The following is a 72,089-nucleotide window of genomic DNA, read 5'->3' on the forward strand; positions in this document are numbered from 1 at the left end:
GTTTTTGATCTTAGCCATTCTGACTGTTGTGAGGTGGAATCTCACGGTTGTTTCAATTTGCATTTCTCTGATGACTGAGGACATTGAACATCTATTTAGGTGCTTCTCAGATATTCGATATTCCTCAGCTGAGAATTCTTTGTTTAACTCTGTACCCCATTTTTTAATAGGGTTATTTGATTCTCTGGAATCTAACTTCTTGAGTTCTTGGTGCACTGGATTTTAGCCCTCTATTGGATGTAGGTTTGATAAAGATCTTTTCTGAATCCCTTGGTTGCCATTTTGTCCTAATGACAGTGTCCTTTGCCATATAGAAACTTTGCAGTTTTATGAGGTCCCAGTTGGTTGATTCTTGATCTTAGAACATAAGCCATTGATATTCTGTTCAGGAAATTTTCCCAATGCCCATGTGTTCAAGGCTCTTCCCCACTATTTCTTCTATTAGTTCAAATGTATCTGGTTTTATGTAAAGTTCCTTGAATTACTTGGACTTGAGCTTTTTACAGAGAGATAAGAATGAATTAAGTTGAATTCTTCTACATGCTGACCTCCAGATGAACCAGCACCATTTTTGAAGATGCCATCTTTCTTCCACTGGATGGTTTTAGCTCCTTTGTCAAAGATCAAGTGATCAGAGGTGTGTGAGTTCATTTCTCAGTCTTCAATTCTATTCCACTGATCTTCCTGCCTGTCTCTGTACCAATACCATGCAGTTTTTGTCACTATTGCTCTGTAATACTTCTTGAGGTCAGGGGATGGCGATTCCTACAGTAGTTCTTTATTGTTGAGGATAGTTTTGTTACCTCTGCTTTTTTGTTATTCCAAATGAATTTGAAATTTCTCATTCAAATCATGTAGAATTGAGTTGAAGTTTGATGGAATTTTGCATGGAATCTGTAGATTGCTTTTGGCAAAATGGCCATTTTTACAATATTAATCCTGCCAGTGCGTTAGCATGGGAGAGCTTTCCATTTTCTAAGATCTTCAATTTCTTTCTTCAGAGACTTGAAGTTCTTGTCATACAGATCTTTCACTTGCTTGTTTACAGTCACACTATGATATTTATGTTATTTGTGACTATTGTGAAGGGTGTCATTTCCCTAATTTCTTTCTCAGCCTCTTTATTCTTTCAGTAGAGGAAGGCTACTGATTTGTTTGAGTTAATTTTATATCTACTGCCTTTTCTGAAGTTGTTTATCAGCTATAGGAATTCTCTGGTGGAATTTTGGGGTCACTTAAGTATACTATCAAATCATCTGCAAATAGTAATATGTTGAAATATGTTGACTTCTTCCTTTCCAATTTGTATCCCTTTGACCTCCTTTTGTTGTCTGATTGCTCTGGTTAGGACTCCAAGTACTCTATTGAGTAGGTAGGGAGAGAGTGAGCAGCCTTATCTAGTCCCTGATTTTAGTGGGATTGCTTCAAGTTTCTCTCCATTTAGTTTGATGTTGGCCACTGGTTTGCTGTATATTTCTTTTACTATGTTTAGGTATGGACCTTGAATTCCTCATCTTCCAAACCTTTTAACATGAAGGGGTATTGAATTTTGTTAAATGCTTTCTCAATATCTAATGAGATGAAAATGTGTTTTTTTTTCTTTGAGTTTGTTTCCATAGTGGATTACGTTGATGGATTTCCATATATTGAACCATCCCTGCATCCCTGAGATGAAGCCTACTTGATCATGATTGATGGTCATTTTGATTTGATTCAGTTTGAGAGAATTTTATTGAGTATTTTTGCATTGATTTTCATAAGGGAAATTGGCCTGAAGTTCTCTTTCTTTGTTTGGTCTTTGTGTTTTTTAGGTAAAAGTGTAATTGTGGCTTCATACAAGGAGTCGGGTAGTGTTCTTTCTGTTTCTAATTTGTGGAATAATTTGGATAGTATTGGTATTACGTCTTCTATGAAAGTCTGATAGAATTCAGAACTAAATACATCTTGTCCTGGGTTTTTTTGGTTGAGAGACTTTTAATAAATGTTTCTATTTCTTTTGGAATTATGGGACTGTTTAGGTGTTTTATCAGATCCTGATTTAATTTGGTACCTGGTATTTGTCCAGAAAATTGTCAGTTTCATCAAGATTTTACAGTTTGTTGAGTATAGACTTTTTTATTAGGATTTGATGATTATTTTTTTAATTTCCTCAGGTTCTGTTGTTATGTCTCCCTTTTCATTTCTGATTTTGTTAATCGGGATATGCTCTCTCTTCCCTATGGTTAGTTGGTTAGGTCTTTATCTATCTTGTTGACTTTCTCAAAGAATCAGCTCCTAGATTGGTTGATTCTTTGTATAGTTCTTTTTCTTTCTACTTGGTTGATTTCAGCACTGAGTTTGATTATTTTCTGCCTTCTACTCCTCTTGGGTATATTTGCTTCTTTTTGTTCTAGAATTTTCAGGTGTGCTGTCAAGCTGCTAGTGTGTGCTCTCTCTAGTTTCTTTTTGGAGACACCCAGAGGTATGAGTTTTTGTCTTAGGAGTGTTTTCATTGTTTCCCATAATTTTAGGTGTTGTGCCTTCATTTTCATTAAATTCTAAAAAGTCTTTAATTTCTTTATTTCTTCCTTAACAAAGTTATCATTGAGTAGAGCACTGTTCAGCTTCCAAATGTATGTGGACTTTCTGTCTTTTTTGTTGTTATTGAAAACCAGCCTTAGTCCATGGTGATCTGATAGGATGCATGGGATTATTTCAATCTTGTATCTGTTGAAGGCTGTTTTGCAATCAATTATATGGTCAGTTTTGGAGAAGGTACCATGAGGTACATTCTTTTGTTTTAGGATGAAATGTTCCTTAGATATCTGTTAAATCCATTTTGTTCATAACTTCTGTTAGTTTCTCTGTGTCTCTGTTTAGTTTCTGTTTCCATGATCTGTCCATTGCTGAGAGTTGGGTGTTAAAGTCTTTCACAGTTATTGTGTGAGGTACAATGTGTGCTTTGAGCTTTAGTAAGGTTTCTTTTATGAATGTAGGTGCCCTTGCATTTGGAGCATAGATATTCAGGATTGAGAGTTCATCTTGGTGGATTTTTCCTTTGAGGAATATAAAGTGTCCCTCCTTATCTTTTTTGATAACTTTTGGTTGAAAGTTGATTTTATTCAAAATTAGAATCAGTTTGGTTCTTGGGACCTTTTGTTTGGAGAATTATTTCTAGCCTTTTATTCCGTCTGTCTTTGTCACTGAGGTGTGTTTCCCATATGCAGCAAAATGCTGGTTTCTCTTTATGTATTCATTCTGTTAGTCTATGTCTTTTTATTAGGGAATTGAGTCCATTGATGTTAAGAGATATTAAGGAATAGCAATTGTTTTTTCCTTTTATTTTTTGTTGTTAGAGGTGCAATTATGTTTGTGGGGCTCTCTTCTTTTGATTCAGTTGCAAGGAGATTACTTTCTTCTTTTTTCTAGGGTGTAGCTTCCCTTCTTGTGTTGGAGTTTTCCATCTTTTACCCTTTGTAGGGCTGGATTTGTAGAAAGATATTGATCAAATTTGGTTTTGTCTTGGAATATCTTGGTTTCTCCATTCTTGTTAATTGAGGGTTTTGCTAGATATAGTAGCCTGGGCTGGCATTTGTATTCTCTTAGTGTCTAAATGACATCTGCCCAGTATCTTCTGGCTTCATTTGTTACTTGAACTTTTTCCCTTACTGCTTTTAATATTCTTTCTTTGTTTTCTGCATTTATGTTTTGATTATTATGTGATGGGAAGAATTTCTTTTCTCTTCCAATCTATTTGGAGTTCTGTAGACTTCTTGTATGTTTATGGGCATCTCTTGTTTTAGGTTAGGGAAATTTTCTTCTATAATTTTGTTGAAGATATTTACTGGTTCTTTAGTTGGGAATCTTCACTCTCTTCTATACCTATTATCCTTAGGTTTGATCTTCTCATTGTGTCCTTGATATCCTGGATGTTTTAGTTTAGGATGGTTTTGAGTTTTACATTTATTTAATGGTTTTTTCAATGTTTTCTATGGTATCATCTGCCCCTGAGAGTCTTCTCTTTTCTATCTCTTATATTCTGTTGATAACACTTGTGTTTACGACTCCTGATCTTTTCCCTAGGTTTTCTATCTCCAGTGTTCTCTCCCTTTGTGATTTCTTTATTTTTTCTATTTCCATTTTTAGATCCTGGATGATTTTGTTCAATTCCCTCACCTGTAATTCTTTAAGGGAGTTTTGTGTTGCCTCTTTAAAGGCTTCTACTTATTTACCTGTGTTCTCCAGTATTTCTTTTAGGGATTTATTTAAATCCTTCTAAATGTCCTCTACCATCATCATGAGATGAGATTTTAAATCCAAATCTTGCTTTTCTACTGTGTTGGGTTATCCAGTATTTGCTTTAGTTGGAGAACTGTGCTCTGATGATGTTTAGTAGTCTTAGTTTCTGTTGCTTGATTCCTGTGTTTACCTCTTGCCATCTGATTATTTCTAGTGTTAGCTGATCTTGCTGTCTCTGACAGTGGCTTGACCCTCCTGCAAGCCTGTGTGTCAGCACTCCTGAAGACTAGCTTCCACCCAGTGGGATCTGGGTGGGGAGAGGTGTGTTACAAGGTTAGCTCAGGGCACAGGCAGAAACTAGACAAATCCTGACCCTGACTGCTCCTAGGTTCCTGTGTCTAGAGGGTTCCACACGGGTTCCTCTTGAACCAGGAATGTGAGCAGAAGTGGTGGGCTCCCCTGTGCTCTCAGGATTGTCCTCACTTCTGAGAGTCAGCTCTGTCATCCTTGGGATCTGGGTACAGAGAGCTGTGATACAGGGTCTGCTCTGGGTGCAGGTGGCCCATATTAGCTTTCTAAACTTTCCAGCCATTATAGCCACAATGTTAAGCCTCAAAGAAAAGTAGCAAAATGAATATTATTTCGAAATGCACCTGCTGTATTTCTTCATCAGTCTTTGGCCCAAATTCCTGTAGTGTGGAGAGAATACAGTGAGAACTCCCTTCCCATTGAGTGCCACCCATTCTACTGTGAACTTAGCCTTGCCCCTTTATCCTCCTCAGAGTAAGCTGAAATTCATTAACCAAAGCAGAAACTTACACTTCCAGTTTGAAACACGTCTTTCCTGTTCTTATCTCTCACCATCTCTAATAACATGAAATGGACTCATGTTAGGGTAGGACCACTTGCCTTGTATGAAAGAGTTCCTGCCACTGAAGGAAGAAAGAAATCTGGCTTATAATTATTTCTTTCCCAAGAGTGACACATTTTAAATAGTACAACTTTAAGATATTGGAAAGCATAAAGAATGTCTATGGCGGGGTTTAGAGAAGGGGTAATATTAATATTTTTCTAAAGTTCTCTCCTCCCCACACGTCTTTTTACTTCCCGTAGTGTTTTTATCCTATGTACTTGGTACCTTATAAAACTCGTAAATACACTGTTGAATATATGGGCAAGTAGGACCTCAGGTTACCATTTCTTCAGTGAAGATACCTACTTCTTCTGCACATGGTGATATACAACAGAAAAGTGTCAAGATCTTCAGCATCCACAGGATGATTCCTAATAGACCTGAGACAATGAGATCATGGGAATTTCTTATTTCTACTCAAGCTTAGGAAAAGTCTTGGCATCCAACTCTGGCTTAGGAGACAAGAGTTGAAGAACAATAAACAAGGCATGTCTTCTGAAATACAAACATTGTTTCTGAAAAAGAAAGGAGAAAGAGATGCTCTCTTGATCATTGGGATTTTGTTTGGTGGAAATGGGGTGGCTGATAGTGCTGTAGACATTTGAGAATGATGAAGGTGACAAAAGAGAAAAGACATGAGGCTAAACTAGTTCAAATATACATTTGAATAATCTGCCTGGTCTTAGATCTTTTCATATGCTGGTAATTGTCATTTTTATAACTGAGTTCAACTGCATAATTTGCAACCCTGTTAGAGCTCTGTTAGAGGGCTCTATGGTAGTCGAGTGAAAGGTTAAAATTTGAACAACAACTTGCAGCTTTAAGCATAGCCTCCATTATATACACAAAATAAACACATTGATGGGTCTTGGGCTCTTTTAAATGAGAAGTGTTGAGAAAATAATGGATCAGAGGAAAATCAGTAGATCCCCAAGTGATACCATTTCTTTTAATAACATTAAAAAATGTTGCATAACTTCTTAAAACTCACAAAGCAAATACTTCCTGCATACTTCCTTGACTTCTCAGAAAAACAAACTGTGGGAGGGGTGAGTAAACTTCTAATTTATAGTGAAAAATGAATGTGAAAACCACTCTCCGTTTCAGTGTTATCTCCAGAAGTGTCAGCTGCTCCTCACATCTCCCCACCAGTTTTAAATGTAGTCTGTAGATTCTCACAGCCACAGACAAAGCCCTGCAAGTCCTTGTCTTTTATCCCCTTTCCTTCATATCTTGTTCCTTGCATTAGAACAAGGGCCTCACCATTTTTAAGGCAAATCCCTCATCCTGCTTTCCCCCCCAGCCTACATTTATTGGCTGGGACACGTGGGACAACATTCCAAGAGGAGAAACGGAAAGCTTGAGTTTCCAAGAGGAACCAGGTGTAGAAAACTGTGAATGCTCACGCTTCATATATTACTATTTTTTGTCTTCAAAACTTCACAGCTCCCAGCTGTGGAAATTCAACAGGACAGGTGACCTGGTTTCCACAGCTGATAACTTGAGAGGGAGCAAAGAAAACCAAGTGGAAGGGAAAATAGGTATTTATTTATGCTAATAGTGCCATGATGACATTTTGGAAGTTGTTAACTTTCATGGATTTGCTAAAATATTTGCAGATATAATTGTACTTAGGAATTTGCTCTAAGGCAACAGATTATTGGAACTTGGGAATGAGGAATTAAAGTTACATTGTATTTTCTTTTTTCATTCTCAGATGAATTTTTTAGGAAGAGAAGAGAAGTGGAGAGAAGAGAAGGAAAGAGAAGAGAAGAGAAGAGAAGAGAAGAGAAGAGAAGAGAAGAGAAGAGAAGAGAAGAGAAGAGAAGAGAGAGAAGAGAGGATGTAGAGGGTAAGAGGTCCTTCTGCTCACACAAACACTAGAGAAAACAGAAATGTTAAACTCTTCTGCTCTTCAACAGAAGAGATGTGTGTGATGGTTTGTATACGCTTGGGCCAGACAGTGGCACTATTAGGAGGTGTGGCCTTGTTGGAGTAGGTATAGCTTTGTTGGAGTAGGCGTGTCACTGTGGTAGGTGTGGGCTTTAATACCCCAGTCCTAGCTGCCTGGGAGTATTCTGCTAGCAGCCTTCAGATGAAGATGTAGAACTCTCAGCCCCTCCTGCATCATGCCTGCCTAGGTGCTGCCATGTTCCCATCTTGATGATAGTGGACTGGAACTCTGAATCTGTTAGCCAGCCCCAACTAAGCATTGTCCTTATAAGAGTTGCCTTGATCATGGTGTCTGTTCACAGCAGTAAAACATTAACTAAGACAGATGTAACCTGCTTTCTTTCCAGAAGGCTAAGATTGAATGTAATCAATATCCTACTGTTCAGGTCTATCTGTAGGACCAGGTCACACCTGACTCCCTCAGATGTTCATGTTTATCTCAGCTATTCTCTCTAGATTCTTATCTTGGGAATTGTTCCTCAGTCAATAGAATCCATCTTTATGGAAGAGGTCATAAGTACTTTAAAGAGTTTCAATATAATTATGTCTTAAGCTTTATTGAACACATAGGATTGACTTGATCTTCATCTGGAAACTTTTGCAAAATTGTGTGTGTCCTTAAATATGCCTAAAATAAACTTTCAGGTATCAGAAACTGGAAGTGTGAATGAACATTAGCTACTGCATTATGTCGAATTGGATTTCTTTCTGGCAGAGATCCCCACAAAGGGGAAGGAAAAGAAGGGAGGGAGGGAAAGGAAGGTAGAGGAGGGCAGAAGCAGGGAGGGAAGGGAAGAGGAGAGGAGAGAAAGAGAAAGAAAGAGAGAGAGGGGAGAGAGAAAGAGAAAGGAGAGAGAGAGAGAGAGAGAGAGAGAGAGAGAGAGAGAGAGAGAGAGAGAGGTGGGGGAGGGGATGTCTTATAGGAATAGGTATTAGGTAAACTACCAGGCACACAGGACAGTGATTCATTGAGACCATTTCTTTAGGCATCAGAGTGATAATCCCAGGTCATGGATACCAATGATTTACCTGAATAATTCTTTATAAATATCAAAACCTGCATTTCAGGCTTCCCACATGATGCATAGAAAGATTCTGGCAGTCACAGGGGCCTCTTCATTATCACTCAACTGTTCTTATATCATTCATTCATATGAGAAATTTACTTTTCTACATCTTTTGTTGACATAAGCTTACAACACAAAGGAGATCTAAGATAGCAACACACACACACACATACACACACACATACACACACACACACATACACACACATACACACACATACACACACACATACACACACACACACACACACACACACACACACACACGGTGATTTTCTTTTACCCATTGCTGACATGAACATTGTGCAAAATATTTTAAAACCCATCTTTTCTGCCAATCTTTATAAAACACATTTTCATGTCTTCATATTTAAATGACTTATGTGTGAAGAGGAGGCCGTAGACCAACTATATTTAAATAGTTCATTTGAAGCTGTCTCAGAAAATTTAAAATTATTTTTGATATAATGACTCACTGCTTTATGAAAGACCTAAGTTCAGATTCTAATATCTTCAAAATATTCATTCAGGTTTACTAATTTGAATTTTTAACTTCATTTCTTGTGGCTCTGATACAAGTATTTTCCATAGCTGATTTTCATTTACATAGTACATTGCCAATTTCCAAGTGTGTACAACTGATTTTGAACTTTCAGTAATGAAATTTGAATTGCTCTCAAACTGAAAACAAATGTGTTTTGGCTTTAACTTAGAGTTTCTTCGCCTTGTATAAATTTTTCTATATAAAAAATACAATTTCTTGATCTTTTGAGATTTTTAATCTTTAGAAAATGCTTAAAGTTCAGTTTGGAGGATAGCGTGTTCAAGAATACCAAGTATATGACCTCAAATTCTAAATATATTCCTGGAGATGTCTACATGTATATATATGGTACAATATGCTGAGATAACTATATCAAAGGTCTTAATTGTTTTTTCTTAATTTTGTTATTGTTTTAATATGTGTGTATGTATATATGTATAAGTGTATGATATGTACTTGTTCATATGTTTATGTATCTGTGGAAGTTCAATGTCATCTGTCTTGCTCAGTGAATCTTATTTTAAAATATATCTTTAATTTACTCATCTATTATTTTATACAAATATACAATGCATTTTAATCATATTTATCTCTCACTACTTCTTCCAGATTCTTTATCATGTCTCTCTAAGTTCATAGCCTCTATTTTTAATCCACTGTGTGTAGAGAATGCTGTTCATATGTGCATGGATGTAGGGCCATCTACTGGAATATATACGGCCTACCAGGAGCTACATCCTAAGGGAAATGAATGCTCTCCTTCTGGCATTGTCTATTGTCAATAGCTCCTCTACTCGTTGTAGAAATTCATGAGCTCCTTCTCTATTCAAGCTAGAATTTTGAATGGCTTGATCTGGTAAAAGTAAATAGAGCCACTGTGAGTTCATTGACACCATGAACACGTCATGTCCAGAAGACATAGTTTTGCATGTGTTCCTCAACTTTCAACTCTTTCAACTTTCTGTCTTCTCATGTTTCTTGAGTCTTGTATGGCAGATGTATCACACAATGTCCCATTTAAGGTTGATTACTACATAATTACTTATTATTTATACTTTATTGGAACAAGTCACTGTATGACTCTCTACTCAGTGTAAAAAGAAGCTTCAATGATGAGGACTGAAACCTGTACCAATCTGTGGGTATAACAAGAAGTAGTTAAATGATAATTTTATATTTTGTTCTTTTACCAAAATAATTGTAAGCTCTCTCTTAGAACTTATGACTTCCACGGCCAAGGTTTCTTGGCCTGGTTTATAGTACTAGGAATGAGATATGTTTTATGGAGTAGGCCTTAAATTCAAAAAGAAAGTGATAGGTAACCTCATAACATTTGTGCCACAATTGTCCCAATATGCATATTTTACCAGGTTGGACACTATTGTTCCTTACAGGTTTCACCACTAGGTAAGATGTTTGAACACTTTTCTTTCCCCACAGCCTATATATCTACCTTTATATACCTTCTAGTGCTATGGAAGAAAGGTAGTAGGAAGGAAGCTTCTAGATAGTAGCAAAACTTCATTGCCCTACATCCTGTGACCCAAGTATGTAGTCCATGTTATGTTTGTGTCAGCTCTCTCATGAACCTGATGTTCATTGATTCAGTGAGTCTGACTGACTAACGAGCTCCAAAGATTCACTTGGTTCAGACTTCATGTGTGCCCAACAAGCACTTTATGCACTTAGCTATCTTAACCAGTCCCTGAGGCAGAAATTTCAGAGCACAGAGAGATCCATGCATAAGGACATTTGTCTTTTTGTATAATTTAATAATCTGAATCTTTATCTTACCATTAAAGAATCCTCTCTGACTGTGAGTTAGAAACAGAGAACATTTTCTATTGAAAAGCCAAGTTGATTGATTTTCTGAGACCACCAATATGTAGACATGTGCTTCAAGTTCAGGCAGTCAAACTCATTTTCCATGGATTCTGAGCCTAAAAGTCATGAAATTAAGATGAGTTATTGGAAAATTACTTATGATCCCAAAGCAGTGTCAGCAACATTGACAGATTGGCCCTGCCAATATGATGGTGGCCATTTTGATTGCCCATGACAGTGAGGGTGGAAGCTATAGCATTTATGCCTGGGAGTGGCGTTACTGGTCTTATTGTTGGGCTGCAGCTCATAAATATGTTTCTTTTTAATTCTGGCTGCCCAGCAGCTCTTTAAACTTGTCCCTTTTCTGATCCAGTCCTCTGTGTCTGCCAAACTTGCCAGTACATCACTAAGAGCTTTATTTCATGATCTTCGTTGTTCTAGCAAAGATGTTAAATCATGAATCTAAGAAGGTGATGTCAAATACAGAGATTGTCCCTTTCAAATGCCTGTCTTATTCACCCTGATTAAGGCAGGCCCAGGACATGTACATCCTCTTTGCCCTTCTGTGTATTTGTCAGTGGTGCTGCAGCAACTTGAGAGTATAGTTCCTTCCCTGCTTTGTCAGATCCATCAAGGTCCTTGCTGAAATTATATAATAAGTTAATCGTAATCATTATTATTATGCCAATTCCTGACACTTAAAACCAGCCAGTACATTTATTTCTTTCTATCTGTGTGTCATCACTCTTCCTCACAGGGAAAAATCTTAATAATCATAGTGCGATGTGGTGTAGAGAACTGTCTATGTTGTACCTATCACTAGTGACGGGGCTTCATTGCCTGCCAAGCAACTGTGTAATTAGCTTTAAAACCCATCTCTATGGTGTTTTGATGGGCTATTATCACTCCATCTCACAGATGCACCTACTTACAAGTAAGTTTCAGATAGAAATAGCAGATAGGAGGTGTTTCAGAGAGTGGTCCTGAAATCAGCAAGACGGCCACTGTGAAATGGAAGAGGGAAGAAGGAAGTGGATTGGGTAGAAGAAATGGATCAACAATGTCATCTCATTTAAATCCTAGGCTAATTCTTTCTAAGTGTTCAAGAAAAAAAAATGATCCTCAGAACTGTTTCAAACTGGAGAAAGGAGCTGGGATCATTACCTAACTTTATCCGGCAGTACTCCTCACATATGCCAAGCCCAGCAGGATCTGACATCTGAATGTTGTCTCCTCATACTTCCAGAAGCTCAGTCTAATTGTCATTTCATGTCCTACCTGAGACATCAAGTCATCCACTGAAGAATATGTATCAGAGAAGGGACAGTGAAGACAAATATGGAGCCAGGTGAATCTTGGGTTCCTCTAGTAGCATTGTGACTATTGGGAGGTAGAGAGAAAGGCATTTGACCAGACTGTCTTAGTTAGGGTTTCTATTTGGGGCTGGCTTACAGGTTCAGAGGGTCAGTCCATTATCATCAAGGTGGGAGCATGGCAGCATCCAGACAGGCACTGTGCAGGAGGATCTGAGAGTTCTACATCTTCATCTGAAGACTTCTAGCAGAATACTGACTTCAGAGCAGCTAGGACAAAGGTATTAAAGCCCACACCCACAAAGTCACACCTACCCCAACAGTGCCACTCTCTGGGTCAAGCATATACAAACCATCACACAGACTATTTCAAAATAATTTTTGTCTAGCTGTATGTGCTAGCTCGTTACATTTTTGTGAGTATTTTATAATGCTTGACAGATGTAAATTAAAAGAGGAAAGTTTATTTTGGCTCATTGCCCAAGGAATTTATCTACCATGGCAGTGTTGGAATTTCTTACGGTTTGTGGATTGAGAGGATGTGGCAGCTGCTTGTTACATGGTACCAACCTGGAAGTAGAGCGCTTGGGAAAGAAATGAGGTGTGGCTTTCATCCACAAAGGCCAACCTCTGAATGCCAAGCTTCCTACCTCGACAGGTGCCATAACCTCCCAAAATAGTGTTAATAGCTGAGGACTCGGTATTCAGACACATAAACCTTTTAGATATAGCAAACTGAAGAAAGGCCACGATATCACATATGTTTGAAGACACTACTGCTTACTCAGTGTGCTGACAAAGTCTCCTGTACAACAGTGTTTGCATAGAAAGAACACCTAGCAAAGGTAATTAATTAGCCCTTCACTGAGAATTGTGGGGAAGAGATGTGGAGAACACTGATAGCAGTAATGGAACTGTGCCAACAGCAACACAGAATGAGATGGGCTATGGTCAATGCACCGTGAGACCTTTAGATCTGAAGAGTTTTTGTTTTGTTTTTGTATTTTTTTTTTTTTGCATCAGAAGTAAAGGTTTGAAGGTCACAAGTTGCAAATGTATTTTTTCTGCACCAGAGCAAACCAATCAGGACATGTTAAATAGCTTCACGACCTAAGTCGCTGAACAGCTTTAACTTTTCACTCATACTTTGTGAGTTTCCCACCATCCACTCCAGCCCCACCCATCTTTCTCATCCCCTTGTGTCAGCCCTTCGACCTTGCAACCCATCCCAAATAAAAACCACAAACAAGACAAAAACAAAACATAGGAAACATCTCATCCTGGGAGCTTCAGTGTGTTACAGAGTTTCCCACGGTACATCCCTCTGACCACACATCTCCACTTGCAAATGTTCATTGCAATCAATTACTGGTCTGGTTTGAGATCTCTGGCATCTGTGACGTCATCAATATTAGGTCCTCACCAGAACTCCTTCAGGTTATCCTGTTGTTGCCCTGTGATACGGAGATCCTGCAGCTTTCAATCAGAAGGATCAGCAAGTGCCCCAACAGTTCCCAGATGGTGTTGATTTGCAGGGGCAGGGAGGGGGGCGCAACTCAATAGGCTGGATCTGGGCCTGGGTGGTAGCTGAGCTGGTTATCTCATTGGCTCTCCCTTATCTGTACCACCATTGCATGTTCTACGACACTGCTCTTCCTAGGCCTTCCAATGCTAGCATCAGCAGAAGACAGGGTCAGTTCTTCAGCTCTTATGCCCTCAGGGGCCAGTTCCTCTCCACCAACACCTCCAGAGCCACCTCTGCTGTGATGCCCAGTGTGGGGCCCACTCTTTCAAGGCCAAACATCTTTTGAATGACAAAACAGTGTGATCTCAACAAGGGAATTCTGAATAGACCTTGAGTTTGTCAACATGTTCCTGTTATAATTGCTTATCTATTACGTAAACATGCTCAGTGTCTAACCCCAAAAGCTCTCAGATAAAAAAGAACTACATTTTCTTTTGTGTGTTTGACCCTGGTTGTGATTCAACTTTTGTGATGGCTTTACCTGACCTTTGCCAATGTCCTGAAGCTATTGTCTGTTTGCAGCAGGGGGCAGGATGTTTAACCCTCACTTATTAATCATTCTGTTGCTAACTAATGTGTCTTCCCAGGTTCACAGGAGCCTCAAGCTGGTCACAGTGGTGATGCAATGGTCTTCTGTGAATCATTTCAGACTCCCTGGGAAGACATCATGTGGCCTTACATGCCATCTGCCCAGCCATCTGTGTCTTTTCTCGGGCCCTAAAAAGAACCGCTAGACCCTGATAACTTATTATATGTTCTATTCAGTCAATAAACGTCATTGAATGCCAACTTTGTGAAGAAGGATCTACAAGGTAAAGCAAGAATTTCTTCTGAGGAAAATCTTTTTGAACACTGGGAAGAATGTTCACAAAATTTTCCTCATGCTAAAGTAGGCATTAACAGATTTGCATTCCATCCAGCATTTCAGCTATCAAGAGAAGGCAAGAATTAATATTCATTACATATATATGTAGTGAATATACATATATACACATTTATATGTACACGTATATATGAAATTTTAAATTGCCACATATATATGGCATTTTAAATTGTCACCAGTTGGGCAATTATCCTGATCATTGATGAATGAAGGTGACTGCTTCGAGCTCTTGATGTTTTACCTATTTCTTATCCTTGAGTGAGCAAACTAACCCAGAAGTAAAAATAAAGATAGGCTCAGCAGGGGAGGGAATCTTAAAGGAGGCACTCCTTTCTATACATGCCACTATGTCATTGCATGTTCTTTGTCTTCACATGTAGTAGGCTATGCTTACATCAACTTAAAAAATATTTCCCAGGGTAAACAATGGGTAGAGCACCCTTGATGAACTCTTTACTACACCAAGTATGTTTACAGCTGTGGTATATATTCATATTTATATGGGAGATGCTAGAGTATTACAGAATAATTTCATCTAATTGCTCATAGAACTCATTGACATAATTTTTAAATGCTTTATACATGCACACAAACTGAGACTTAAGAACACTTATGTGACATTTGTATTTGCTTCAAAATTTTTCTACATGGTTGTAATATATCTTGGCCATATACTTGCTTTCACCCCTCAGAATGCGGCCATATCTCTCCCAAGTGTATATCCTCTAAGTTAGTGCTGTGCACATGCACGGGGGTGCGGGGTCAACTATTGAGGCACAAGCCACCCACCAGTGGAAAGATTAAACAACGTAATGAATGAAAACCCAGGGAGCAAGAGGAGTATCTTCCAGAAGGCAGTTTCCAAAGGAGAAAATGGGGGTATGGGAACCCACAAGGCACAGTTAATACGATGAAAAGTTCATGCCATACCATCAATAGAAGTGAGCATCTCGAGGAGTCACTGCTATACCTTGCTCAGAAAAAAAAGCAGAAGAAAAGAAAGAGAGGTGTTGTTGAGATGACACAAAGTCATGTTGAAAGAAGGGACATTTCCAGGGAACTATAAAATGTGTTTAGAACTGGAAGGAAAAACAGATACCCACTAAAAGAGAAAGATCCCTTGAACTCTCTTTTTGTCTCTTAATTTCCTAAAGATGTATCTGGTTAAGCAGGCCATCCAGTGACAGAGAGTAGAAGGCCTACATGGTAAATGGTAAAAATCCAACATTGAGGGGAGGACCAACAGAATCACCAGTCTAAATGCCTTGCCCAGATTCACACAGCCAGTGACAGAAAGTGCCATCTGTTTGTCAACTGCTCTCTCCTGCTCTAAAGAGCATGTGGCTTCCACTGTGTGTTGTTCGATTTTTACCAATGAACACTCAAGAGCCAGATGCTGGGGTGACAACCTGCTAGCTCAGAGAGTCAGAAAAAGTACCCAGGTGACCTTCCTCCATAGCCGTCTTCCCTAAAAGAAGCTCTCTTTCTCCACACTGCCTCAAAAACCTTCAAACTGAATGTCCTTCCCTTCTACTTCCCATGTGTCTGTCAGTCCTCCTGACTTCCTCTTACTCTGTTTTTTTTCCTATGTTCACTCCATGACAACTGACTGCTTGCTCTTCTGCCTCTTGATCTATGGTTGACTTTATTTAATCCTGTTTTTTTTTCAATTCTGTTTATAATAAATAGAAAGCTCTTAGACTAAAGGTGTATGCTTGGCCTGAGCCACATCACAACTAGAAACATGTTTTTCCAGTAAATAACACAATCCCAAGATTCACAAGGTAATCAAATATGCTAAAGCAATGGTGACTAATCATATTCCTGCAAATTATGGAATAACTATTTCAGAAGCCATGCATACATTCTGCACCAAATAGAATGCTTAGATTATACACTTCATAAAAATCAAAACATGACAGTGCGTAAAGAATATAGTTTTAATCAATCTGAATTATTTAATGATTGCTGAGATCTGTTATTGAAGACCTTAAAACCTAGCAAGCATTCAGTAAGTACATAGCTTGTTGCTGAATGGATAAATGATTCTTTTCTAAGACCTGATTGTGTGCTCTCCAAACTTATGTGTTGAAATTTTAACCTGTGTATTGATTATTGTAAGAGGCAAGGCGATTAGGAGGAGAGTAGAACCCCAGGGATGTGTTCCTATGAGCAAATAATGGGAGCAAGAAAACCAGAGGCAGCCATTACAGTAAAATCATTCCTGATTCAAAAGGGCAAGCAAGATTGTGGGATTTCTGCAACTCTACATTTTACTTAGCACTTGCTTAATAGTTCCAATGTAAAAACACATCTTTGCGAGGATGGTTGTTCCAACTGTTAATATCTTAATAGTAAACTGGGGCTAGAAGCCTCTTAGGCTCTAAATATTAGCCCCAAACAGTTATTCTGTAGCCATATTTTTTATTTCTTTCTCACATGATACCTTGACAGTCTTTAAGGGTGTTTTCATATTCCCACTTTGACCACTATATGTTGCCAAACTACTTGTTCTTCAGTGATCCTACTACACACATTTGGAAATCTCTTTCAGAAACTTACATTGGCATCCAGAAGAAACAAAACTCTGGACAGGTAATTGGGGATAGCACCTTACATGTGATAAGACCATGATCTACTTAGGTAACAGGCACCATACAGATGTGATAAGAACATGATCTGCTTAGGGAAAATCTAGAATTGTTAGACACAATACTAAATTCATTGTTAAAGACTTCATGCTGCATCCATAGAAAAGTTAATTTCTCAACTCTCAGCAGAAATGTTCTAAGATCAAAAACTCAGGTGACAACAGATGCTGGGGAGGATGTGGAGAAAGAGGAACACTCCTCCATTGTTGGTGGGATTGCAAGCTGGTACAACTACTCTGGAAATCAGTCTAGAGGTTCCTCAGAAAAGTGGATATATTACTACCCAGCTATACCACTCCTGAGTATATACCTAAAAGATGCTCCAACATATAACAAGGACACATGTTATATTATGTTAATAGCAGCCTTATTTATAACAGCCAGAAGGTGGAAAGAACCCAAATGTCCTTCAAGGGAGGAATGGATACAGAAAAGGTGATGCATTTACACAATGAAATACTACTCAGCTATTAAAAGCAATGATTTCATGAAATTCTTAGGTAAATAGATGGAACTAGAAAATATCATCCTGAGTGAGGTAACCCAATCACATGGTATACACTCACTGATAACTGGATATTAGCTCAAAAGCTTGGAATATCTAAGAAAAATTTCACAGATCATATGAAGCTCAAGAAGAAGGAAGACCAAAGTGAGGATGCTTCAGACCTTCTTAGAAGGGGGAACAAAAATACTCACAGAAGAAAATATGGAGACAAAGTGTGAAGGAAAGATTATCCAGAGACTGCCCCACCCGGGGGATACATCCCATATACAGATATCAAACCCAGACAATATTATTGATGCCAAGAAGAGCATGCTGACAGAAGCCTGATGTAGCTGCCTCCTGAGAGACTCTGTCAGAGTCTGACAAATACAAAGGCAGATGCTCACAGCCAACTATTGAACTGAGAATGGGATCCCCAGCAGAGGAGTTAGAGAAAGGACTGAAGTAGCTGAAGGGGTTTGTAACCCCATAAGAATAACAATGTAAACCAGTCACCCCCAAACCCCACCCTCACCCCCGAGTTCCTAGGGACTAAACCACCATCCCAAGAGTGCACAGGGATGCACCCATGGCTCCATTTACATATGTAGCAGAGGATGGCCTTGTCAGGCATTAATGGGAGGAGAAGCCCTTGGTCCTGTCAAGGCTTGATGCCCAAGTGTAGGAGAATGTCAGGGCAGGGAGGTGGAAGGGAGTGGATGGGTGGGTGAGGGAGAACCTTCATAGAAACAGGAGGGGGATGGGATAGAGGGTTTCTAGAGGGGAAACTGGGAAAGGGGATAACATTTAAAATGTAAATTTAAAAATATCCAATGAAAGAAAAAATTAAGCCAGAAAGGAAACGTTTCTTCTTTCATTGGATGCCAACATAGAATCCCCCAATTGGCCAACATACAGAGAATAAAACTGTAGAATATTAAGCTCCAAATAGGAGACATCTATTTAAAAATCTTGTAGGTTCTATATCATAGCCCTTCCCCTAAGGTTCAAGGATCAATGCAGAAAAGGAGGCAAAAAGATTGTAAGAGCTGTAGGCTATGGATGTCTGCCAGGGAAGTGTCTTTGATACAATAAGGTAGTAAACATATCGTGCTAGCATTCACAAAGCTTTTGCAAATCCAAGCAAACAGAATTCCAGCATGGAGAATGAGGTAGGCACTAACCCTATTCCCAACTGATGGATCACATTCCAGGGAACAGCTCACACTCATGAGTATCTGTTTGGACGACACAAACTGCATTAGATAGGCTTTAAAAAAGAAAGAAGGGAAATATTACACTGAGTGGATAGGGTGGTGGAGGCGGATCCTGGAGGAGTTGGGGGGAGGGAATGTTAATATCATAGAGATACGTTGTATCAAATTCTCAAAGAATTAATAAAATACTATTTTCTAAAAGGCATGGTTTGATTCCCCATATTACAGTACCCCTTTAATAGCAAATGTTTATATTAGTTCTTCATGCGAAATGATGACTTCATGTGTGTTTATTTCCAGAGCCCTGTGGCTTCATTCTACACCCTTGCCTTCAAGGTGAAGCAAGCCCTTAATTATTCACTATGTGATACTTTTGGCAGTAAGGACATTTTGTTTCAAACCATCTTTCAGTCTGTCTTAGTTACTTTTCTACTGCTGTGAAGAGATACCATGAACAAGGCAACTTACAGACAAGTTTATAAGGAGCTTACAATTCCAGAGGGTGAGCTCAGGAGCATCATGGCAGAAAAGAGGTGACATCAGAAAAGTAGGCATGGCACTAGAGAGAGAGAGCAGGAGAGAGCACTAACTGGGAATAGGATGAATTTTGAACCCCCAAAGCCCACTCCAATGGTACACCTTTTCAAACAAGGCCATACATTCAAATCCTTCCCAAACATTTCCACTAAATGGTGACTAAATACTCAAACAATACAATACAATACTTTCATTCCATCCCTCACAGTCTCTCAACTGTTGTTCTGTGTAACAGTGTTACATCTAGTCTGGTTGTATAGTGTAGTGGTCATCTCATTTATCTGACCATGTTTTATTTGTATCTGTTAAACATTTTGTCTTATTTAAGTCCAGTATTGTGTATTAATGTGTCTTCTCAGGAAATCAGAATTTTGCTAAGTCATTTTTGCAAAGTTTTAATAAAACTATAGAAATTCATTTATATACTAGGAGTCCTGAAAGTTCTTCTAGATAGCCAATTATTATCTTATGACTAATTATGCTGTCAATATTACTACATATTAAAAATGAAAAATATACTACTTTAGCTATAAAAAGGAATTAGCTTGTAAATATTTCATTTAATTTTCTAAAATGTAGAAATATAATCTAACTTCACATTAAAGTATGAAATGACACCAAGACCCTCCTTATTCCATGGATACCAATTTGAAAGCTTCATTTTTAAGTATAGACACTGAGTACCCCTCTGCCCCTTTTCTGCAATGTGAGTGTGTGTTACACAAGAAACAACACAAAACAAGGAGTAAAATAAAGTATTTGTCAACAGTTTGCAGAGAAAGTAATTTCAAATTTTTTCACAAATTGTTTTTTGAAACAGGTCGAATGTGCTTGAGAAAACATTGGAAAACATCCAGGATATTCTGGAAATCATGAACTAACAAATGTAGTTAAATCTGCGAGACCAGATGGTAGCTACCTGAACTTTTAAATTAACCCAAAGATGAAATAGTTGAATTGTTAGCCAAAATACAAAACGCTTTCTTTAGAACTATAATATTGCTTTAAAAAAAGATGATAGTTTTCCAATGTCACCCTGAGCATGTGAAGATTCTCCTAGGAGACTGGACACTGAGGCCAGCCATCATTTTTAATGTTGGATGGCTGCCCACATTACAATTTCTAATGTAAGTGGATGTCCTGCTGGCCCAGTGCATTGACTGAGACAATAAAAGGTGCACATTCTTCCCTTCCAGACATTGCTGAGGTTCCTGTTTAGTGTCTGCTACAAAGATTCTGTAGGGAAAAACTACATTATAAAATGTTTCCAAACTCAGGAACATTAATCCGGTATCTGGGGAGATAGTTTATACAACTATACTTAACAATTGACAGATTGTTCAGGGCTTCCTTTTGTATTTCCTACTACAGCTCTGCCTCAAAGGCAGTGGAATCCGAATACATCATCCGGTGTACTTGTCTTTCATTCCATTGTAGCCAAGGTCAAGCCTGTTGAAACAGAATAGAAAGGTAAGTAGACTCGAGGATTCAAATCACAAATATCAAGTGGAAAGTAGTGATGGGGAAAAGCTCACGGAACATGAGATATGGCCAAAGTCAGTTTAAAAGGCACATGACAGGATGAGAAGCAAGGGATACCGTTGAAAGGATCACCAGTTTTTTGCCCTTGCTCGGTCCACATGGGTAGGAGTGGGTTTCCCAGCATGGCGGTACTGTTGCTTCAGTGATAGCGCCAACTGCAATTATTAGAGATTTCTACTGAGAACTGTGATAAAGTCAAAGAAGGCGAATCTGTGAGAAATGGTAACTCTATTAGCTGAGTCAATTGAGGAAACAATCATGTGCAAGAAGTGCAATGCATTTGTGTCTCAGAGCAAAAGGCTGACTGTGCTCACTGGAAGCTGCAGTGTTGAGTGAAGAGGCCCCCTTACCTGCTCGCGGCTGGGCAGCAGCCACAGCTGAGCCGGCAAATGGAGTGGCATGAAATGCTGTCCTGTTTCTATTGTGCTTCACAAATAATGTTGGCTAATAAAATCCATCCAGCAGAACTAGTGCGACCTCTGCCATTGTGTGAGTCCGGTAAGAGTTTTAAGTGGTTAGAAAATTTCAATTTCACTTGTATTTTGAAATAATAAAAATGAATTGTGACGATCTGAGAGTTCTTTTAATGTGTTATTTGGAACTGCATTATGGTGTGAGAGTGTGTGTGTGTGTGTGTGTGTGTGTGTGTGTGTGTGTGTGTGTGTGTGTGTAAAAGAGAGACAGACGGAGACAAAAAGAAACAGAGACAGAAGAGAGAGGGAGGAAGAGAGGAAGGGGGTGGGAAGAGAGAAGTGGTGAGGGAAGGGAAAGTGGGGCATTCTGCACAGTGATTTGGGTACTGTGATCAATTGTTTGTACCCTTTATTTTTTTTTTTTTTGACACCAGATCTTATGTATAAACCTGAGTGGCCTGGAACATGAGATGTAGACTAACTTGGCCTTAAATCCAGAGATCGGAATGCCTCTGCCTCCTAAGAACTGGAATTAAAGATGTGTACCACTGTGCTCTGTTCATTAAGGCATTTTAATGGTATAATATTGACAGATGAAGGCTCCAAGTATTTTAACACCAGAAACCAATGTAAGTATGGCTGACAACTTCTGTTATCATTTTAGATGAAACTCAACAGGCTTCTTATGTCTTAATCCTGATTATTATTTTAGTCTAACAAAAGCAGAGAAATAAATTACCATGAGAACAAAGTTCTGCTTCTCAGAAATTCTCATTAGTCCATCTTCTCTTCCATTTGAGTGTTTCTTCTGACTGGATTTAATGACCATTCATGAAGCTTTAGGCTATGCTAGATTTGTCCACTTCCGGATCCTAGTACCTGGGATGCCATCTGAGATATGTTATATCCTCAGTGAAAGAGATAAAGGGCAAATGTCAGGTGTGGGGAAGACCAGTGGTCAAAAGAAATGATGTCAAGAAAAGAAGTTATGCTTTGGCTTAGCTCAGCATAGAGGGAGTTTACTAGAAGTGTTAAAAGCCTGGCTTGATAACATAAAATAAAATAAATATTTATTCATTATATTTTAGAATTCAAAGTATAAAACACTCTCTCTCTCTCTCTCTCTCTCTCTCTCTCTCGCACACACACACACACACACACACACACACACACGCAGGCACACGCACACACACGATGCAAAGTGTTTCCCTGGTGTATCCAAGGTTTTGGGTTCAATCCCTGTACCAGGAAAATAGGGTTAATATTTAGAATGAAATAGAAATAAAGTTAAAGACGCAAGGCTATAAGAAGATACTCCTGCTAACTGTGTCCATGGTGCTATTTCCGTGTGATTATTGCAAACAAGGTTCTTCTGCTCTTGGATGTGTTTGTTTGGTTTGAGACAGAATCTCCACTGTGTGTCTCTGGCCATAGGAAACTCACTCTGCAGACCAATCTGGCCTTGAACTCAGACTGCCTTTGCCTCCAAGTGCTTTGCAAGTGTGCGTCTTCAGAAGTTGAATTACAAATGTAAGGAATTTCAGTTCTCAGATGGTGCATGCATTTTATTCCTGCTCTTGGTTGTCTATCCTTATATTAACCTTACTTTGCTACTTTGGACATCAAAACTTGCATTCCTATACAACATTTAAATATTGCTAGATTCCTTTTCTGGAACTGTGAATATCTTCAAACTTGGGAGTCCAACAGTGTCCATGGTCCCTCCAGATCAAACACTGAAATATACATTAATATCTATGCTCTCTCATCATTGGTGTTTATTTCCCTGGAGTCATTTTAATGATCTTAAGCTTATACTGGTATTAGAAATGCTGACGGACTCTCTCCAGGCTCCCAAGACATCTTCTGAATTTGGCTGCAAGTTTTTGCCTTATGGGATCAGTTTGAATCCTGTGAATCAAATTTTAATTAAAATAAATTACTTTGACTGCAGGGTTTCTGATGTTTTTTAGTTGCATGGTTTTAATTATTCATTTTAAGTAAAGAGCTGAGATGAGGAAAAAATTGGCAAAGATCAGAGTTGTTTTTTCTTAAAACAAAATGGAAATGAAAGAAGCAGGTAGGAGTCAAAAATAACCAATGCTCATGATATCTGGTTAGATTGATGTTAACTAAAGAGGAGTTTTACACTATAAATGAATCCAAACTACTTCTTTTTCCTGAAAATCAGTAAAGGAAAGGAAATAGCCCCATCTTCCAGTCCTAGTATCTACTAAAAACAGAGAACAAAAATATATAACCATCTGTGTTCTGATGAGAGGATTAGCAGGAGTGCCTGAGCTTCCAGTGAGGTATGCAGAGCTCAGGACTGGGGATAGATGACACAGATACTTTATTCACAAGATTCAGTGGTTCCTACACACTCACCCCAAGAAAGAAAAAGACCATTAGAAGAAAAGGGAATAGGGGTTTGAAGAGACGTGGTGTGCCTCTACCAAACAATCCAGGAATTGTGGAGAACTGTTACGTTCTAGGGACAAACACTATGGTTTCCTGACTCAGGAACAGCCTCACTCAGTTCAGTGAGGCCAGAAATTCTGGTGCAGGTAGTGTGCGCTGGAAATGAGTTTCTTGAACCTCAATTAGAGCTGTGCACCCTTTTGAAGGGTGATCTCATAGAAATTAATTTGAGTTTGATGTTGAGCCTGGTCAGTGCAAAGGGGAGGGCCAAAAGCCTACTTCTATTCTCATAAACCAAATTGAGTCTTTCTGCAAAATGGTCAGGCATACAGAATTTTGGAGAAAATACATAAGGCATGAATAGTAAATACATAATCATTACAGGGGCATTTTTGATACAAGTATAGAGGGGTCATGGAATTCATAATATTAAGAGGAATATCTTGGATCAAGTAAGATGAGTGAGAATTCAGAGTTTTTCAAGTATTCTCTGTTCTTTGTTTTTCTCATTATGTCTGCTTGTCTCTCTCTGTCTCTCTGTTCTATCCATCCATCCATCCATCCATCCATCCATCCATCCATCCACTCACCTGCCTACCTATCCTATAGAAGTCTGGAGATATGCTCTGGAATGGATCTCCCTTCACCTAATGTGCCTTCTGAGAAAGAAGTGCTTTAGTGGAGAGCATAATACAAACAAATTGATTAGAGGGCCTGAAGCAGGAACCTCAGGTGATCCTTCAGCCCACCACAGTTATAAGCAGGAAAGTACGGCAGGCCCCAGGAGAAATGGTGGCAATTACTAGTGTCATTTGAAAGTGAGAAGGACGAGGCAATCCATCTGACTGACTTGCCCTTTAAATCTCCCATTTGTTTAATATGAAGATGAATGGGTTCTGCAGATGCACTGTGTCTCTTACAGTCCAAAACAAGTTTGTGCCAACTACAGATGTCCAGAGTATGCCATTGTTTCTAAAATTGAGATGACATTTTAAATCTTAATTGAAAAAGATCACTGGTCAGGAATAGGCCTCTTCTTCTATTTTTCATACTATATTTCACTCTTGAGTAGATAACTCAGTTACAGTTATGTTATTTATGGTACATAGAACCATACACGGTCAGAGCTGTCTTCTATCACTGACCTGCAATCAGCCATTCCCTTTCTTGACTGTAGGCCATATCAGTTTCTCATGAGGTCCATCAAAGATGTGCTACACTGAGATAAGGAAATCCTTGTTATCCTCTCATCTTGTTCACACAAATAGTACCACTTCTTAGTACTTATTAACAATCTGTATGTCTTGAAAAATATCATTCCGATTCGGTATATTAAAAGATTCTGTTATTTTTCTTTTTTTTCTTTTTTCTTTTTTTCGGAGCTGGGGACCGAACCCAGGGCCTTGCGCTTGCTAGGCAAGTGCTCTACCACTGAGCTAAATCCCCAACCAAGATTCTGTTATTTTTAATTGCAAAGTGATCCATTGTATGAATATGCTATTTTTTACTTAATTTGAATTTTACCTATTGACTGACACTTAAGTTGTTTTCTGGTTTTTGCTGTTACACGTATGATGATTTTCCAATGAAGCCTCTGTTCGCTGAGCAAGTGCCATCTGTAAACTAAGTTGCTAAAAGGGGAAACGTAAAGTCATAGTAAAAACACACTTGTGATTTTGGCAACCATTGGTAAAATTACACTCCAAGGAACTGGAATGATTTATATTCGGCCCATTATTTACATAATTACAGGATAGCTAAGAATGTTTTATATGCATATGGATAGTTAATATGTTCATTATTATTCCCCACATGCAAAACATACTTTTATGATGACCATGTGGGTTATGGTCATCACTGGTCAACGTTGTGGGGCAGCATCAACCATTTGTGATTTTATGAAGAGTATGGCTCAGATATTCAGGATCCCCAAATCTGTGCTTTACAACTACTGTTGCTTGTGAGGGAGTTCTAAGATTAGTACACACAAAGTGAAGGCTTCGTTTTTCTCTTACCTTCAAGCAGTGCACATAGTGGAACTGCTAGTGAAATCCCCTGTCAAAAACTATCATGCAGCTCTAGCAGACGTGAGTCACCAAATAGAAACTCTTTTGGAGCCTGCCTTATGGTGCCTGCCTGTAGGGCACTATCTCCCTAACCCCATTCTTTCTATCAAGGAGCATGAAGGCTTAAAGAAAGCATGAGATAAAAGAACAAAAATTGATTTGGAAGTCTGGCTACCCTTTAGATGTCCATGAAGGCAATAAACATTCATTTAAATGCAATTAAAAATTTAAATGTGTGTTTGTTGAAGCCCAAATAGAGGAAGTAACACCAAGATCCACATATCCACTGGAATAGCCCACAAATATGATTTGTGAACACCAATTCAAACCTGGAGAAATAGTCACTGTGGATTATGCATGGATTATACTGTTAGTTAGTACATCAAGGACACATGGCTTCAACATTCACCAAGAGTATCCAATAAAATCAAAGTTTCCTTGGGTGATACTGAAGACAAATTATGGGTTAATAATGCAAAAAGAAGAGACATTTGAGATCCCTAAATAAACACAACTTTTCACCACCAAAATTATTAAGACACTTTCCTGAGGCAAAAATCACTTTTGCAGTGGACCTTTGATCCCGTTTCTTATTATGAGAAGTTATTGTGAACATGGATCCTCAAAGCAGGGATTATTCATTAAAGTGTATCTGCAAACGTCTTAGGATGGTTTAAACTGAGAAAACTCAGACTCTTTACTAGATGCAGGTAATGGCTTAAATTTCATTAATTAATTACATATCTGAAGGTAAGCATCCATGATTCACTGAAGAATGGTACCCCAGACTCAAATAGTATGCAAAAGCAAGCAGTGTTTTATTCTGCAGAAATCCAGCAAGCAGAGATCTACCGCTCACCAAGATGGAAATGTAGAGGAAAGCTCACAGGTTCAATTTAGGGGAATTTCAAGAAGGAGCTAGTGACCTTTCACTTGATTGGTAGGCTTGGTCTTTAGGGTTATACGTGTCTTTGGGGTTGGTTAAGGCTTTAGGACTTTCCACAGGGAGCTTAGGACCTGTTTTTCCAAGTCGTTCTGTCTTAGACCAGATGGAAAGGCAGCTCTTGATTGGCTGCCCATGGGCTGTGGCTTTTCCAGGAACTGATTTGACCAGACTTGCCCAGTTTTGCCAAACAGAAACTTAGGCCCAGTCTCTTCCAATGTCAGTTTGGGGACTGTCATGGAGTCGGCCTGCCTCAGTCCTCACTGAATCGAAAGGGTAGGTATAAACTGAACTCTATGAAAATGATGGGGCTGTTCAATCATAGTTACTGGTTTAAGAAAAATGTATGGGTGAAGTGGGCATAGGACCTCACTCATCCTAAGGCTCCTGGGAGAAACACAGAATTTCAAGCTTAAAAAGTGCCTAACTACATTAAATGTTATGTTCGCAGGTATTTACTCCTCTTTTATGAGTTGTGGTGAATTCAAAATAAATTTTTGTTTATAAAAATCTAGGGTTAGGTAAGGAATCAGTTTGATAAAATTAAAATAATGAGTGGCCGAATACATACAAACGTTAAGACTTGGATCCTACAGGTATGCATGCAAAGGAAAACTGGCAGGTCCCCATGGAACTGACTAAGTTGTAGATGTGATTTTGTTTACAAGTCCCATGGAATAAAGAACGAGGTCATGATGAAAGGTTGCCCACAACTGGAGTCCATACAATTCCGTCAGCTTAACTTTAGCAGCAATGAGGTCAAAGAAATCAATGGCCAATGCTGCGGTGTGGTTTGCAATGTGTAAGTCAATCCACATCTAATTTCAGGTTAGATTTTTGTCCATGTTTAAGAGACAAAGGTGGTTGATCAGTTACAAATAGCTTAAAGAGGAATCCAACTTAATTTAGTAAGTGAACAGAAGTACAACCAGTGTTTAAAAATAATTCATCAGTGAAGACACAGTTTTTAATAGTTTAATAATTAAATTCATAATTCTTGAATAATTTATCTATTAAAAGACAGGGTAACCTACAGTTAATAAGATGGTGCTATCCAAGGCAGGGCTTTGGTTATAGATTTTAATATTTTTTATTAAAGGTAGCATATGTTCAGAAAATTGAAAAGCTACAGACCCTGAATTTGATGGATTACTATGCATGAAGCAGCATCTTATGCAACCAATACCCAAACAAGGAGATAAAGCATGTCTACAGTCTTGAAGGACTCCTCATAAGTCCTCCCAGTTCCCAGTGTTTCCTACCCTGTAAACACAAGCAGACTATAGTCTACAGTATAGGCTCTTATCCAGCTTCAAAGCTTATACCACACATCCCTCCTTTGCTTCAGTGTTGCCATGAGCTTCTCCCAGGCTGTCTTCTGTTTCCATTTGCTTCATGTCTGAGTTAAGGCATAATTGCATCAATAACATCTCGAATGTGTGTGATGAAGCGATGGCTGCTGAGACGGAACAGTAGACACTTCTGAGTCTCTGAAGTGTGGTTCACTTTCTCTTCTAATCAATAAACCGCCCCCACTGATCAGCACTGCGCTTACACAGTTCCCAGTGTATTTTCGTACTCCTCTCTACAGGACTCCAAATATCACAGATACTGCAGGGCACACGGAAGCCCCCAGCATTTCTTTAAGAGACGGCAGACTCCCTCTCTCTGCGGAGGAAATGTAATTGCAGTAGGTGTTCAAGACATGAGTGGCAACTTAATGCAAGTATTTGTTATTACGGCAGAAACTCTCAGAAGGCCACACCCTTGAGGGGGCTGTATCTCGAATTGAAGGAAATTCATTTGTTCATAATAAACTAATAACTTTAGGAGTAAAACTCTTCAGAGGTACAGTATCTCATTAGGCTCACTGGACTCAGAGAAACTAGAGCTGTTTCAGTTCGGGAATCAGTTTAATCAGGATCTTTGCTAAATGGGACAATTCCCTACTTGCACAAGGCCTCAAGTCTGATCCGTGACATGACAACAACTGAAATAACAACAACAACAACAACAATAATAAAGAGATTATGGGGTAGGCATTAAACATAAATAGGGAAATACATGTATCAAAATGATTTAATAGCCATGTACCAAATGGATGAATAAAGCCTTTAACTGCGACGAAAGAAGCCCCCTGCTTAGCAACTTGCACCCCTCACTGGCTGGCTGTCTATTTTTAGTTCTTCTGTTACTGAGCCAGATGAATTTGCTCCTTCTTTGGTTTCTGCTTTGGATAATGGCCAAATACCAGGATCTACTATTCTTTAAATAGCAGAGCTCCCATCTGTTCACAATAGGGAAGGAATCGAGATGAGGAATATGCCACGGTCTCTCGGCCGTTCTTGTCTATTAAGCTGTGAAAGGTTTGAGCTATGCATCATGTGACTTCATCTCCTTCATTGTTGTGGTTTGGAGTTGGGAAATTGTCAGTACGCAGGCACTAGAGTAACACTTAATCCATATTTTCATTGGGAATTGACTTGTGTAATAAATAACGGGTGAGATAAAACCAAAGTATGGGATAACCTTTTTTGGAATACTTTGATATTTTTGTTGTCTTTTCATAAACCAAATCGATTATTCTAGGGATTGAGGCAAGGCAGGCATCATAAAAGTACACATAGTAGTTCATATGATAGAAAACATGTACACTATAAGCTCAGGTGCCCAACACAAGACCTTTTGACTTGTGTTTGATGCTAGCCCTCCAACTTGACTCTTAGATTTTTTAAATTATTTTTAAAAATTATAATGCGGTTTTATAATTTCTTCCCTGCATTTCCATCCTCCAATCCCTCCCATGTACTCCCCACTCTATCCACTCTATGTATCCCCTTGATGCCTTTCAAACTCGCAGCCTCTTTTTCTTTAATCTGTGTGTGTGTGTGTGTGTGTGTGTGTGTGTGTGTGTGTGTGTATTTTAAAGCATGTGTGGGGGAATCTTCTTCCCCAAGTTCTTTGTGGCTAATGGCAGTAAGTAACACCCAGTGTTATAGAGGAATAACACACACACACACACACACACACACACACACACACACACACACGATCTGCTCAGTCTACATATGTTACTTGTATGTATATGCTTCCAGAGCTGACTGTTTGGAATCAGATAAGCAGTTAGTCTGCTCTTCCCTGGGGAAGACAATTTCTCCTGCTTGCAGCACTCCTTCGTCGCCCGCAGTTCTTTGTCTTTATCTAGGCTTGAGCCCTCCTGAGCTTGAGTCACCAGTACAAACTCAGAAGACAACAATGCTGTCCTTGTTCAGGTCATGGTTAGGCAGCCATGGTTTAAAAGTCTTCATGCTGCATGCACTTTTCTATTTCTGCTGGCTCTAGACGGAAGTGACATGCACGCCCTCACAAGCAGCTGCCAAAGACCTAGCTCTACTTTTGCATAATATTTATCCTAAGTGAAAACCTCGCAAAATATGCTTATTTTTGCCATTCTATTGGTTATAAGAGAAAAGAAAGTTGAATACATGGAAGGAATGAAAAGGAACGACAGTAAAAAAAAAAAAAAAAAAAGAAAGAAACCAAGCATCTTAATTAAAAATGAGTGAAGATTCTGAGTCATCATGAAACACATACAGAGAGATTAAAACCATCACATACCTCTGGTTTCCTGTGCCTTTTAATAGCAAGACTGATGCTACTTCACTGGTTCGAATTGGAGTAGCAGCATGCTGGCCAGGATTTGGAACCACAGGGACACTACCCCACTTCTGAGGGGAACACAGTTGTGTAGCCCTTTGGGAAAATTGTTTCTCAACAGTAGTTCTCAGCCTTCCTCATCCCGCGATCCTTTAATATATGTTTAATATCATCACATTGTGGTTATCCCCAGCCACTCCATTGCTACTTCATCCGTGCAATTCTATTACTGTATGAGTCATAATGGCAATATCTGTGTCGTCTGAAGGTCGGAGTAAGTCCTGTGAAAGCAGCGTCATTCTTCCCACCCAAGGGGTTGAGACCCACAGGTTGAGAACCACTGTTTGTCAGTTACCTACACTGCTAAACATACATTTATGAACTGGTCAAGAATTATTATCTTTTGTATTTACCGAATGAATTGGAAACTTTTATCTACTCAAATACTGGCAAGTGAATCTGTGTAACATTTCAAGGTCTTGGAAGGAAGCAAGATATCCAGCAAGAACACAAAGTGCAATTAACCTCTCCAGCCAAACACCATTGTGTGATAAGAAGTCTTAAGTACTTATTGCTATGTGAAATAAGCCAATGTGAAAATGCTATGTCCTGTGTAATTACAACTCTGTGAGATTCTTGGAGAGGGGAAGCTTAAGGGGACAATAAAAGTGTCAGCGATAATCGGGGTGTCAACAGGAAGGACATAATGATGAACAGGTGGAGACAGAGAATGCCTGAAATAGTGAAACTATTCTATAGTGTGCCGGGATGGTAGAAACCTATTATGTTGTTTAAACCCATGGAACACATAATGAAGAGTAAGCTTTAATGTAAACTTCTACTGATGTTAACCATTAAGTGACCATGTAGGTTCGTTAACTCTAAGGAATATACTGCATTCTTGCAAAATGTTAGCAAGAAGAGAAAACAGCTTAAAGAGAAGTAGGGGAAGAGGGGTGGATGGGATGACGGCCATACAGAAAACAGTTTTGCATATGTATGTGGTGTATGTTTATATGCATATTACCAGTATTGGACATATATGTGCAGGTGTGAATCCACATGTGTGCCTATGCATGTAGAGGCCCGAAGTTAACCCCACATGTCTCCATTATTCTTCACTTTATCTATTGAGCCAAGATCCCTTGCAGAACGCAGATCTTGCAGCCCGTGGCTGCCTGCTTTGCAGTTTGCCAGGGCATCCCGTGGCCCTGACTTCTGGGTTCTGAAATTACAGGCACCTGCCACAACTGCTCAACTTTTTATGTGGATTCTGCAGATCCCAACTTGAAGCAGCAAACATTTGATCTACTGAGCCATCACCCAAGCCCAGACAGTTTTTTTTCTCTCTCTCTCAAATTTTCTGTGAAACCTAAAATAGCTTTAGAAAAATACAGTCTAGTAAGTCGTCTAAGTGGAGAGAAAATAAGTTGGTTCTCAGAAGTGTGGGACTGTCTCTTGAAAATGTCAAGTGTTTCACATCGGCCACTTCACACTTGTCCCCTGCTTGGTCTGATTAACTGTGCAGAATGAGGAAATCAGGGTCACTTGGGTCTGAGTGAGAAGGATTTCCCTGAAATATACAAAAGTAGCCTTTCTACTTCTTCCTGTGACATGAGATAACAATGTATGCTACATCTAATATTTCAGAGTAAGTTCGGGGGTCTCGTGTCTAGGACCCTGAGATCAAATCTCTATTGAAATTAAGGCTAGGTATGTCGAAGTGATCCTGTCAGTTCTGCAGCCACGGACATAGCATGGAGATTTCATAGGCTATAACTAACTATGTTCACTTTTTAGAAATTTATAGCTTGGAAGATTCCATCTGTATTATCAAAGTTAGAGCCAAAGTGTACCCCCCTGAATGCCTGTTTTTAATAAAAGGGTGGAATTTTGGTATTAACATGTTCGTGGTGAATATCTATAATTGTGGATTTCTTACTGATAAGAAGTCTAGAGTGAAGACTCTTACATTACTGGGTAACGAATATGAAGCAGATATCTTAATATCATAGTCAAATGTCATCGTGTCCATCTGGGGCAAACCGAATGTGTTGCAGAGACCATAACACTTGCGTCTCGTGCTTCAAATCTAATTGTCACCAGGAAGGATTCTCACCGGATTGCTGCTGTTTCTGCAACCCTTGTCTGCATTCCTGCAGGGTGTGAATCTGCCTTTCTCTTTTCCTGTGAAATTCCAGCATGATGCTTCAGACTGGAAGCTCCTCCAGCATTATTTTTAAGATCCACTTGCAGCTCAAGTGCTGATCTCAGTGTGTGTTTAATAAATACATGTGCTTGAGAATGACAGTACCCATATTTCTGAAGTCTCTGAAATTATATTTCTGAAGTATTTTAAGTAGTGACATAACTACTTAAAAATGAGTCTATAACAAATAAAAGGATACAAAAATACTGTGGAGTCCATTGCATGCTGGTCAATGATTCCTGAACATGAAGAATGTCCTAGAGTGGTTGATATATCTACTGTCACTATATTGGATAAAACTGACTTTCCCTTACTCAGCAGATATAAGTGATAATTCAGTTGTTAGCCTTTAGTACAGTGACTAGGATATCATTCATTCATTCATTCATTTTTTAATTAATAAAATAAAATATAAAAACTATCACCTCAGGGATGGGCAAGAAAAACCAACAGAAGGAAAAGAGCCCAAGAAAAGGCACAAGATTCAGAGACCCAGTCATTCACACACTCAGGAGTCCCTTGAAAATACCTTGAATTCTTTTTGGGTATGTTTTTATTTTGTTTTCATGGTTTGGTGGGAGGGAGGTTGTGGTTGTATTTTTTATTTTTAGGTAAGAATTTAAAGTTGTATGGGTAGGGAGGGGAAGAGGATCTAAGGGGATTTGGGGGAGTCTGTGACAAAAATTTATTTAAATTTAAAAACTTTTAAATAATAACAATAAAATATAATTAAAAGATGATTCAGGGAGTAATTTTAGCATCTTAATGACACAATCCCTTTTCTCCTTAAAGGCAGTGAGAAATCAGGATATGTAATCCCCAAGAGTTAGCTGCTACAGGTGATATTTAACCAGTTCTTACCTGGATTTCAAGAATAAAAACAGAATTTTCCAAAAAATTTCTTTTATGAATGAAGTCCAATGCTGAATTTATTTTATTGCTATATATCTTATGTTTTCTTATTCATTACATTTGTTCATGAGCAGACACAGTATCATAATTTACTGTATTGTGATATGATGCCATAACCACTGCATTATAATGATGTCCAATGCCTTTCTCTTTGACTTGAATGTAATCCAAATTCTGTGCCAGCATCCTCCGACGAGACCTTCATCACTCTCGTTTATCAACACTGCTAGTTGATTTCTGCTTTAGCTGAACATCCTTGTGTGCTTTCAAACATCACTGGAGCCCTTGGTAACGGCAATCCTTCGTATTGGCTGCTGTTTGAGAAAGGCATTTTGTAAAAAATCATTTTGTTATTCTTTATCATTTGTATTGTGTGTGGATATATGTACTGTATACTTCATATTGTTATTTTTCTTTATGTGTTTGTGTGTCTGTGTGGTATATGGACTATGTATTCCATTTTGTTATTCTTCATTGTGTGTGTGTGTGTGTGTGTGTGTGTGTGTGTGTGTGTGTGTGTGTAGAATGAGGGGAGGTATATACACTATGCACTTCTAACTGCTGAGTCAGGTTTCTTTCCACATTCTTTTTTTAGTGGATAATTATGTATTTACATTTCAAATGTTATCCCCTTGCCCAGTAGCTCCCTCTCCCATACCCCCTCTCCCTGCTTCAGTGAGATGGCTACCCCTCTCAACCACCCCCTCTCATCTCAACATCCTGGCATTCCTCTATTCTGGGGAAATGAACCTTCACAGAACCAAGGGCTTCTCCTCCCACTGATGCCAGACAATGCAATCCTCTGCTACACATGCAGCTGGAGCCATGTGTCCCTAGATGTGTACTTTTTGGTTAGTGACTTAGTTACTGGAAGCTCTGGGGGGTCTGGTTGATTGATACTGTCATTCTTCCTATGGGGTTGCAAACCCCTTCAGCTCCTTTTAGACCTTTCTCTAACTCCCCCATAGGGTCCCCATGCTCAGTCAGATAATTAGTTGCAAGCATCTTCATATGTATCAGTTAAGGCTCTGGCAGAACCTCTCAGGAGACACCCATATCAGGCTCCTGTCAGCAAGCACTTCTTAGCATCAGGAGTAGGGACTGGGTTTGGTGGCTACATATAAGGTGGAGCATCCACATTTTGGTCTGCCTTCTCAAGCTTCATTTGGTCTGTGAATTATATCCTGAGTATTCAGAGTTTTTGGGCTAATATCCACTTATCAGTGAGTACATACCAGGTATGCTCTTTTGTGACTGGGATACCTTACTCAGGATGATATTTTCCAGTTCCATACATTTGCCTATGAATTTCGTAAAGTCATTGTTTTTGATAGCTGTGTAGTGTTCCATTGTGTAAATGTATCACATTTTCTGTATCCATTCCTCTGTTGAAGGGCATCTGGGTTCTTTCCAGCTTCAGGCTATTATAAATAAGGCTGCTATGAACATAGTGGAACATGTGTCTTTGTTGTATGTTGGAGCATCTTTTGGGTATATGCCCAAGAGAGGGATAGCTGGGTCCTCAAGTAGTACAATGTCCAATTTTCTGAGAAACCTCCAGACTGATTTCCAGAGTGGTTGTACCACATTGCAATCCCACAAACAATGGAGGAGTGTTCCTCTTTCTCCACATCCTCGCCAGCATCTGCTGTCACCTGAGTTTTGATCTTAGCCATTCTGAGTGGTGTAAGGTGGAATCTCAAGATTGTTTTGATTTGCATTTCCCTGATGACTAAGGATGTTGAACTCTTTAATGCTTCTTGGCTATTTAATATTCCTTAGTTTTAGAATTCTTTGTTTAGCTCTGTACTCCATTTTTAATAGGGTTATTAGATACTATAGAGTCTAACTTCTTGAGTTCTTTGTATATATTAGATATTAGTCCTCTATCGGATGTAGGATTGGTACAGATATTTTGTCATAATCTGTTGGTAGCCATTTTGTCCTATTGACAGTGTTCTTTGCCTTACAGAAGCTTTGCAATTTTATGAGGTCTCATTTGCTGATTCTTGATCTTAGAGCATACGCCATTGGTGTTTTGTTCAGAAAATTTTCCTCTGTACCATGTGTTCTAGGCTCTTTTCCACTTTCTCTTCTATTAGTTTCAGTGAATCTGGTTTTATGTGGAGGTCCTTTATCTACTTGGACTTGAGCTTTGTACAAGGAGATAAGAATGGATCAATTTGCATCCTTATACATGCTGACTACCAGTTAAACCAGCACCATTTGTTGAAAATTCTTATTCCACTGGATGGTTTTAGCTTCTTTGTCAAAAATCAAATGACCATACATGTGTGGGTTCATTTCTGGGTCTTCAATTCTATTCCATTGATATACCTGCCCATCTCTGTACCAATTCCATGCAGATTCTATCACTATTGCTCTATCACTATTGCTTGAGATCAGGGATGGTGCCTCCCCAAGAAGTTCTTTAATTGTTGAGAATCATTTTCACTATCTCTGATTTCTGTCATTCCAAATTAATTTGGAAATTGCTCTTTCTAACTCTGTGAAGAATTGAGTTAGAATTTCGATGTGGATTGCATTGAACCTGTGAATTGCTCTCAGAAAGATGGCCATTTTTACTATATTAGTCCTGTTGATCCATGAGCATGAAAGATCTTTCCATTTTCTGAGATCTTCAATTTCTTTCTTCAGAGACTTGAAGTTCTTGTCATATAAACATTTTACTTGTTTAGTTAGAGTTACACCAAGGTATTTTATATTATTTGTGACTATTGTGAACATTATCATTTCCCTAATTTTTTTTCTCAGCCTGTTTATCCTTTCAGTAGAGGAAAGGTACTGATTTGTTTGGATTAATTTTATATTCACCCCCTTTGCTGAAGCTGTTTATCAGCTGTAGGAGTTCTCTGGTGAAAATTTTGGGGTCACTTAAATATACTATCATATCATCAGCAAATAGTGATATTTTGAATTCATCCTTTCCAATTTGTTTCCCTTTGACTTCTTTTTGTTGTCTAAGTGTTCTGGTTAGGACTTCAAGTACAATATTGAATAAGTATGGAGAGAGTGGGCAGCCTTGACTAGTCCCTGCTTTTAGTGGGATTGCTTCAAGTTTCTCTGCATTTAGTTTGATGTTGGCTACTGGTTTGCTGTATATTACTTTTATGATGTTTAGATATGGGCCCTGAATTCCTAATCATTCCAAGACTTGTATCATGAAAGAGTATTGAATCTTGTCAAATGCATTCTCAGCATCTAATGAGATAATCATGTGCTTTTTTTTCTTTGAGTTTGTTTATATAGTAGATTACATTTTGTATATTGAACCATCCCTGCATATTTGGGATGAAGCCTACTTGATCATGGTGAATAATGTCTCTGATGTGTTCTTGGATTCAGTTTGTGATAATTTTATTGAGTATTTTTGCATCGATATTCATAAGGGAAATTGGTTGGAAGTTCTCTTTCTTTGTAGGGTCTTTGTGTGGTTTAGATATGAGTGTAATTGTGCCTTCAAAGTACAAGTTGGGTAGTGTTCCTTCTGTTTCTATTTTGTGGAATAGTTTGAAGAGTACTGGTATTAGGTCATCTTTGAAGGTCTGATATAATTCTGCACTACACTGATCTGGACCTGGGCTTTTTTTGATTGGGAAACTTTTAATAACTGTTTCTATATCTTTAGGGGTTTTGGAGTGTTTAGATGGTTTATCTGCTCCTGATTTAACTTTGGTTCCTGGTATCTGTCTAGAAAATTGTCCATTTCTTATAGAATTTCCAGTTTTGTTGAGTATAGGCTTTTTTAGTAGGATCTGATCTTTTTCTTTTTTTAAATTTCCTCAGTTTCTGTTGTCAAGTCTTCCTTTTCATTTCTGATTTTGTTCATTTGGATACTGTCTCTGTGCCCTCTGGTTAGGCTAAGCGGTTACCTATTTTTTTGATTTTCTCAAAGAACCAGTTCCTAGTTTTTTGATTCTTTTTGTATAGTTCTTTTTGTTTCTACTTGGTTGCTTTCAGCCCTGAGTTTATTTCTTGCCATCTATTCCACCTGGTTGTATTTGCTTCTTTTTGTTCTAGAACTTTCAGATGTGCTGTCAGACTGCTAGTATAGGCTCTCTCCAGTTTCTTTGGGAGACACTCAGAGGTATGAGTTTTTTCTTGACTCTGCTTTCATTGTGTCCCATAAGTTTGCGTATGCTGTTTCTTCAGTTTCATTAAAATCTAAAAAATCTTTAATTTATTTCTTTATTTCAAGCTATCATTGAGTAGAACATTGTTCAGACTCTATGTGCATGTGGGCTTTCTGTTATTTTGTTGTTATTGAAGACCAGCTTTAGTCTGTAGTGATTTGATAGGTTGCATAGGATTATTTTGAACTATCTGTGGAGGATTGTTTTCTGTCCAATTATATGGTCAATTTTGAAGAATGTACCATGAGGTTCTGAGAAGAAGGTATATTCTATTGACTTTAGGATTAAATGTTCTACAGATATCTGTTAAATCCATTTGTTCATAACATCTGTTAGTTTGACTGTGTCTCTCTTTAGTTTCTGTTTCCATGATCTTTTCCTTGATGTCAGTGGGGTGTTGAAGTCTCCTAATACAATTGTGTGAGGTGCAATGTGTGCTTTGATCTGTAGTAAAGTTTCTTGTATGAACATGGTACCCTTGCCTTTGGAGCATAGATGTTCAGAATTGAACGTTCATCTTGGTAGACTTTTGTTGTTGTTGTTGAGTGTTAAGTGTCCTTCTTTATCTTTTCTGATAGATTTTGGTTGAAAGTCGATTTTATCCAATATTAGAATGGCTATTTCAGTTTATTTCTTGGGACCCTTTGCTAGCCTTTTACTCTAAGGTAGTATCTGTCTTTGTCACTGATTCGTGTGTGGTTTGTTTTGTTGTTGTTGTTGTTTTATTTTGTTTTGTTTTGTGGTTTTTCTATTTTTTTTGTTTTTGTTTTTGTTTTTGTTTTTTTATGGTGCAAACTGCTGGGTCCTATTTACATATCTAGACTGTTAGTCTATGTCTTTTTATTGGGGAATTGAGTCCATTGACGTTAAGTTATTAAGGAATAGTAATTGCTGATTCCTGTAATTTTTGATGTTAAACGTGTAATTATGTTTGTGAGGCTATTTTCTTTGGGGTTAGTTGAAAGACGATTAATTTATTGCTTTTGCTAGGGTGTAGTTTCCCTCTTTGTGTTGGAGTTTTCCATCTATAATTCTTTGTAGAGCTGTATTTGTGAGAAGATATTGTGAAAATTTGGCTTTGACATGGAATATCTTGGTTTCTCCAACTATGGTCATTGAGAGTTTTGCTGGATATAGTAGTCTTGGGTAGAATTTGTTTTCTCTTAGGGTCTGTATGACATCTGTCCAGGATCTTCTAGTTTTTATCATCTCTGTTGAGAAGTCTGGTATAATTTTCATATGTCTGCCTTTATATTGACCTTTTTCCCTTACTGCTTTTAATATTCTTCCTTCATTTTTTTGTGTTTGGTGCTTTAACTGTTATGTGACAGGAGAAATTCCTTTTCTTGTTCAATCTGTTGGGAGTTCTGTAGGCTTCTTGCATACTCATAGGCATTTCTTTCTTTAGGTTATGAAAGTTTTCTTCTATGATTTTGTTGAAGATATTTACTGGCCCTTTTAGTTGGTAATCTTCGGTCTCTTCTATATCTATTATCCTTAGCTTAGGTTTGATCTTTTTATTGTGTCCTTGATTTCCTGGATGTTTTGGGTTAGGATGGCTAACATAATACAAAAGTATTTTGCATTTTCTCTGAGTGTTTTTTTCAAGGTTTTCTGTGATATCTTCTGCCCCTGAGAGTCTTTCTTCTATTTCTTGTATTCTATTTGTGATACTTATATCTATGACTCCTGATCTCTTCCCTAGGTTTTCTATCTCCAGGGTTGTCTCTCTTTGTGATTTCTTTATTGTTCCTATTTCCATTTTTAGATCCTAGATGCTTTTGTTCAATTCCTTCAACTGTTTGATTGTATTTTACAGTAATTCTTTAAGGAATTTTTGTTTTCCTTCTTTAAGGGCTCCTACTTGTTTACCTGCATTGTCCTGTATTTCTTAAGATATTTATGCCCTACTTAAAGTCCTCTATCATCAACATGAGATGTGATTTTAAATCAAAATCTTGCTTTTCTGGTGTGTTGAGGTATCCAGAACTTGCTGTGGTGGGAGAACTGGGTTCCAAAGATGGCAATTGGCCTTGGTTTCTGTTACTTAGTTTCTTGCCCTTGCCTCTTTCTATCTGCAAATCTCTTGTTTTAGCTCTCTTGCTGTCTCTGACTACAGCTTGTCTGTCCTGTAGGCCTTTAAGCCTGTGATCTTAGGAGTCACTCCTGGGAGACTAGCTCTCTCTGGGTAGGTTTTGGGTCCTGAGGGCTGTGGAACAGCCTTACCTCTGGGACCAGATGGAGACCAGAAGAATCAAGTAATATCTTTCATCTATAAATTATGTTACTAGATAAAGAGATGATAGATACATAATTATAAGTTCCTTACTGATAGACAGACAGATGGATAGATAGATAGAACTACCAGGCATTATCAAGTGAGTTGATTAGAATTTTCTAAAACATCACATTTATGTATAAAGTTTTCACAATGAAATTTAAATTTCATTCAATTACAGCATAATAGAAACTGAAAAAACCCACAATTCTGTGAATGTCCTTACCAGATATATGATGTAGTTATATTTCTCTTTTAAAAATTATTTATCATGGGAATAGTATTGTAAACTGCATGCATCTACCAATCCTTAGATTGGATTTTATTCACAATCTATGGCACATATGGGTAGTTTGCCCTCTACGTTTTCTCTCTTCTATCTTTTCCATGCCATATACAATTGGTTTTAGGGTTTTTGGTTTGGTTTGGTTTTTGGGTTTTCTGTTGTTTTTGTTTTGCTTTTTTTTCTTGCCTTTAGAAATCACCTTGGTAGTAAAGTCTTCCTTTACTGAGGACTCAACACTGTACCCTGTACAGGAGCAGAAGGAGTGATTTAAAAGCTGTTCCAGAGGTAAATGAAGAAGCCAAAGAGAGAGGTTTAGTAAGATAATATCAATAGTCCACCGTTCTTAACTTGATTTCATTTAAATTTGAATCCATTTAGTTCTTTTCCTTTAAAGAAAGCAATTCTCTGAACTTCATCAATTTTGAAATGTGACATAAATGGTCATATTACAATTTATAAGACAAAGAAGCCTTAGAGATGGTTGATTAGATAGCCAGTTTTAGCTAAACCACTTACTTTACTAATTTTTTATTAAAAGGAATGTCTGTGGGGCAGGATTTGTGTAAAGAGGTCTGTGGGACAGCCTTAGCTCTGGGCACAGATGGAGACTGGAATGATCCTGTCCTAGGTTGTGTCCTGTCACAGGTGTTTCCTGTGTCCTGTGTGCTCCCGCCGGTTCCCTCTTTGGACAGTGGTGGTCTCAACTGTGGTCTTAGGAGTGATAGCACTCCTGGGAGACCAGCTCTTTTGGGGCAGGATTTGGGTAAGGAGGGATGGGGGACTGCCTTAGCTCTGGGCTCAGATCTCTTTTCCCATTGTTATTGCTGACTTTCTACTCACCTTCAGCTCCACTTCACCCTTGTTTCTTGAGAGAAGCATTGTCCAATTTCCTAGCTGAAAATTTTATCCCCTTTGTTATCCATTCTCACACAGTACCCTCTCATGCCCTCCATTACCTGTAGTTAAGATCTTTGATGATAAAATACATATATATATATATACATGCATATATATGGTATATATGGTATTTATTTGTACTGAAAAGACTCCCTCACTCACTATGCCTGGGCTTCAGAAGCAGAGAAAGTCTCTTGAGATTTTGAAAGGCAGTCATTATTTGCCCAGTTAGTAGATTAAGTTTTTAAAAAAACATGAATAGAAACTATAGCAAGAATGGTATTTAAAGGTTATAATCTTTAATAAATTCATTAAAATAGTTATCCAAAATTTAAAGTATGTTTCTAATTACAGTAGCCTCTTATCTTTTATTCTTAGGTAAACATTATTTGAAAGTAATCCCTTCTTTTGTAGTTAGAATGTTAAATACTTTTCTGAAAGAATTCTACGCCATCTGACTTCTAAGTAGCAATCCTCTGACTTTATCATGAAGAAGTTAAAGACTGTATATACACAATTAAACATAGAACTGTTTATAAAAGGGCCAATAATTTTGATGCATTTATTTATAAGTAACTTCGTAGATTGATAACTAGTTCCATACATAGACTTGTAAACCTTCTTACCTATGATCTCCAGTTTTTAAAAAAAAATCAATAGTCTTTCTTGGTGATGGATCCTGTGTGTTATTGTGCTAACATGTGAAGTAAGATATGCCCATTAGTGTAATAGTGGCCAGATTGCTATGGGGTAACCAACTGTTCTCTTCATTGGATTTGAGACTTGCTCTGCAGGAGGGAATTTATGCCTAGTATTATATTATAATAATGGTAAAAACCCGTAGTTGGAAACCAGGGACCAAAGAGCTACTGATGTTGTTTTGCTAAATAGTCATGTTTTCAAGCAATTTTCTAGATACGTATGTTTAAATCTGCAAATTTGTGCTGACCTCAGCTTGATCAGAGAGACCTCCTTAAGGAGAGGAACTATTGGCAGATGATGGCTGCTTGGAGAAGGGAGAATCACTTTTCTTTGGGAGTGATTATCCAGAGGGTGCCCGCGTGCATATGGGCAACACTAATTAGACTTATGAGGTCAGTTGGAAGGGGAAGGTATAAAGTTGAGAGGGAGATTTGGTGGGGATTGGAGGGAGTTAGGGAAAGTTAGAGGGAAGGAGTTGGGGTACATATGGTCAAGACATATTAAATACATGTATGGAATTTCAAAAACTAAATAAAGTATTATTTAAAAAGGAAAACATCCATGTCATTTTCATAGCATCCATTAATTATATTACTATCAGCCATCAATAGTAACCATAAATTGTTACTCTGTTATTAACTTCTTATCTTCACAGATGGATGGATGCTGCTTCTACAGATTTAGTGCTTCCTATTTATTACACTATCCTGAGTCAAGCACAGAGTTCATGAATAACCTAGCTAACTTTTGCTATATAAGACAATTACTAGTTATTTTATTGAATAAAATGGTTAAAAAAAGAAAAGAAATGCCAGCAGATAGTCTTGATTCTCCTGCTTCCATTGAGAATGGAAAATGACTGTGGAAATGATGATGGAATTTGCACAGTGGGCTAGTGACAGGCAGAATTTTCCAAGGGGAACTGATATTTGTTTAACCAATTCCAAGTCATAATTTTAATAAGTGCTTATCTCATTTTGTACTCCTGACAAGCTCATAAGATTATAACTGTTGTTATTATTCTGATGTTAGAGAAAACCAAGCCTAGATTTTCAAAAAATTACACAAGTTTTGTGTTCATAGGAATATTCAATGAAATTTAAAATATATTTCCCAAATCTACATATCCGTAATACTCTCTTGCTAACCCAATCTATGGCGGAACACTAGGCTGTGCCACTGATAACCAACTTGAGTACATCGATACCTCTCCAGAATTCAGTCTTGTTTGTTCTATTAGTTGATATGTGATGTGATGCATACACTATTAAAATGTCGCACAGACAGGTTCATTACCCTCAGAATTCTCTATGACTTTCTTTTATAACAACTACTGATCCTATGGTCCATAGTTTTGCCTTTTTCTCGAATGCCAATATCACTGACTCACACAGCTGGACATTCGCAGTTTGTGGTTGTTGTTGTTGTTGTTGTTGGTTTGTTTGCTTTTGCTTAGCAGTATCTTCTGGATTTCTCCATGAACTTTCATGGTTTATAATCCACTTCTTTTTTTAATCCCAAATTAACGTTACATTTGAGCAGTGGTTTTCCACCTTTCTAATGCTGTGATCCTTTAATACAGTTCCTCATGTTCCTCATGTTGCAGTGATCCCAAAGGATAAAATTGTTTTCAATGCTAATTTATAACTGTCATTTTGCTACTGTTATTAGTCACAATGTCAATATCTGTGTTTTCTGATGGTTTTATATGATCCCTGTGAAAGTGTAATTATACACCAAAGGGGTTACAACCCACAAGTTGAGAACCATAGCATTAGAGGGATGTAACACAGTTCATTTTCCAACTCATGTACTGAAGGACACCTTAACTACTTTCAGGTGTGTTCACTGTAAATACTGCTGCAGTGAACACTTGTGTAAGTATTGCCTGGTCATATGATTCTAACCCATATGGGTAACTATAGTGAAGGCCAACTGCTAGACCATATATACTCTTGTACATTGTATTTTAAGGAATTTCAAATTCTTTTCTAATGAGTTTGAACAATCTTGCTTTCCCTTAACTAAAATGTAAGAATTTTATTGTGCCATCTCCTGGCCTGCATTTGGCATTTTCAGTATTTTCATTTTAGATGTTTGAGCAAGATTTTAGGACTATTATGTTTTTCCCTGTTCCACAATAACATGCAATATCAAGTATCTTTTCATTTTTTTATTTGGTGTTTTATATTTCCTTTTGACAAGCTGCACATTTTAGTCTTTTTCTCCTTTATTAACCTATGTATTTCTTTATTATTAGCACTTATATGCCCTCTATAAACATTTGGTGAGTTATTATCAAGAAATGTCTTCATATATGTTTTCTTCCATTCTATGACTTGTTTTTTATTATGTTTTACTTCAAGAGTTTTAAATATAATGAATTCCTATTTATAAATTATTTAATTTTTCCTGTATTTTTACATCAAGAAAGTTATTGTCAGACATAAGGTTATGTACTTTTTCATTAATGAACTTTTAGAAATTTAATAATTTTGCATTTTACATTACATTAATCACCACAAGGATTAAGATCACATAATTCAAAGTCCCCATCCAGTAGTCCAGAGAGATAAAAAAAATTGAAAACTGAACCACCATAACTCTTTGAATTCACAAGAGAGCCCCCACATTGCACGTGAAGAAGTAAAATATGCAGTACAGCTCTCTGAAAATGTGACTATAAAATACATACTCAACAAACACAGAAACCAGCACCTAGACCTATATTCCTCTCAATTCCAGATGCTAGATGGCAATGTAAAATGTAATAACAGCACAATATGTCCCCACTAGGGCATGGCTATCCTACTGCAGCAGGCCATGAATAATCAAGCATAGCTAAAGCACAAGAAAAAGACCTCAAAACTAACTACTTGAAGAGGGTAGAAGTCTTACAGAGAGTTAATGAATGAATACTCCAAGTAATCCAAGAAACACAACCAAGCAATTAAAGGAAATGAATGAATTCCCCAAAGAAAGCCAAGAACATGCAAACGGTTGAAGGCAACAGATAAAACTGTCCAAGACCTGAAAACAGAAATATTAGCAATAAATAAAACACAAACTAAGAGAATTCTGGAAATCAAAATTTTAGAATTCAAACAGGAACTACAGAGAACACATACAGAACACAGGAGATGGAAGAGAGAATCTCAGAAACTAAAGCTACGATAGAAGAAAGCTCTACTTTGGATAAATTGTTAAATTTTAAAAATTCCTGACACAAAACATCTAGAAAATCTGGGACACTATGAAAAGGCCAAACCTTATCCATAATAATTGCAAAAAATGAAGGAGAAGAATCCCAAATCAAAGGTCCAGGAAATATTTTCACTGAAATCATAGAAAAAAAAATAACCTAAAGGAGGGAGTACCTATCAAGGTACAAGAAGCATAGAGAATGCCAAATAGATTGACCAATAAAAGAAAGTTCCCTTGTCACATAATAATAAAGACACCAAACATACAGAACCAAAAAAAGAATATTAAAAGTTGTGAGTTGAAAAGATCAAGTAACACATAAAGCCAGACCCATTAGAATAACACCCACTTCTCAATGGAGACTGTAAAAGACAAAACGACTTAGTTGTGCTACAGACTCAAAGAGATCAAGGATGCTATCCCAGACTACTCTAGCCAGAAAACCTTTCAATCACTATGGATGGAAAAGTATAATATTCCATAATAAACTCAACTTTAAACAATATCTATCTGAAAATACAGCCTTACAGAAGCACTAAGAGAAAAACCCCAACCTAAAAAGCTTCATGACACCCAAGAAAACACAAGAAAAATATAATCTCACATGAGGAAAACCAAAAGAAGGGAAACACATACACATTCACAAACACACGTAACACCACCACCAACAACAACAACAACAACAAAATAAAAGGAATTAGCAACCATTGGTCATTGATATCTCTCAATATAAGTATTCTCAATTTTCCAATAAAAATGCACAGATAACAGAATGGATGCAAAAACACGATCCCTCTCTCTGCTGCATCTAAGTAACACATCTCAATATCAAAGATACACATTACTTCTGGGTAAAGTGTTTGAAAAATATATACTAAGCAAATAGACTCAATAGTATAAGCATTTTAATATCTAATAAAATAAACTTCCAACCAAAATTAATCAAAAGAGATTCAGAAGGAGGACAGTACATACTCATCAAAGAAAAAAATCTGCCAAAAGGCCATTTGAATTCTTATTATCTATGCCCCACATACAAGGGCACCCAAGTTTATAAAAGAAACACTACTACAGTTTAAATCATGTATAGATCTTTACAAACTGATAGTGGGAGACTTCAATACTCCACTCTTCAATACCACACTCTTAGCAATGGACAGGCTATCCAGACAGAAATCAAACAGAAAAATAGGGGAACTAACGATGTTAGAAGACAAATGGATCTAACAGGTATTTACAGAACATTTCACACAAATGCAAAAGAATATAACTTCTCAGAACCTCTCAGAAAACTTTTTCCAAAATTACAAAATACTCAGACATAAGGCAAGTTCCACCAGATACAAGATAGTTGAAATAACGCCCTGCATTTCATCATACCGCCATGGAATAAAGCTGAATATCAGCAACAGAAAGCTTACAAACTCATGGAATCTAAAAAAGTGCATACTGAATGAAAAATGAGTCAAGACAGAAATGAAGACCTTCTAGAGTTCAATTAAAATTAATGCATAACATATCCAAAGTTATGAGACACAATGAGCATGCTGCTAAGAGGAAAGTTCATAGCACTATATGCCTGCAAAAAATTAGAGAGATCTTGTACTAACAACTTAATAGTATGTGTGAAAGCTCTAGAACAAAAGAAAACAAACACACCCTAGAGAAGATGGTTAAAAAAATAATTAAACTGAAGGCCAAAGTCAATGAATTAGAAACAAAGGGAACAGTACAAAGACTCAATAAAACAAAGGATTGGTTCTTTTGGAAAGTCAACAAGATAGACAAACATTTTCCAAATAAGTTTAAAGACTGAGAGAGAATATTCAAATTAACAAAATCATAAATAAGAGGTGGAGGGCATAACAACAGACACTAAGGGGGTCCAGAGAATCCTAAGGACATATTTTTAAAGTCTATACTAAACTAAATTGGAAAAATCTAAAAGAAATGCATAATTTTCATGAAATCTACCTCTTACCAAAATTAAAGTTCAGAAAAACAGCTAAGTAGACTTACAATACAATATGAAATAGAAGTGGTCATTAAAATTCTCCCAACCAACAAAAGCCCAAGGCCAGATGGTTTTAGTGCACAATTCTCCCAGACTTTCACAGAGTCAACACCAAAACTCCTCAAATTATTCCACAAATTAGAAACAGAAGGAACATTGGTCAATTCATTTTATGAGGCCATAGCTATCCTGGTATTCAAACCACATAAAACTCCAACAAAGAAAATTACAGACCAATTTCCCTTACGAATATAGACACAATATATATACCTTCCAAACAGAATCTAAGGACATATAAAAAAAGATCTATCATGATCTTATAGGCTTCATCCCAGAGATGCAGAGATGGTTTAATGTACAAAAATCAGTAACTCTAACCAAACATATAAACAAACTAAAAGAAAAAACACATTATTTCATTGGATACTGAAAAAAAAACCCTTTGGTCATGCCCAACATCCCTTTATGATAAAAAATGAATGAGTGAATGAATGACTCCCCCACATAAAAATGACAAATGGGCCTTTCAGAATAGCCTTGAATAAAATACCTTGGGATAACTCTAAGCAGGAGAAAGACTTGTATAATAAAGTCTTTAAAGAAATTAAAGAAGATATCAAGACAAAATTATCTCCCATAAACATGGATTGGTAGGATTAGCATAGTAAGAACAACCATCCTACCAAAAGCCATCTAGAGATTGAATGAAATCCCCATCCAAATTTAAACACAATTCTTTACAGACCTTGAAAGAATAATACCCAACTTCATATGGAAAAACAAAAATACAGGAGCCTGATATAGCTGTCTCCTGAGAGGCACAGACAGAGCATGACAAATACAGAGGCAAATGCTAGCAGCAAACCATTGAACCGAAAACTGGGTCCCCATTGGTGGAGTTAGAGAAAGGATTGAAGGAGCTGAAGGGGTTTGCAACCCCATAAGAACAACAATGCCAACCAACCAGAGCTCCCAGGGACTAAACCACTACCCAAAGAGTACACATGGACAGATTCATGGCTCCAGCTGCATATGTAGCAGAAGATGGCCATGTCAGGCACCAATGTGGGTAGAAACCCTTGGTCCTGCCAAGGCTGGACCACCAGTGTAGGGGAATGTCAGGGTAGGGGGTGGTTGGGGAGAGGGAACACCATTATAGAAGAAGAGGGAGGGGGAAGGAATAGGGAGTTTATGGCAGGAAACCAGGAAAGGGAATAACATTTGAAATGTAAATAATAAAATCCAATAAAAATAATTCTGAATAAACAACTTCTGAAAGTATCACCATCACTGATTTTAGCTGTAGTGTAGAGCTATTGTAATAAAAGCTGCATGGTATTAGCATAAAAACAGATGTGTTGATCAACAGAATTGAATTGAAGACCCAGATAGATATCCACACACATCTGAACACTTGATAGTCGATAAGGAAGCAAGAAATACACACTGGGAGAAAAAGCATTTTCCAACAAATGGTACTACTGAAACTGGATGGCTACATGTAAAGAATATAAAGAGATCCATATCTATTGCCCTGTGTAAAACTCAAGTCAACTGAATCAATACTTCTACATAAGATCAGATGAGATGTACTACATGGGTGATAACATCAACAATTAATAAATGGGACCTCATGAAACCAAAACACTTCTATAAGGCAAAGTTTACCATCAATTGGTCAAAGCGGCAGCCTATGGAATGGAAAAAGGACTTTTATTTATTTATTTTTATTACAAACTCAGTATCTTTTAGATGTCTAATATCTAAAACATATAAAGAATTCAAGAAACTAGGTATCAAAAATTGAATAATTTAATTTAAAATGTGGTGCAGATGTAAATAGAATTTTCAACAGAGGAATCTCAAATATCTGAGAAATCCTTAGCCATCAAGAAAATGCAAATCAAAACTACTTTGAAATTCCATCTTACAGCTGTCAGAATATAATTAAGGTCAAAAAAATAAGGCACAGCTCAACTTGGCGAGGATGTGGGTGGAGCAAGGAAAACACTCCTCCAATGACGGTGAGAGTAAAAACTCGTACGGCCACTGTGGAAATGAATATGATTGTTCCTTAGTAAATTAGGAATCAATCTATGTCAAGACTTGGCTAAACCATGCTTGGGCATATAGCCAAAGAACACTCCATCCTACCACAAGGACATGTGTTCTACTACATTTACTGAAACTTTTATTCATAATAGCAAGAAACTGGAAACAAGCTAGATGCCTCTCAACTGAAGAATGAATAAACAAAATGTAGCACGTTTCACAATAGAGTCTTACTCAGCTGTTAAAAACAAATGACATCAAGAAATTTGCTGGCAAATGGATGAAAACAGAAATAAGTCATCTGGAATGAAGTAACACAGATCCCCCCCCCCAAAAAAAAACCCATAGTGTGTACCTGCTTATAAAAGCATGTAAACTGTAGATGGAGAGGTTAGGCAAAGTGGAGAAGTCTGGAGAGACTGTATGGATCTTTCTGGGACGGGGAAATAGAATAGATTTTATGATGGACTGGGATGTGTGTGAAGATGGGAGATGGAGCAGGCAAGCGGGCAGATGGGGTGGAGGGAGAGAATGTGGTGAGAGACATCTGGGATTAGGAGGCCAATAGTGGGCAGTATGGAAACATATTCCAGTGAAAACTGCCTCAGATTTATGAAGGTGATCCAAATGAGGACTCCTCTTAACAATGGAGAAGGAATCTCAAGTGGCCATCTCTTGTGGCCAGGCAAGGTTTCCAGTGAAAGGACTGGGTTGCATCATTTGTGTTGTTGGCAAAGGGGGGTCCCATGGTAATCCCCAAACAAAGTGGGCTATTGCTAAGAATAAGGGTTTCTCTCTGCAAAGTGACAGTGGGTGGGTGCTGTTGCAGAGGGCAACAACTAGACAACTCATTGAACATGAAAAGCCAAGCTGGTGCCTACATGGAGCCTTTGCCCTACATTATATTCTCTTTGCTGAGGGAAAGTTCTCTGCAGGCTACTAAAAAAGAAATGGTAACACTAACTCAGTCAGAAAACCTTTGACCTAAAATCTGTCCTGCCTGTACATATGCTAGGGTAACGGTGGCACAGAACCTCTGGAAGTAATCCAACCAATGTCTGATTTGACTGAAGACTCACCCTACAAGAAGGAACCCATACCCAACACTGCTTGAGTAACAAGAGTGAGAGACTAGATAGCCCAGAGATCCAGAATAAAACCACACATGACTGGTTTGAAAAAAATCAACAACATGATCTTAACGTTATTCTGCTATATTCATAGATCAGGGCCTTCTCATCATCAGAGAGGCTTTCTCCTGCTGGTGATGGGGATGGATGCAGAGATATGCTACCAGCCATTATGTAGAATGTCTAATTTGGAGAGCCAAAGGAGAAAGATTGTAAGAGTCAGAGGGGAAGGAGGACACCAGTAGATTATGGCCATTGAAACAGCTAAGCAAGGCACATACATGTTCACAGAGACTAAAGCAGCAAGCGGAGGATCTACACCACATCACACATAAAATATACACCTTATATAATAACTAATACACATACATATTAGCTATTAGCTTATTATTTTTATGGGATTCTTAACTAGGAGAGTGAGTCTCTGACTCTTATGTCTGCTCCTGGGACTATTTTGCACTTGTCGTGATGCCACGGCCAACTTTGATGTCATAGTTTTGTTTCAACCTATTACAATTTATTTTGTTGTGTTTGGTTGTTACCTCTTAGAAACCTGTTCTTTTCTAATGAGGGACAGAAATGGAGTGGATCTGGAGGGGAAGGGGAGGTGGAGAAGACCTAAGAGGAGTAGAGAGAGAGAGAAAACTATAACCAGAGTATATTTATGAGAAAAGAATTAATTTTCAATTTAAAATGAAAAGAATATACAATTATGTGTTTGCTTTGAGTCGTAAGGTAAACTGAGGCAGATAGACAAGGACAGATACCAGACCCAATTTGTTTTCTGACTTCTACAGTCCCACAGGCCCACAAATGAGCACACACAAACAGGCACAAAGACATGTATTCACAATTCACATGTGCTTGCAGACCCACACGTGTATACACAAACGCTCAGAGGGACAGACAGAGAGACAGACAGAGATGGAGACAGGGACAGAGGCAGCATTTCCTGCAGGTGCAGTGCTCTCTGATTTCAAAAGTACTTTAAAAGCACACCAATAAAGATGGTCTTGCACTGGTTATTTGCCAAGAATCTAAAGTGGCTTAGGCAGAATGGTAAGCTGCCTCACAAGAAAATAATTGGCTAAAGAATTTTTGTAAAGCAGTTCTTGGGAGAGGACTGAGAACAAAGCCCAGCAAGCTTTGGGGAATGATAGGGCTTGGGAGCCAGTGGTGCAGTGGCCTTCTGTAAGATCATTAGGGCATTCTACTCCACTGAAAGCTCTAACTCGAACCTCGGTAGTCATGTAATGTAGCAAATCCTGCTCTAACTGGACTGCTGAGCATCTCGGAATAAAAGACTGAGTTTGTGTAAGTCAGAATCTATTGTACAGTAGACATGGCTGAAGTCTCAACTATGAGAGTGAGACAACATCTCAAGTCCTCTCAACCAAGCATTTAGAGCTGACTCAATCTATCAGTCTGATATAAATTTTTCTGCAATAGTATCTTCTCTACTTGCTAATATCCTAGGATTGTTCACAGGAAGATACTTCTAGCTAAACAACACTCCCAAATCATTTGGTATTGTCTTTGTGAGTTGCAATTTGGAAGTACAGAATCTCCTTCTTTGTTGCTTCAAAAATCATCAGAAGTTTAAGTGCCACTTCACTCCTGAAACATAATATTACTGGTCATAGGTATTAAGTTCTGATGTTTCTCTTTTGTTAATAATCACTGTAATACTCTTCCAAATCCACTTTCACAGACCATATTTTTTCAGACCTCAAAATTCAAGGAATAACCCTTGAAGAAATTTCTCAGATGTTTGGAATATTTGTAAGTCAATTCCTAGAAAGGAAGTTTATGAAAAGAACAGAAGTAAAGAATTTATTGAGAATGGCAGGCAGTTAGGAGCAAATGGCTTAGCATGAAAGATCCAATGTGAACAACCAAACCCAAGTTAATCAAAAAGAAAAAAAAAACAGTAAAAGTTTATAAAAAACAGTGGTACATCTTCAAATACTTGCATAGGTTCAAGCATATTCTTTGGGAAAGAAAACAGATCTTTAAAGTGTGTAAAATAAAAAGGCTATTCTGATTGGGGATTTTTTTTTGGTTCATTATTAAAAATGGCTCTACCGGTATTAGACTATGATATGGGCACCATGCATTTGTTTTAACATACACATAAATGAATTTCATCCAGCTTGACTCACACACATTCAGAGCATGAGCCATAGAAGATTTTCCTTTCCTAACATTATTGTTAGATCTTATTTATTCTCAAAAGCTTGAGGTAAATGCTCAGTGGTGTGAAAACCTCACCAACACTGACATCCAAGTGAGGAGAGCAGATACGAATCCCAACTTGTCTTAGTGCCTCATCCTGTTCAAGCAAAATAAATTTTGAGCACATCCTTCACATCTTGTCCCCGTCTCCTCTTCAGTGAAGTGAGCCAAGCAATGTACTTCCTAAGAAAAAGACAGGTTGCTGGCAAACATGACTCTGACAAAGATCAAGCCAAGAAGAGTGACAAAATCTACCTTTATGGCCATCACTCTGTTTACAAAACCATGGTGTGCAGTCAGAGGGCAACCCTCTTTTTCTACTGCATTGGCTGGTGTCAGGGCTTACACACAAAACTCTCAGAGCCAGCCCACAACCCTGTAGAGGCATTCTTAAAATGCCAGGAAACTTTCCCTTGTATCTTATTTTGTTTAATATCTTATGTCATATCTTAGGGTGAGGATATTTCTATCACTGCCCATGAGGCTAAAGAGCCCTTCCAGCTTCCTTATAACTGACTATAGAAACGTGAGTATTATAGACTAAAAGCATGGGCAGTACCAGAAAAGAAATATGCTGGCAGCCAATCTACTCTACTTTTAGATGTTCTTACAAGAAATTTGTATTTTGTTATACTAATGCTTATATTCCTTTGCATTCATTTCTGTTCATCTCTTAAAGCCTTCCTCTTCCAGATGGGCTACAGAGCTAAGTCACTTGCTTTCCCTACAACCCACCTTAGCACTTGGTCATGGAATATTTGTTTGCAGCCATTCTGTGAGTGACACCTAGATTTGCACGGCAAATCACCTCTCTGCTTTCTGACATGCCCAAAGTACCTTCAGGTTCATGCCATTCTCAGGCACTAAAGATTTGCATGTGATCCAGGCATTTTTAATCAAAGAAGCATAGTGAGCTGGCTATAGTAATTTGCTTAAGGAACACAAAGCCCGAGCATTGCCAGAAATAATCCAAAAGTCAGATCTAGACACTCTTTAATAGGCGTTCATTTCTTGGCCATAGTCACTCCAAGTGGCAGATTTAACAGTCAGTGTAACAGTCTTAATTTGAGTAAAAGTTTAGTACAAAAGCAAGCTCAGCCATTAGGATGAACAAAGAGTATCCATGAGCCTGGGGACATCATGTGAGCAGGTAAACTCATTTTTACACCCCAAACAGCATTTTCTAAGAATTCTACCTGGATGCCCCAATGTGCGAGCTTTTCTAGCCTTAGGTTGAGTTTCTCCGACACTTGGAAGAGCCCAGTGAGGTCCTTTATCATGGCTACCCCAAGGACAGAAATGATTTAATTCTTTAAATATAATTCCTTGTTCTTAGCTTTCAGTCTGTATTTATTTTTCTTTTCCTGCACCATTATTTTTTACGACAAAACAATAATAAAAGAAGGAGCAGAAAACTGGTCCTACCTGAGTTTGAAGACTTTCTGGAGTTTTCTAATCTAGCAATTTTCTTCCAGTTCACATTCGAATTTATCCTACTAGCCTGACGCACTTTTCCTTTCCATTTTCTTTTAGTTCCATGCAAGCATCCACTGTGGATGGAGAATACTTTCACCATGCTCCTTGTCCTTCTTCCCTCTCTCATTACCTCATCCCTCATTTCCCTAGATAGTGTGCTTCTACTTACGTAGCATGTACACATACCTGATTTTATGCAGCGCTATAAAAATGCAGGAAGCACAAATGAGAGAAGCACATAAAATATTCATCTCTCTGAAATAGGTTTAATTTGCTTGCTGTGGTTATCTCCAGTGCTTCCACTTCCCTTCAAACACTGGAATGTCAGTCAATCTGCGGAAGTTTACTGTAAAAGCCAAGATGATGTGCACACCTTTAATCCCAAAGGTGTGGAGGCAAAGCCAGACAGAAGCCTGTTCCAGGACACCTAGGGTGACCCAGAGATCAGATTAACAAGCAAACAAACAATCAACAAACAAAAACAAAAAACACACCATTTTTCTTTCACTCAGGCCTCTTGTCGATTATCTAGTTTAGATCCACGATTTAGCTATTGGGGATTGTGCATGCAAAACATTCCCATTACTTTTCATTGGTATTGTTGCTTTCCTCGTATGTTTGAAAGTAGGGTTTCCACTAAGTATCCCAGAATGACCTCATGACCCACTTCTTCAGCCTCCTACGCACTGGAACTGCAGGTATGAGATGACACCTGGTTCACATTTTGAATTTTACATTTTCTCATATTCTGTCTTTTCATTTTTTTGGTTTGTTCTTTTTTGTAAATATTTGTTAGTCATTATTGTTTTTTAATTTAGTTTATACTATATAATTGAAACCCCACAGACATTTCCTTTAATAAAAATTTAGTAAAATAAATAAATAATTGGCTTAGCTAAACATGGCTATCTAATCAACCATCTCTAAGGTTTCTTTGTCTTGTAAATTGTAACGTGACCGTTTATGACATATGTCTAAATTGAAGAAGGTCAGACATTTGTCTTCTTTCAAGGAAAAGAACTAAATGAATTCAAATTTAAATGAAACCAAGTTAAGAACTGTTGATATTATCTTACTAAACCTCTCTCTTTGGCTTCTTCATTTACCTCTGGAATAGCTTTTAGATCACTCCTTCTGCTCCTGTACAGGGTACAGTGTTGAATCCTCAATAAAGGAAGACTTTGCTACCAAGGTGATTTCTAAAGACAAGAAAAAAAAAGCAAAACAAACTAACAAAAAAACCAAAAACCAAAAAACCAAACCAACCAAACGAAAAACCCTAAAACCAATTGTATATGGCATGGAAAAGATAGAAGAGAGAAAACATAGAGGGCAAACCACCCATATGTGCCATAGATTGTGAATAAAATCCAATCTAAGAATTGGTAGATTCAAGCAGTTTACAATACTATTCCCATGATAAATAATTTTTAAAAGAGAAATATAACTACATCATATATCTGGTAAGGACATTCACAGAACTGTGGGCTCTTTTTCAGTTTTTAGTTGCAATTATATGAAATTTAAGTTTTGTTATGAAACTTTATACGTAAATGTGATGTTTTAGAAAATTCTAATCAATTCTCTTGATAATGCCTGATAGTTCTATCTATCCATCTGTCTGTGTATCAGTAGGTAACTTATAATTATGTATCTATCATCTCTTTATCTAGTTACATAATTTATAGATGAAAGATATTACTTTTTTAAATCTTTATTAACTTGAGTATTTTTTTATCTTTATTAACTTAAGTATTTCTTATTTACATTTCGATTATTATTCCCCTTCCCGGTTTCCGGGCCAACATCGCCCTAACCCCTTCCCCTCCCCTTCTATATGGGCTTTCCCTCCTCATCCTCCCCCATTACCACCCTCCCCCAAACAATCATGTTCACTGGGGGTTCAGTCTTAGCAGGACCAAGGGTTTCCTCCTCTACTGGTGCTTTTACTAGGCTATTCATTGCTACCTATGAGGTCAGAGTCCAGGGTCAGTCCATGTATAGTCTTTAGGTAGTGGCTTAGTCCCTGGAAGCTCTGGTTGCTTGGCATTGTTGTTTGTACGAGGTCTTGAACCTCTTCAAGCTCTTCCAGACATTTCTCTGATTCCTTCAACGGGGGTCCTGTTCTCAGTTCAGTGGTTTGCTGCTGGCATTCGCCTCTGTATTTGCTGTATTCTGGCTGTGTCTCTCAGGAGAGATCTACATCTGGTACCTGTCAGCCTGCACTTCTTTGCTTCATCCATCTTATCTAATTGGGTGGCTGTATATGTATGGGCCACATGTGGGGCAGACTCTGAATGGATGTTCCTTCTGCCTCTGTTCTAAACTTTGCCTCCCTATTCCCTGCGAAAGATATTACTTGATTCTTCTGGTCTCCATCTGTGCCCAGAGCTAAGGTTGTCACACAACCTTCAGGACCCAAAACCTGCCTGGAGAGAGCTAGTCTCCCAGGAGTGCTCTCACTCCTAAGATCACAGGCTCCCAGGCTCCCAGGCCCACAGGAGGGACAAGCTCCAGTCAGAGACAACAAGACCTACTAACATTAGAGATAATCAGATGACAAGAGGCAAGCTCAAGAACCTAAGAAACAAAAACCAAGACTACTTGGCATCATCAGAACCCAGTTCTTCCACTACAGCAAGTTCTGGATACCCCAACACACTGGAAAAGCAAGATTTGGATTTAAAATCAGATCTCATGAAGATGATAGAGGACTTTAAGGAGGACAGAAATAACTCCCTTAAAGAAACACTGAAGAATCAAGATAAACAAGTAGAAGCCTTTAAAGAGTGAACACAAATATCCCTTAAAGAACTGCAGGAACATACAACTAAACAGGTGAAGGAATTGAACATAACAATCTAGGATCTAAAAATGGAAATAGAAACAATAAAGAAATCATAAAGAGAGACAACCCTGGAGACAGAAAACCTAGGAAAGAGATGAAAATTCATAGATGCAAGCATCACAATTAGAATACAAGAAATTGAAGAGAGAATTGCAGGGGCAGAAGATACCGTAGAAAAGATTGATGCAATAGTCACAGAAAATGCAAAATGCAAAAAGCTCCTGACCCAAAATATCCAGGACATAATGAGAAGATCAGACCTAAGGATAATAGGTATAGAAGAGAGCAAAGACTCCCAACTTAAAGGGCCAGTAATTATCTTCAAAAAATTTATAGTAGAAAACTTTCCTAGCCTAAAGAAAGGGATGCCCATAAACATATAAGAAGCCTACAGAACTCTAAACAGATTGGACTAGAAAAGAAATTCTTTTTGTCACATAATAGCCAAAATACCAAATGCACAAAACAAAGAAAGAATATTAAAGGCAGTAAGGGGAAAAGGTCAAGTAGAGGCAGACCTCAGGATTACAGCAGACTTCTCACCATAGACTATGAAAGCCAGAAGATCCTGGGCAGATGTCATACAGACCCTAAGAGAACACAAATGTCACCCAGCCTAGTATATCCAGCAAAACTCTCAATTAACATAGATGGAGAAACCAAGATATTCGACGACAAAACCAAATTTTCACAATATCTTTCCACAAACCCAGCCCTACAAAGGATAATAGGTGGAAAAACTCCAACACAAGGAGGGAAACTACACCCCAGAAATAGCAATAAATTAATCTTCTTTCAACAAACCCAAAAGAAGGTAGCCACACAAGCATGATTCCACTTCTAATAACAAAAATTATAGGAAGAAACAATCACTATTCCTTAATATCTTTTAACATCAATGGACTCAATTCCCCAGTAAAAAGACGTAGACAAAAATAATGGATAAATAAACAGGACTCTGTTGCATACAGGAAACACACCTCAGTGACAAAGAGAGACACTACTCCAGAGTAAAAGGTTACAAAAAGTCATCTTAGCAAACAAGATGGAGTAGCCATTCTATTATTGAATAAAATTGACTTTCAACCAAAAGTTATCAAAAAAGATAAGGAAGGACACTTATCAAGGGAAAAATCTACCAAGATGAACTCTCTATTCTGGACATCTATGCTCCAAATGCAAGGGCACCCACATTCATAAAAGAAACATTATTAAGCAGAAAGCATACACTGTAGCACACATAATAATAGTGGGAGACTTCAACATCCCACTCTCATCAATGGACAGATCATGGAAACAGAAACAAAGCAGAGACACAGTGAAATTTACACAATTTATGAACCAAATGGATTTAACAAGTATGTATAGAGCATTTCATCCTGAAACAAAAGAATATACTCTCCTTTCAGCCCCTCATGGTACCTTCTCCAAAAACTGATCATATAATCAGTCACAAAGCCGGCCGCAACAGAATCGAGAAGATTGAAAAAGTCCCATGCCTCTTATCAGATCTCCACGGACTAAGGCTGGTCTTCAAAAGCAACCAAAACATCAGAAAGTCTACCTACACATGGAAGCTGAATAACACTCTACTCAATCATAATTTGGTCAAGGTAGAAATAAAGAAATGAAACATTTTTTAGAATGAAAATGAAAGCCCAACACATGGAAACTTATGGGTTACAATGAAAGCAGTGCTAAGAGGAAGGCTCATAGAGCCTCTAAAAAGAGACTGGAGACAGGCAGTCTGCATGTAGAAGAATGCAAATGCATCCATTCTTGTTGCCTTGAACAAAGCTCAAGTCCAAGTAGATCAAAGACCTCCACATCAAACCAGATACACTGAAACTAATAAAAGAAAAACTGGGGAAGAGCCTCCAACACATAGGCACTGGGGAAAATTTCCTGAACAGAACACCAATGGTTTGTGCTCTAAGATCAAGAATTGAAAAATGGGACCTCATAAAATTGCAAAGCTTAGATAAAGGCAAAATAATACTGTCAATAGGAAAAAACAGCACCCAACAGATTGGGAAAAGAACTTTAACAATTCTATATCTAATAGGGGGCTAATATCCAATATATACAAAGAACTAACAAGTTAGACTCCAGAGAATCAAATAATACTTTTTAAAAATGGGGTACTGAGCTAAACATGAATTCTCAGCTGAGAAATATCGAATGGCTGAGAAGCACCCAAAGAAATGTTCAACATCCTTAGTCATCAGGAAAATGAAATCAAAACAACCCAGAGATTGCACCTCATACCAGTCAGAATGGCTAAGACCAACAACTCAAGTGACAGAAAATGCTGGTGAGAATGTGGAGAAAGAGGAACACTCCTCCACTGTTGGTGGGAATACAAATTGGTACAACCACTTTGGAAATCAGTCTGGAGGTTCCTCAGAAAATTAGAGTACTACCTGAGGACTCAGCTCTGCCACTCCTGGTCATACACTGCCAAAAAATACTCCAACATATAACAAGTGCACATTCTCCACTATGTTCATAGCAGCCTTACTTATAATAGCCAGAAGCTGGAAAGAACCCCGATGTTCTTCAACAGAGGAATGGATACAGAAAGTGTGGCACATTTACACAGTGGAGTATTACGCAGCTATTAAAAACAATTACTACATGAAATCCTTAGACAAATGGATGGAACTAGAAAATATTATCCTGAGATAACCCAGTCACAAAAGAACACATATGGTATACACTCACTGAGAGGTGGATATTAGCCCAAAAGCTCAGAATACACAGACCATATGAAGCTCAAGAAGGAAGACCATAATGTTCTTACTAGAAGGCAGAACAAAATACTCATAGGAGGAAATACAGGGAAAAAGAGTGGAGTAGGGACTGAAGGTTAGGTCATCCAGAGACTGCCCCACCCGGGGATCCATCCCATATTCAGCCACCAAATCCAGTCACTATTGCTGATGCCAAGCAGTTCTTGCTGACAGGAGCCTGATATGGCTGTCTCCTGAGAGGTTGTGCCAAAGCCTTACTGATACAGATGAGGATGCCTGCAGCTAACCATCAGACTGAGCACAAGGATTCCAATGGAGGAGTTAGAGAAAGGGCTGAAGGAACTGAAGGGGTTTGCAGCCCCATAGGAAGAACAACAATATCAACCAACCAGGCCCCCCCAGAGCTCCTGGGGACTAAACCACCCACCAAAGAGTACACATGGAGGAACCCATGGCTCCAGCTGCCTATGTAGCAGAGGATGACATTGTACAGCATCTATAGGAGGAAAAACCTTGGTCCCATGAAGGCTCATTCTCCAGCGTAGGAGAATGCCAGCATGTTGAGGTGGGAGTGGGTGGGTGGGAGTGGGAGCAACTTCATAGAAGCAGGGGGAGTGGGGAGGGGAATGGAAGAGGGGAAAAGGATAACATTTGGAATGCAAATACATTAAATGTCCAATTAAACTAAAAATAATAAAAGCTACCATAGTATTAATCAATCTCAAAGATATTCAAATAACCATAATTTCAAAACTCAAGGCAATCTTTTAACTGTGACTTCATGTAAAATCAGCAAACAAATAATGCTTCTCCATCATACAATGACACAGAATATATTATCTTATTCAAGAACAAAGACTTGAAAGTACAGTGAGGAAATATTAAACTAAAGCCCAGTAGACGATCATCAAATTCTGAAACTTGATGTCCATTTTCTGTGGATTCGGTTCAAAGGGCTAAAAAAAAAAGATATTACTTATGTATATTTTTCTATAACACACAATATATAATTATAACAGCTTATTAATTATGTTAATTAATTAGACACCTAATTAATTAAATAATAAATTGTTAATAAATTAGAATATAATTAAGATATGTTAAAATATATTATATTAGTATATAGTATGCATGTAGTATATGTAATATATAGTATATATTATACTATAAAATAAAATAATACATTACTTATATACAAATTCATTAATAATTATTATAATTAGTTCAACTAATTAATATAATTAACATATATTAATATAATTACATGCTGCAAATTGGATATTTATACATAGTACATGTTACATATATTATATAGAGATAGTGTAATAGATAAATGGATGGATAGATAGACAAAAGATAGGTAGGTAGATACAGATTTGGGGACTGGGAAGCCATTGGACCAGAGGGGCATGGTAGGCTGCCTGGTTGAAGAGTCAGATCGAGGCATGTCCAAAGCTTGGAAGTCTCATCCTAAAATCAGTAGGAGCAGATCAGTCATGCTCGCGTATCCCAGTGCATGTAGGCCTGCACCCCCACTTTGTCCTCCTCGAGGAGGTCACATAGCCTGGTAGCCAGGTCAAACTTCCTTTCCCTTTATAAGGTCATGTTTGGCAACACCTGGAATTCCTCCTTATGAAAATGAGGCATCCCTAGCATTCCCTAAACCCCTACCCACCCCACAAATGTTTAAGAAGCCCCCCCCATTAAATGAGTTGTCTCACTGAAGCCGTCTTCCAACAGTTTGAGGTCTCTTCTGCACTAGGCTGCTCCTGCCTCACGGCCCTTCTCAGGACCTGCAAGTTACTCTCACAGGTGCATTAGGGTGCCTTGGACCGGGAGGCAGTGCTGGGACATAGATATACACACACATGCAAGAGAAAGGAAACAAGCAGACACATCTGAAACTTCTAAATAAGGCTCATGAAATATTGTTCTTATATTTAGGTTAAATTCAATAATTTATTTTGTTTATACATTTATATACGTTTTATATCATAGTTTCTACAACTTTGTCAGAGTGTTTACTGTATCTCTTGCTACAATCCCCCAGCAATTAACTTCCCAATATGTGCCTGACTTTCTGAGACAAATCAAGAATACAGGGTTGTCCTTTCCCTTTCACTGCTGGAAAAAGAGAAATACAAATGGAACCAAAAGTGCAGTCTTCTAGTACCAAAACTGTGATATTGGAGAAGAGCTATTTCTTAACTTTCAACTCGTAACAATAGACATTATACAAGATTCATGTACTGTGTAATATTAATGTGTATTTTGAGGTCATGAAGATAGAAAATTGTAAGAATTAATATCTGCTTCAAACAGATAACAAAGAAGTGTAGAAATGCCATGTGTGAAACCTTCCACGTTTTACTGCAACCCTCCAATTTAGGGAGTTGTGAAAACATATATACTCTCTTTTTGGACTTACACACTTCTCTTTCTGTAGGTAGTTTCCTTTTCCTCTCTCGGGGTTTGAAGAGGAGTCACCAGGTTGACTAGTCAAGCCCAAGCAGACTGACAGCAACTGACAGACTAGTTCACACAGAGCCTGCAGGTTTTCTTTTCTTTTCTTTTTTTTTTTTTTTTTTTTTTTTTTTTTTTTTTTTTTTTTTTTTTTTGGGGTGGGGACCAAACCCAGGGCCTTGCGCTTGCTAGGCAAGTCTACTACTGAGGTAAATCCCCAACCAGCCTGCAGGTTTTCTTAAAGCAGCTGTAGAAACTATTATTCAGAGTTCCACAAACTGACAACTGTGGGCATAAAAAGAGGAACTGAGGAAGTCTTATGGTGACATTATTTCACTATCTTCTAAACTGGGTGGCATTTCTTGAGTAATAGGCAAAATATTTTGTTGAAATGCTTCAAAAGTATGAATTGTGAAGTTTATACTCTCCGAAACACAATAGAAGTGAATTTGGTTAAGCTTTCTGTATATACAGATACCAAATCTTCTCTTTTCCCTCTACCTGACAAGAACTTTTTAGCACATCTGTCTACCTGACATTTCACGTTTCTAATTTGTTTTGTGAGAAAAACAAAAAGTCTTCTAACATACTGACTGAGTGAACTGTGTAGGAAGGGAGAAATCTGTCTGCCTCCACTGGGAGGAGAGAGCTGAGGACACTGATTTAGGACAGATGAAGGGGAGAGAGCATAAATAGAAGAAAGGGAAGTCAGAAAATGAAGAAACCATTTAAAGAAATGACAATAAAATCGGAGCCGCCGATTCATCCTTGACATTTACACGTTTCCCTGTCTGGCTGCGTATCTGTCCATATGGGTGACGTATCTTCCCAGCTGGGTGGCAACTTCCTTTCAACTTCAGCGCCTCGCTGAGAGCTCCATTCTGTACCGAGTGCCAAAAGCGCCCTGGCTGTCTATACGTCAGAGAGAACAAAATCGATATTTGGAAAAAGTGCCAAGATAAATATTTCTGGTTTTGTGAAAGATTTAACTAAAATGAGGAACGACCAACCAGGAGTGTGAAGTGAGGACGTGGCTTTGAGGGTGGCGAAGATGATGAAGAAGAAGATGATGATCATGGAGTTGAGTCAGGAGGCAGAGGAGATTCATGAGTTCTTGGGTCCTCCTTGTTTATTGTCTCCTCCTGTCTTCCATTGTCTATCTAAAAGAATAATAAAGCACGCACACCTTCTTCAGAAGAAATATAGAATTAGAAAATGGAAAATTATCATCAAGATCAGCTAAAGGAGACTGATGAGACTGTGGTCCCAGGCTGCTTTCAGCCTGGGCCATACACACTTCTTCTGGCAATGGGCACCGGTCAATTCAGAGATGAGTGAGAGCTAAAAGGGCTGACAACAGATTTTGTACTCAGCCTTGAGTAGGATAACTTTATCATGGTCCTGCTTTCCACCAAGGCTCAAGGAGCACTGCAACAAAAGGAGGTGGAAAGGATCCACGAAGGGGCGGATGTGGAAGGAGAAAAAGAGAGAGGGGAGAAGGGAGAGATGTGGAGGGAAGGAGAGAAAGAGGGAGAGAGAGGGAGAGGATGGGGAAACAGAAGGGGAGAGAGAAGGGAGAAGGGAGAGAGGTGATTTAATTATTAAGGAAAAGAAAATTTCTTCACCGACCTGTCATTTACCAAGACAAAAACATAGTATATTTTCCTATTAATATATGTTTTAACAAAGTCAGATATGAAATGTCTTAGAGCTGTTTTATTTTTGTATGCTCGTCTTTACGATTTTCCTGACTCTGGTATCTTTTAGATATGCTTTGTTTTGACATCTTGTTAAGTGAGTGGTCAAAGCAAACAACAAACACACAATCGCACATCGTAATTGCCCTATTATGACCAGTATCTCCCCAGCATGTCTCAAAGTAAGTAATTAGCCTGTCCTTTTTCATAAACATAAGTCCTTTTAAGCATCGTTCTTGGAGATTAAAGAAATGTAGTACGTTCATTACTTATCCCAGCCCATACTTCATCTTCCAAGGGACTGCAAATCCAGTCTCGTTTTAGGGGAACTCAAAACTCTCCTGAATTACACTGCTTTGCAGTATGAGCATAACATCAACCTGGAGAAGATGCCACACATTTGAAAGCCTCACATTCTCTACCTGAGGGTGAAGGAAATACTCCCAGAACACTTGTTTATTCTATGTGCCAGGTCTGTGCTGGGGAAGATGGTGGTAATATCTAATCTCACAGAGCATAGATGAGAAACTGTACCAAAAAATAATTTTTAAAAACAGATTTTCTTTTCCATTTATTTCTAGCACAGAATATCTTACCTGGACAACTAGTATATAATTTTCCATCAGAAGGTCCTATTACCACAATTTAGTCAGTGTAGTTGTCTAGTTGTCTATATTGATAATCTGGGACTTCTGGTTTGCATTTGTGCTCTGGATCCGCACCCACTCAGCCCACACCCCAGTTGTAGCTAGACTCCCCAGGTGTTCTGACACATCCAGAATGACAAATGAGACCCCCAAACCCCACCCCTATACCTGGCATAACCAGGACCCCCAGGATCCAGGAACAAAGATCCCCCACCTAACTAGAGACTCGAGCTCCTTCAGGTTTGCACCTGTGCCTGGTGCAGAGCCTCTGCTCTGCATCCCAACTCCCTCAGCACACACACCAGTAGCAGCTCAAGCTTCCAGGGTCCTGACACATCCAGGCTCCCAGGCTCACAGGAGGGACAGGCTCCACTCAGAGACAGCCAGACCAGTTAACACCAGAGATAACCAGATGGCAAGAGGCAAGCACAAGAACATAAGCCACGGAAACCAATACTGCTTGGCATCACCAGAACCCAGTTCTCCCACCACAGCAAGCCCTGGATACCCCAACACACCTGTACAGCAAGATTCAGATCAAAAGTCTCATCTCATGATGATGATAGAGGACTTTACAAAGGACATAAATAACTCCCTTAAAGAAATACAGGAGAACACAGGTAAAAAAAAAAATCGAAGCCCTTAAAAAGAGAAAACACACAAATCCCTTAAAGAAATACAGGAAAACACAGTCAAACAGGTAAAGGAATTGAACAAAACCATCTAGGATCTAAAAATAGAAATAGAAACATTAAAGAAGGGAGGGACCCATGGCTCCAGATACACATGTAGCAGAGAATGGCCTTGTCTTACATCAGGGGAAGGGGAGGCCCTTGGTCCTGGGGAGATTTGATTCCCCAGCATAGGGAGATGCTGAAGAGGTGAAGCAGGAGAGGATGGGTGGGTGGGGGAGCACCCTCATCAAAACGAAGGGGAGGGAGGAAAGGGAGGTTGTGTGTTGGTGGGTCTTATAGAGTGGTAACTGGGGAGTGGAATATCACTTGAGATGTAAACAAATGGAATGATTAATAAAAATTAAAAAATAAAAATAAAATAGCATATAAAAAACCACACACACACATACACACACACACACACACACACACACACACACACACACAAAAGGGAGACAACCCTGTAAATGGAAAATATAGGAAAGAGAGCAGGAGTAACAGATGCAAGCATCACCAACAGAATACAAGAGACAAAAGAGAGAATCTCAGGTGTAGAAGATACCATAGAAAACATCAACACAACAAAGAAAATACAAAAAGCTTCTAACTCGAAACACTCAAGAAATCAAGGACACAATGAAAAGACTGAACCTGAGAATAATAGGTATAGAAGAGTAAAGATTTCCAAGTGAAAGGGCCAGTAAACATCAACAAAATCATAGAAGAAAACGTTACTAACCTAAAGAAAGAAATGTCCATAAACATACAAAGAAGCCTACAGAACATCAAACAGATAAGATAGGACCAGAAAAGAAATTCCTCCCATCACATAATAATCAAAACACCAAATGTACAAAACAAAGAAAGAATATTGAAAGCAGTAAGAGAAAATGGTCAAGTAACATATAAAGGCAGACCTATCAGAATTACACCAGACTTCTCAACAGAGACTCTAAAAGCAAGAAGATCCCGGGAAGATGTCATACAGACCCTAAAAGAACAAAAATGCCAGCCCAGGCTACTATACCCAGCAAAACTCTCAATTACTATAGATGGAGAAACCAAGACAAAACCAAATTTAAACAATATCTTTCACACTGAGTATCAGGGGTTCCACTGCATTATGTCAAAAGTGTAAGTGGACAAAGTAATCTCTCATTTCAGCTGAGAATCCCATCTTTGTCCAGGATTCTCATAGCTCATGTGTAAATTGAACATATGAGTTCTGTACAGGATGTGAACGTGACCACTATCTTGTATCATTCAAGTATTTGGTAATAACTGTGGTTACTTTTTGATTGCCCTGTGGATATGTTATTTATTTATTTATTTATTTATTTATTTATTTATTTATTTATTCATTTTGCTGTATTGCTTGGGAGATTGACAGCTACAGTTTGTGAGGTTGATCTTGTTAGCGGGAATGGGTTTCAATAATTCTCTGTCCTGCCCTGATACAACATTGATGAGCGGCGAGCTAATACCAGTTGCCTAGTCTGCCTAGCCAAGTGCTCCCCAAAGGAGTGGGAATTCATCACTCCCACACACTGTGAGGAGTCACAGGGGCTTCTGAGACAGACTCGACATGATTTCTATGTGTGATCTGTGGGTAACACCACAGGGTCAGAAGAGTAGTGCAATAATCCAGAGACAGGTCTGGGCACCCCCTTTTACAGACATCTAGGCACCATATGGAAAACACTAGGAGGCACAAGCCGTTGCCTGTTTGTACTGCAGATGCCATTTCTGGGTGCCAACAGGCGCCGGAGATCTTTTGTTAGAATTCACTTGTGCTCTATGGCTACCACAACTAAACTTATCTTGGTTTAGAGTTTAAGCCAAGCTTAATCTGATGTTTGAGTTTTCCAGTTGGGAGAGCATTATAGTCTTTGACCCACTTTGAAGATCTGCACAATTCCCAGCCTTCTGGTGATGATACTTCGTTCTATCCCTGGTTACACTAATCACATTCGCCTTCATTCTAGTGGGTGAGATGCCACTGCCTGAAGTCCTCTGCAGTTACAATCGTCCTTAAATCCTAGAAACCATTACTGTCCTGCTCTCTTATGGTCACTTTCATGCAGCATTTCCTTTAGTTACGATGAGTAAATGCAAGCTATAGTATAGAAACCTTTATTAATGGCTACTGCTGGCCATTATTTAAGCTCTCACTCTTCCCAGCCCAATCAGGTCACATCGTGGGCCAAATAATGCTTTCTTAATCACTTGAAACTACTTTTGGCATCATAAGGCGGGAGCCGCAGTGTAGAAGCAGATAGAACAACATTCGATTATCTCACAGAGGAGAAATTATCCACATGGTTAAAACTCCGAAGATTAAATAGAACTGAGAGTCCAACAAGCTATCCCGAACGTCCGAGAACAACCTGAGGAATAACCTCACCAGATGGTCAACAAAGGATGCTTACTACTGCGCAGGCTTGTGGCAACTGCCAAGTGGAGAACCACACTCTCGAATCTGGGATTGGGGTATTGCCAGAACACGCGGTCCGTGAGGATAAGGAAGACCTGGTACATACGTATATGCACTGTACCAAGAACTCTCAAGTTCACTGTGTTTCTCTCTACTCAGTTCCAATCTAAATACCCAAGAGTTTCTTCTGATGGTATAACCTAGATCAAACCGGAAACTTCGACTCTACTGATGGTTTGGAAAGATGGTTTCTTCCCTTACCCTGGCTCCTTCTAGCCTCCAAGAAAGTAGTCTGAACATATGCTGAGTTGGATGAGTGCCTGCCTGGATTGGTGCTGCCTGCAATAAAAGTGCTCACTAAAGGGTACTTGTGTCTGTAGACTCAGATTAAGCACCATTCCCTTGGGGCATTTTTGCCTATCCAAACTTGATTAAATCTGCTAGGAGATATATGGCCCCCAAACTGATTCACTTTTTAAAAGTTTTCCTATATTTGTAATAACTCTATAAAATGTCTTTTGCTCTATGTTGCAAAAAAGATTCAGAAAGCCAGAAAATAAGTCTTTTTTTTGTAAAGGAAATAGAGTATAATAAAGATCTTATGATTCAGCATCTTTATTACAATTTAGTATATTTCATGTGCATCTTTAGCAGCAGATGCACATGAAATGCTTTTAAATTATAAAATAATTGATAGAACCTTTGCCCCACTTTCTAAGGCTCTACATCCAATAATATGTTATTGCGATGTTTAAGTGCCATGATACCTGGCCTTTATAGTGCTCTTTTAAAGGAATGAGGCACATGGCTAAGAAAGGTTTTTAAAATTTTTACTCTACTTATACGAACATTAAAATGAGAGCTCTAAAATGCATTGTTAAAACCTAACTATTCATAGTAAGTATGAAATCACCCTCATCTTTGTTCCTGACATTCATACCTTTACTTTGCAGAATACAATTTATTTCCATGCCTCTGTCTCTGTGTAGCTCATGGCTGATGATTTTATCAAAATGGTCAAAATGGCAAGCTCTGTGGTTGCAGTTGTTGCAGGTTTCATTCTTGCCTTTCTTTTAGTTTGGTGGCATAAATGGCACTGATTATTAGGGCAGTGTAGTTAACATCGAAGGGATCCTGGGAGGAATGACAGGCAAGGTGTTTACTTACTTCCTTGGAGTCTAGACAACAGAACACAGTTAATGCCTAAATTGAACTCCTGGATAGCATCACTTTTTATACTTATTAATAATTTGTTATATTCCATCAAATTTAAAACAACTTTAAAAATTCTCAGGGAAATAGGTACATAGTAATTTTAAGAATATTAAAATGTAAACTATTTTATCTTGAAATAAATAAATTATAGTGGTCAGTCTTTTGTCCCTCTGTCCCTCTGCTTCTTTATCTGGGTTGCTTGTTAACTATCTTCTTGGGTTCACATCTATGTCTTTCTTTCTTTCTTTCTTTTTTCCTTCCTCTCTTCCTTCCTTCTGTTTTCCTTCTCTAAGAATGGCTGGAAAGTTGAGTGTGAGTCTCAGGGTCTACTTCTGTTAAATGATTCTGCCCACTGCTCCCAGGCAAGGAATCTTGGATAGAAATCTACTTCAAGCTGCTTGGATCATGGTTTTTGCCTAGTGATTCAACTTCTATAGTTTAAAATATATTTTAAATCTAATAATAATCAAAGAATGTATAATGTTAGCAAGAAACCTCCTGTTTATTCTTCATCCATTTTGTGTTGTGGACATCTCTCTTTAACATTACGAGGGCAATAAAATGTCACAGTGCTATTAACTGTGCTCACTGGAAATTTTATCATTATCTTTCAATGGTACCCTCTTCCTGATCTAGAATCTAAAACAAAGCACTCACTGTAATCGCTCTTTGTGTCTCTTTGGTCACCTTGAGACTATGGCCACCTCTCAGCCTTTCTTTCTTTCTTTCTTTCTTTCTTTCTTTCTTTCTTTTTTTTTTTTTTTTTTTTTTGTAACTATGAGTTTTGAATGGTGGTGGTCAAACAAATTTTGTCAGTTTAATTTAAAATTGTATGAATTTATTTTGTCCTTGAATAAACTGGAGTTGTAGCATTTGGGAGAGAATTCTACCAAAACAAGGTGCCCTTCTCACTTGCATGCTAACAGAATGTCATGTGTGGCATCCATGTGACATCACTGGTGATATAACATACCTTACTGTCTGTCAGAAGTCTCCAGCTGCCCCCCTTTATTTGCTATAATTGGTACTCTTTGGAAGCAAATCATTAGCTTCTTCTTTTTTTTTTTTTTTCATCTTTATTAACTTGGGTATTTCTTATTTACATTTCAATTGTTATTCCCTTTCCCTGTTTCAGGCCAACATCCCTTAACCCCTCCCTCCCTTCTCTACTGGTGTTCCCTCCCATCCTCCCCCCATTTACTGCCCTTCCCCCAACAATCACATTCACTGGGGGTCCAGTCTTGGCAGGACCAAGGGCTTCCCCTTCCACTGGTGATCTTACTAGGTTATTCATTGCTACCTATGCAGTTGGAGACCTGTCAGTCCATGTATAGTCTTTGGGTAGTGGCTTAGTCCCTGGAAGCTCTGGTTGGTTGGCATTGTTGTTCATATGGGGTCTTGAGCCCCTTCAAGCTCTTCCAGTCCTTTCTAAGATTCCTTCAACGGGGGTCCCGTTCTCAGTTCAGTGGTTTAATGAGAGACACAGCCAGAATACAGCAAATACATAGGCGAATGCCATCATTAAGTCATTAGCTTCTTTGAGATCTTCTAAAGCAAAACGGATGGAGCTGATTCAGTGTTTCATTAACGGATGAATGCTAGGACCACGAAGGCTGTGAAGGAGGCCTGCATACAAGATAGAAAAATGAAGCTGAAAAAGAGATGCTGAGTAGAAGTGGACAGATACGTCTTTCTGCTCTTGATGATCACAGGGATCTCCTCGATTCTTGAGGTTTTATTTCATACTACATTGCATCAGAGAATTTAAATGTCTTTTCATCTAAACCAGTTCAGGTTAGATCCCTATACATACAACTGAAAAACACAGTAATTCACACACCACTGGATTGTTACGTGATTTAACATACTCAGCGTGCCAGGAGATTGTTCCTTAACAAATGATATTCCACACAGGGGTAGCTGATGTTAATGCAGCCCTCACTTTGAATTAATTCCATTCAGAAGCCTTGCGGAAACATATTACATGATGAATCTCTCAATGATGCCTGATTATTGGAAATTTCTCTCTCTGGCACTGGATGTCATAGAAGAAAGGCGAAGGCCGTAGCTCTATCGAGGCATAGCTGCTTGTTCAGTTCCTAAGTCATGTTTGTGTTAGACTTAGACACACAAAAAGAGCAGCCTGATATTTGAAGTACATAATTATGCACATTCTTCTTCCCCGAGGAAAGGAACATCAGAGCTCAGTCTTTTAGGCAAGAAGCTTCTTTGATTCACAAATACTCTGAGAGCATCCTTAATGTCCCATGACTTTTACCTACAGCAATTTTAGGCTTAGCATTCGGGGGATGGGGGGTGGTGAACATTTATATCTTTAGTGCATATCCTGAATTGATCTGTTATGACACTCATGTATAAATAAGACACACTCAAAAATGCAAGAAGAACTGGGGCAAAAGTGACTCTGAGTCACTCTCCGTTAATGCTTCCCCTTTGACTTTCTCACAATAGAGAAATAATTATCAAGAAGACGAACTTTTAATAGCTCTTTAATGAAGCCGTCCTGATATTTCCGCTTCTCTTAAAGAACTAATTTAAGAACACTTTTTGCTCTTCCCCCTTACTTCTGATTTTCTAAAGGCAAATTTAGTGTGAAAGACAAGCATCAGAGAGAAAACCAATGTCTATGGGTCTAAAATGGGCTGGACTTATGCAATAGAAGCAGAACTGCTTAGGGAGCTGTGTCAATATTCGAAGGTACAAGATCCTTTTGACAGTGTGACCTGGGCAATACTTAGGTCGTCCAATCAGATGATTTGGCTAACAAAAACCAAAAGAGGAAAGGAAAGCAATCCTAGACAAATTAGTGAAATAGGCAAACATCTGTATGGTGTGGCATTGAGTCTCTAGACCCTCCCACCTTCTGCCACTCCCAGCAACCAAGTAAGAAAGTATTTACCCAGCATCCTCTTTGTTTACCTCCAAAGGTTCATCTTTTTCTAGGAGTCCATGAATGCCCCAGTAAGCATCCATTAAGCACTGAAGATGACAGACACAGGAATTTGTCATGGTGCCAATCCTCCAATATCTTGCAGGTCAGCAGAGAAGACGGAACGAGGGTGTTGATAAGTGAAATGGAAGAAAGCCTAGCGTAAAGGAAGAACCAAGAGCTGCAGAGAAGAGAGAAAAACAGAGAACTGGGTAGAAGCAGTAATCTGAGGGGGAGAGGCGACACGGTGTGGCCGAGGTCAAGTGAGGGCTTCACTGAAGACCTTGTAGGAAGTGAATGAAAATATTCTAGATTTAGTGATTTTGCTTTTGTGCTCATTCATGGATTTTGCTGTGCAGACCAGGCAGATTTCAAACCCTTAACTCTTCTGCCTCAGCCTCCTTAACGCAGGGACTGTAGCTGGTCAGCCCCATGTATAGCTGGAGGGTTTTGAATAGCTACAAATTACGATTTGAATGAAATAATCTGAGAACTGTAGTCATTTACTTCTAAAAATAAGATTAAAGGGTATGAGTCCTGTGAGACTTAATACTTTTACAGAAGAAAAAGTGAAAAATCGCAAGGGAACGTAGCTTGGTTTGTTGAAGGCTTGCTATGTAAGATTCTGTCTCAAAATGTTATTAATACATAACAATTTTAACAAATCTTCAGAAGAAATAAGACA

The sequence above is a fragment of the Rattus rattus genome, chromosome 1, assembly GCF_011064425.1.
Source record: "Rattus rattus isolate New Zealand chromosome 1, Rrattus_CSIRO_v1, whole genome shotgun sequence".
Taxonomy (NCBI): domain Eukaryota; kingdom Metazoa; phylum Chordata; class Mammalia; order Rodentia; family Muridae; genus Rattus; species Rattus rattus.